The sequence below is a fragment of the Gossypium hirsutum genome, chromosome A10 (genome assembly GCF_007990345.1).
Source record: "Gossypium hirsutum isolate 1008001.06 chromosome A10, Gossypium_hirsutum_v2.1, whole genome shotgun sequence".
In the NCBI taxonomy this organism is placed as follows: Eukaryota; Viridiplantae; Streptophyta; class Magnoliopsida; order Malvales; family Malvaceae; genus Gossypium; species Gossypium hirsutum.
Window position 1 is genome coordinate 73223788 of NC_053433.1, and position 72089 is coordinate 73295876.

Sequence of the window (72089 nt, forward strand, 5' to 3'; positions counted from 1 at the left end):
ATGACAAAATATAGTAGTACATTTTTCAAGTTCATTACACAAAACATGTCAATCAAATCTAAATTTGAAGCTCAACCTATATCCTTAAGAAGGCTTGTACAAAAAGAAGCAAAAAGAGAACAAATTTCTAGTTTAATTCATAGCATTAGCATTTTCCATATCTTCTTCTTCATTGGCAAAAATTACCATCTTCATATCCTGTTCATCAAGAGATAAGCTAGCAACTCTAAGAATTTCAACTCCTTCAAATGAGTCAAATACATCACCTCCAATATCCCACATCTTGTTCTCTCATTCTTTATAATAAAGAGTTTTTCTTGAAAGTAATCGAAAATTAGTATGCACAAATACTAAATCTTCGGCACGTTGAGGATTAATCTTATTTCTCCTCATGGAATGGATAAATGAATATGTACTCCAATTCCTCTCACACAAGATGATGAAGAAGGTTGTTGTTAAGTATGACTCCTATTTTAGTCAAATTTGAGAAATAATCTTGTAGTTAAACTCTGTTTATTTATTTCAATCTAACTCTAATTAGTTGAGATTATTTTATTATTATTTGACCTATGAATTTATCCTATAAATAGGCTTTTTTACAACATTAGAAAACACAACTATTAGAGATTAGAACTCATAACACATTTAGAGAATTTTGTGTTTACGTTTTGAGGGTTTTTTGTTTTCGGGTTTTCAAGGTTTAGTTTTTTCTCCATCTTTTGTACTCTTCATTCTTTTTGCCATTATAGTAAAATTATCTTTGCTCGTGGTTTTTTATCCTCTTTGGAAGAGTTTTTTTGCGTTAAATTTGTGAGTTCAATTTCTCAATTTCTTTCGTTATTTTTACTTGTTCAGTGCTTAATTCGGTTAATACTCAACAAATAGTATCAAAGCTAGTTCAATTTTTGTAGATCAACCCATTCAGAGATGGCAACAACAAGGTTTGAAATTGAAAAGTTCTATGGTGAGACAAATTTCAATATGTGGCAAGTTCGGATGATGGCAATTCTAGATCAATCCTGCATGAAAAAGGTTGTTACCAGGAAAAAGCTTGAGAATCTAAATAAAACATAATAGGAAGAGCTTGATGAAAAGGATTTATCTACAATCCAGTTGTGCCTCGGAATACGGTATTGCAGAAGGTATTGATGGAGAAGACCTCATCCGCCTTGTGGAAAAGGTTAGAAACTCTTTATGTGACTAAGTCTCTGGTTAATCGATTAGTGTTGAAACAACGTCTATTTACATTTCGCATGAACGAAGGTGAGCTTCTTAGATATCACATCAGTCAATTCATTACTCTTTTAAATGATTTAAAGAACATTGAGGTTCAGATTGACAATAAAGATCAGACAATGCTATTATTGTACTCTTTATCCCCTTCATACAAATCTTTCAAGGAGACTTTGATTTATGGCAGAGACAAACTCTCGTTCGAAGATGTGAAGGGTCATTTTTTGAGTAGAGACAAACTCAACAATGAGTTTGGTTCGAATAACAAGACAGATAGGCAAGTTTCCATTTTGGTAGCATTAAAGAAATGAGACAAAATGTGTTACTATTGTAAAAAGTTATGTCACGTCAAAACAGATTGTTATAAACTGCAAAATAAAAGAGCTGCTAAGAATAATGAGGAAGATGTAGCTGGTGCTAATTTGGTCGATAAAAGCGGTGATGATTTCTTGTTAGCAACGAGCGATAACTTCAAGCTTACGTCCGAGTGGATCTTTGATTCAGGATGTTCTTTCCACATGTGTCCCAATAGAGAATGGTTCTCCACATACAGTTTGGTAGAATGTGGAGTTGTGCTCATGGGAAACGATTCATCCAGTAAGATAATTAGTATTGGTACTGTTAAAATTAGGATACACAATGGGACGATTAAGACACTCTCAGATGTCAGGTATGTACCTGATTTATGAAAGAATCTCATCTTCTTGAGTATTCTAGACTTGAAAGGATGCAGAATCAACATAGAGTCAAGCGACATTAAAGTATCTCGTGGAGCTCTCGTTTTGTTAAAAGGTAAAAGAACCGACAGTCTTTATATTCTAAAATGTTCTACAGTGACTAGTGAAATCAGACATTCCTCGTTCGTTACGGAGTTGAAGTCAACTCATTTGGAGCGGAGGAAACTTGGTCATAGGAGGGAAAAAGGTATGACTATTTCGTTGAGGAGAGATTCTCTTTTGGATGCAAGTTTTGAAAAGTTAGGCACTGTGTTCGTGAAAATCAAACCCAGGTTAGTTTTGATTTGGCAGTGTACAAGTTGAGGGCTTGAAGTCTTCCAGTTTCTAAGCATAAATTTGACTCAATTAATTCCTCGCATAGTTCAAAATAGGCCCGTGGAGGGCTTTGGCAAAGATGCATTGTGGAAATATAAGTCAAGGTGGAGATTTGTTAAGTATGATTTCTATTTCAGTCAAATTTGAGAAATAATCTTCTAGTTAAACTTTGTTTATTTGTTTCAATCAAACTCTAATTAGTTTAGATTATTTTATTATTATTTGACCTAAGAATTTAGCCTATAAATAGGCTCTTTTACAACCTCAGAAAACACACCCATTAGAGATTAGAACTCATAACAGATTTAGAAAATTTTGTGTTACATTTTGAGGGTTCTTTGTTCTCGAGTTTTCAGGGTTTAGTTTTATCTCCATCTTTTGTACTCTTCATTCTTTTTGCCATTATAGTAAAATTATATTTGCCCATGGTTTTTTATCATCTTTGGAGGAGTTTTTTCGAGTTAACTTTGTGAGTTCAATTTCTCAATTTCTTTCATTATTTTTACTTGTTCGTTACTTAATCAGGTCAATACTGTAACACCCCAAACCCGACCCAGACGTTATGGCCGAATCTGGCGGCGTTACATGAGAGTGCTTTTATAAAAGCTTAGAAATTCAGATTATTATTCGAAAATCGTTCTTTTACGCTGAAGCTAAAACATCAATAATTTGTAAATCAACAACTTAACAATTTAAAAACCCCAAAATAAACCCAAAACAAATAGCTCAAGTCCAAAAGTTAAATCCCAAAACAAATATAGAAAAAATAATTGAATAGATGAAATAAACGTTACTCAAAAATCCATGAGTCTAACAATGGTCACCATCGAGCCCTCCGCCACATCGATCTATCTATAGTTGAGGATTACCTGACATAAAATAAATAAAGGGGCGAGTTTTCACAAACTCAATGTGTACATCCCCACAAACAGCATGCATACAAACAAATAACAGAATACAAATATTTAGCCTTAGCCATACAGATATCGCATGCAGATCAAATCAGATATCAGAAAACAGAATTCATGCCCACCAACCCTGCACACCATCTCCGTCCAACCCAACACACCATGTGGGGATAAAATCGACCTACCCAACCCTACACACCAAGTATGAGGATAAAATCGACCCATCCAGCCTACAACCAAGTGGTACTGTAAAACAGTACATAACGACATATGTAGCGTAGCTACCCGATAATAGGCTGATCGCCTCCCAGACTTCCTTCTCTTCACATCAACCCAACCCAATGCAATGCATTATAAATATCGTGGCATGCTTATATGCAGAAATCAGATCATATCATAGCAGAACAGAAATATGAAATTAGGCAGATATACATGCTTATTGTAACATGCTTTACATACAACACAGTAATCATTTATAGTATGGGGTCTAAATAATGCTTACTGACCCTACAGGCAGGTCATAGTCGATTTAGGCGACCAGTGCAACCTTACAGAACATTTTAGGAAAATTGGGCTCACACGCCCGTGTGCCTTACCAATGTGGGCCCACATGCCTGTATGGCCCACACGGCCCAAATTAGCCTTGCCCATGTGGATTACACGGCCTGGTCTAAGACCCACTCACCCGTGTGGTTCACCCGTGTGACCCACACACCCGTGCGGCCTATACAACCCAAATGGTCGAGCCCATACCTCACACACGGCCTCTCCAACCTCACATGCCTGTGTCCGTCGCGCCCATGTGGCGCGCGCAAGGCCTGGTTCGTCTGTCACACGCCCGTGTCTCGCTACGCAAGCTACCACATGGGTAGACTACACGCCCTTGTGGCGTCGACAGACTGGTTTTTTAGCTTTCGCCGAAACTCGTTTTCTGTGCAATCGGAGTACACACCTATTCATTTTAGCTGCTAATCCAACAATAAACACTCCAAAGCCTTCAACGAAGAACGGTATTTCCTTGTTTGCTAAGAACTCAATTACTAATCTACCAAGCCTTGATTAATCCCGAATCGACAAAACCGCTTGAACACGCCTAAGCTTATCGAAAAAGAAAAGCAAAATAAAAGAGAAGGGAAAGGAATAAGAGAATTTTCGGTACAAGGGAAATTGAGAAAAAGAAAAAGGGCAAAGAAAGTAACTGTTGACAGAAAAGAAGAAAACCCTAAGTTTTCTCTTCAGCCCACAACTTAGAATTTACCAAAGCCCATCGCTTACTGGAACTTGCAGCAAAAGTAATCCCATCGCTACCACAGGGAATCGAACCCCTGACCCTAAGCATAATCCATTGCCACTTAACCACTAGACCAGTAAGCCCATTCTATTAAGTCTTTACCAACAATTCCTTAAAAGCCCATTGATCTCAAGGCAGGCTTTATTCCAATAAAACCCAAATTTAGCCCAAATTATAGCTTGAACTTAAGACCTCCCAGACATACCCCAGGGCTCAAAATTACTTAACCCAACACATACTTAAGCCAAAAATAACATTAACCACTAATTCAGACACTTCTCAAGCCCAAAAATCTCAACAAGTCGAAAATACAAAATTTGGGGCGTTACAAATACCCAACAGTTGTCCAAGAAGTTTCAAAGCTAAGTTTTGGAGTAAAGATATTGAAGCCTCATGAACTAACCACCAAGACTTGGGATCCAAAATCCATCTATCTTGTAGTGAATCAAATGAATAAAAAATATCTTGTACTCTTGAAAATCTCGCAAACTCTTGGAAAACCATCTTCCTTTCTTCAGTAGAAGGAAAATATATTCTTAAGCACTTATTCCTTTCCTTTGAGATTTCTACATCTTTCTGTGGAGGAAGGCGATTTGGAACCTCATTAAGAACCTCATTAAGCCAATCACTACAATAATACCTATGTAAACCAATAAATTTTAAATTTTTTAATTGATAATAAATAAAACAAGTATAAAAGAATAAAAACAAGCATAAATGGAATATATGTTATCTAAGTTTACTTTAGATTTAAAGAATCAGCCATACAATGAAGTGGTGTATTACTCTTAGTCCATCGATCAATAAGAATAAAATATTCAACTTCATAAAAGATTGATCTCTCATCTCCTTTCTTCCCTTCATGCCTATAAATGCTTGTCTTCACTTTTTGGATCATTTCATCTCACATCTCATAAACCAAGTGAAGAGTAGGTTTATCTGTATCCATAATTCGAAGCATATCACATATAGGTTTTCTAAAAGTAATGATATAATCAACCTTATCCCACCAAAGGTCATCCAAATTTTTTTCCTTCACCAAATAGTCTTTGAAAATGTCATCTTCTCTATAAGTAGACCATTCATCACTAATAACCATATGTTGGAGACCTAGTTTAATGAACTTGAATCTTTTTAACATTACAATCATAGAAGCAAATCGAGTATCCACAATAGTAAGTAATTTCAAAGGCACAAAAGAATTAAATATAGCTAACCTCATAGAGTGATTCATTATGAAGTTTCTTATAAAGATGACATCATCACCAACATTATTTATCCAACACAAAACATCTTATGTAACCTCATTCTTTTCGATGTTTTTTACAACACATATATTTTTAAGAGCAAGATTAAGAGTATGTACCACACAAGGTGTCCAAAAGATATGAGGATGTTATGTCTCTACTAATGATCCCGTGGCTTTACAAACTGGTGCATTGTCAGTTCTCACTTGAATAACATTTTGTGCCCCAACCTCACTTATGGCATCTTTAATTAAAGTTTCCAAGTAAAACTTATCCTTGTACTCCTTTTCACAATTGATGGGTTTTAAGAAAACAGTTCCACCTTAAAAAATGACCATAAAGTTAATCAATGGTTGCCTTTATGCATCTGTCCATCCATCACATATAAGACTAATACTTTTTCCCACCTTATTCCCTTTATAGGTTGTAACAATCTCTCTATGTTTGCTCGTTCTTTTTGCAACAATGTAGTCCTTAAAGTATTATACCCTGGAGGTATGTAACCCAAAATCAAATTCTTACTAGCTAAGGTGAATGCATTCATATAATGAGGGTTCCTAGCTAGATGAAAAAGCAATCCACCAGAATAAAACATTTGAGCAATTTCACTATCTAAATTCTCTCAAGTAGCTAGATTGAACGATTGTTCGAAAGGGCCTTTTCTTCTTTTAGATCCTAAACTATGCCCTTGAAGTGAGGTTGTGTTTAGCCTAAAGGAAGATGCTAGTGTTTGAGAACTAGATGGCAATAGGACTATTTTTTGTTGCAACTTAACTTTCGCATCTTCAACTATTTTTTGCATTTCAACAAGATGTTGTGGTGTTACTCTAGGACACACTCAAATTCCTTACCCACTTAGTTTCAATAAATGTGCTTTAACCCTAGAGTATGACCCCTTAAATGTAGCATTGCAAAAATTACACACAAAACTAACATTCCCACCTCATTCAACAGTTTTTGATAATTTAGTAACATATCTCCACTACCACTTTGAGATGCCATAAATTAATGTTGGTAATCGACCCGATTAAACAATGAATAAGTAAAAATAGCGGAAGAAATTGAGATAAAAAGTAAACTTCAAAACCCAAAAACAACTAACCCTAAAAATGTAAATAAAAAATTCTCCAAAAAGAGTTGAGTTCTAATCATTTAATGGATGTATTATACTAATAAATATTAAATCTTCTAGAAAGAAAATATATTTTTATTTAAATTGACTTGCAAAAAATGTCTTATTTTATTTAACAAGAATTTGGGTCACACATATTTATTAATTTATAGTTAAAATTAATTTGTTTTAAAATATTTTTAATGTAATAAATACATTAACTAGACAAATATTATATATATTCTTATTATAATGGGTTTAATATATTTATTGTAACATCCCGAAATAGGGCCTAAACGGAACAGTGGTTGCGAAACCACAAATTTGAGGTAGAAAAAATTATTTTATTATTATTTTGAGGTTCATGATATCATTTCATGATTGTGTGAAAATTTCGTGATGAAATTCTATGTATAAAGTGCTTAAGTTGAGATTAGGGACTAAATCGAATAATTTGCAAAACTTGCATTCTAGAAGTTTTTAGTACAAAATTGCTTTGGAATATTAATTAGGAGGGTTTAAATAACAATTTTACCAATTTCTAAGTTCATGAACAAAATAGGACATGGATGGAATTTTTGAAAGTTTAATAAGGAAGGGCATTTTGGTCATTTGGATATTAAATGAAATAAAAAGGGAAAAATAACACAAAATTCATCATCTTCTTCATTAGCACGAAATTTCAAGGGTTATCCATAGCTAGGGTTTGTTTCAAGCTTTCAAGCTCCATAGTAAGTGATTCCAAGCCCCATTTTTAATGTTCTTTACGTTTTTGGAGTCCCGGTAGCTCGATAAAGCTTATGCTAGCAATAATTTAAGTTAGGGTTCATATTTGGAAAAATACCCATAGGTGAAAAGTGTTTATTTTGATGTTTTATGATAGAATATGAGGTTTTAAATTATGTTAGACAACTTGTGCTACTCAGTTTTAAGTGAAAACGAGTAAAAGGGCTTAATCGGTAAAAATACCTAATAGTCATAAGTACATGTTAGAGTGTGAATTTGATGTTGTCATAGAAGGGAAAAATGATCAGCATGTCATAAAACATACGAAAATAGGATGAAGTTTAAATTACGAGCCTTGGGGCAAAAGTGCAAATATGTGAAAGTTTAGGGGCAAAAATATAATTTTGCCAAAGTTTGGGTCAAGGACTGTGTTGATAAATGTGAATATTAAATAAGTTAAATTTGCTATTATAGATCAAGAAGAGCGAAATTCGGGAGTAGATCGGGGAAAAGAAAAAGTAAAGGACTAAATTGTAAAGTTTAGTCACATTTTGTATCGAGGTAAGTTTACAGTAAATAAATGCAATATTCTTTTATTTTACATTATTATTGTCAATTTCCAGCATTTATATACTTATTTTTTTGAGAATATTTAAAGTCGAATTAAATGCGAAGTGATAGAGAAAAAGCATTAGGAAGCCCCGTTTGAACCTTAGGAATGTTAGGATATTGGGGTTGACAGGACAGGACAGGGCAGAAATGAGCCATGTAAGTCCATATCAGTTATATGGCTTTGGAAACAGGAATGAGCCATGTAAGCCCATATTATATATATATGGCATTGGAGACAGGAATAATTCATGTAAGTCCATGTCGAAGACATGGCATTGGCAAGATATTGATAGACAGGAACGACCCTAGTATCCTTAGTATTCCGAGTGGTTCAACGGGTCATTGTACACGTTAAATTACAGTGAATTATCAGCAAAAGGGAAGGTAGATTATATTTATGAATAGTGAAAGGTTAGGTAAGAAAGAAGGTAAGTGAGTAAAGAAGAAGGTAGAAAATGAGAAGTAAAGAAAGTTTATGAGGCTAGGTGACATTATGAATAATTATTCATTATGTTGAATGTTGTAATTTATTTGCTTGTAAGCTTACTAAGCCTAGTGCTTACTCTCTTTATTTTCTTTTTTTTATAGTTTTTATCAAGTCACTCAGGGATCGAAGGAAATGTCGGAGACCCGATCACACTATCGAAGAAATCACATTGGTATAGTTAGACGTTTCGTTTTGTGTATGGCATGTATAGGAACTTGGTTTCTTTTGATATGATATGATCAATGAATGATGTGTAAATACTTGCTAGTGATTAGCTAATAGAGTGGCTGATGATATACATGTTTAATAGTACGTATGATTAAGTAGTAACTATCACATGAAAACTAGGAAAAATGTGAAAGTAACTTAAAATCAGATTCAAGTATCAGAAATAACGAGATTTTGAAAAATCACAAGAAATTGTAGAGACATGGGTTGATGGTGAATAATATATGAAATTAAAGCTCGTTGTGTTTGTTTTCATATGGAATAAGCAAAACAAGTAAAGGTTTTGTATTTAATAGGGTATCTGAGTTTTGGTGAAATAGGGCCAGAGCAATTTCTGGATCCCTTGTTCCAACTTTATAAATTCACCATAAATTTTACAAAAATAATTAGGTGGTGTACTTTATATGGTTAGAATCCTTATTGAATCTAGTTTTAATAGAAACAAACAGTATAGTCATATGATTTTTTTACAGAGAGAAAAGTGGTTCGTAGTAAGTAGAGGCCAGTGTAGTCGAATTCTGAAACAGGGGTAACTTTAACTAATAAACTGTACTAATTGGCTATGTCAAAAATTCTAGAAAAAAAATTAGTAGATAGATATATGAGTCTAGTTTTAGGAAAAAATTACGGATCTTAATTTTGAGTTTTGAAACGCGAGAAATGAATTTTTAAGCAACCATGACGCAGAAAAACAGTTTATTCCGAAAATTAAAATAAGTGGTTTAGAGTTGTTTAAAAGGTAAGATAAGTTTAGTAACACCTCAAGTTTGACTCCGGTGACGGTTTCAGGCGTGGGGGTGTTACATTTATAAGTTAAATTCATAGGTTAAATAAATTATACTAATAAATGTTAAATATATTATAATAATAAATACTAAATCTTTTAGAAAGAAAAGATATTTGGTTTAACTTGACTTGCAAACAATGTCTTATTTTATTTAATAAGAATTTGGGTCACACATATATTTATTAATTTATAATTAAATTTATTATTTTTAAATATTTTAAATCTAATTTATATGGGTCTCACATATTTTTATTATACTTACTTTCACTATTTTTATACTACTATAATTTGTTTTTGACTTTCTTACCCCATTATAACTATATAATACATTAACTACTTTTTCTTTCTTTTTTATGGAGACACTCATATACCATTTATTTTCTTCCCCATTTACCCCTTTTTTCCCTCCTCATTTATTGCCTTTACCTTTGCCTTTGTATTTCTTCCCTCCAAAACATTCATCTACAAAATCTCTAGCATCAGCATCTTCATATAAGCAAATTAACTCCAAAGAAACATGTTAAAAATCCCATAAATTATCACGGTTAAATGTTAAAGTTCTTCTCTTTATCTATTTTCTAAAGTTATATTCTTGGATATGATTTTTTTTTTCGTTTTTGATTTAGGCCTAAAGAAAGTTCAACAGTGTCCCTTTTTTAACACGCATCGAGTTGTGTCCGGTACGTATCTGGTCGCGTCGAATCTCAAAATAGTTATTAAATAGAAATTTTGATGTGGCAATAGAAATAGACTTTTGTATAAAAAAATTATTGAACTCTATTTTACCATTGTATAAATTTTCTATTAATTCAAACATAATTTTAACCAAAATAGTTACACATGTCTCAATTTTAATTCTATCACATAAGGCTTAATTAACACTAGAATCTTTTAACATGTGTATGCATGTGTGGAAACCAGATATTTAAAACATAAATGTGTGTTTAAGAAATAACCTACAATAAATAATGAAATGTATGGTTTGAAAATTAAAATTAATTAATCATGATAACATATGAAATATGTATGATATTAAAATAATAAAAAATGTCAATATAAAATTTTGGTTGAATGGTAAATTTAAAATTTTGTTAACCCAATTAGCATGAATTCGAATCCAATCAAATTCATAATTTTTTTAAATAAAAAAACTAAAATACACTCAAATCATATAATTTATTTTAAATGCGAAGTAAGGTTTGTCTTTTATATGTATCTTTTTAAGATTAATTCATTATTTTAAATAAAATACAATGTAATTATATATATTAAAGTTTATTATATTTTTTGAAAAAAATTGTATTTTTATATATTTTTAAGATTTAGGATCAATTTGAGATAATTTGTAATGTTGGGAGTTAAAAAAATATGACTAAATTGACACAATACGTAAATGTTCAGGTTTAAATTTGTTGTTATACCATTTTTGGACTGCCACGGACCAAAAAGAACAAATCTGATTAGTTATGTGAGCATTTTGAATTTTAAAAGTTAGGTGACCAAAAAAAACATCTAAGCATTATTGGGTAATCTACAATGTAATTTACCCTATTTAATAAGTAATATTATTATCATTTTTTTATATTTTTAATAAAATCAACCTAGTTTAGTAAATTTATTTATTGGTTATGTGTATTAATTAAAATATATTTAATCCTTTTAAAAAATTAAATAAAAATTTTCAAATTTGCATTTAAATAAAGTACTAAATTTAATACAAATTTTAAATATTTTTTATATGTTTTAAATAATTTTTTATAAACATAAACTTATTTAAAAATTGAAAATAATGTATACCAATTATATGTTTTAAAAATTTTCTTTTATAATTTTTTGTAAAATTTTATTTTATGTTACCTCTTTCCAATATAATTCACTTCACTAATTTTTACATTCTTCATCTTCCGTTTTACAAATTACATTTCTTTACTAAATTTCCCTTCACATAGTCTTTTTTTATTTTTTTTCAATATTTCTATAATTTTCAAAAATTTGCCAAATAGATTAATGAGTAAACTACATTTATAATCAATCTAGTATAAAATTTGATTTATTTTAATCACTCTAATTCTTTTAATCTAATTAATCTAATTATGATAATTATTTAAATTAATTATTACCGTTAAAAGTTTTATTAATTTAATATTAAATTATTGAAGGAGTAATTGAGGCATAACATTCTTTTTAAATTTTGATTGAAACTAGACGCTCTCTATAATTAACTCAAAACACTTTATTTTCTTTTCTTCTCTTCTCTTGCTTTGTGTGTGTTTTTTTTTTTTTTTGTCTGAAGATTCATATACCGGACAAAACATCAAAGGCAATCCTATCTATGAAGTAAAAATTCCTATGAATGACAAAATATTACCTTTAAATAGAATAACTCCACATAGGTACATAATCATCGGCTTATTGTTCTACCCATTTACCGTGATGGCCGGAACGAGGTGACATCATCATACCGGCGGTGATATTTGCCCAAAATCTTTGTGTCCCAAACAACACTTCTTCATCCAAATAAAACCCTTTCTCCATCTCTATATTTTCACCTCTCTTTGTATCGTTTCTACAATTCCCATTCAACTGCTTAGCCGTTATGAAACTCTCCGCCACCTTCGCCGTCGTCTTTTGAATATCCTTTGGGTTGGAAAAAGCTGGTACCGGAAGATTCTAAGCTGAGTCCACGAAGTTTGAACAAGCTGACCTCCCTCTCAGTGCTATAGTTGCTACGTGGTGAGCAAGCACTACCATCTCCTCCGTCGGGAAAGTTCCAAGCCAAATCCTTGACTTATTATTAGGCTCCCTCACTTCAGAAACCCACTTCCGGGGATTCCTCCAGCAAACTCCACGGTATACCGGGTGTCTGGTCTCTTGGAATTTCTTTCTTCAGGCATCGACTTCAGAGCATGAACCATTGTTCTTGGTTGGCTCACAAGACTTCACCACCTAGCATCTGAAAACCCGATCCTGATTCCAGCCAACCTTGGCATGACGCACTAAGAGAAATTATATCTGCGGTGGCACATCAGAAGCAAATCAAACCCTTAATCATGACTTTTATCTATTAATTATTTTTATGAACCCCACCACCTCTGGTTACACAATTTCAACCCCCTAGATATGGAGTTAAACAGCACTAAGGGAAAATTTTATTGATTTTCATAAAAACAAAAAATGAGAGATGAGAAAGAAAAAAGAAAGTGTTTTGGGTGGGATCGGTTGAAACATCGAAACCAAGAGGAATGAATGAATCTAAACTAGCCAAATGTTTAATTACCGAGAAGCTGTCGTATGAATGGATGAACTTTTAAACCTATTTAACTCAACATTTCATTATCTATACTACATTGCATGACATGTAAGTTCATCCCAGAACGTTGACATAAACAATCTCATTACCAACTCATTTAGTTGCCTATTGAAAAACGAGCCAAAGATCTCATTACCGACAAGTTGTAATGAACATTAGATTTCTGTACTTCATGGTTTCATTAATATCGATATAAACATGGTTGCAAGCATAAAAATTATATAATAGCAAAGATTTCATTACTGACTCGTTTAATTGCCTATTGTTGTTGTTGGGAGGGGTCAGTTGAAAAATTGAAGCCAGGAGGTATGAAAACAGCATCAGGTCAATTCCACGTGGAACTGTCCTGCAAATTTTAATTGACAAACTTATACAGTTTAAAACAGCATATCTTTCATTTCCCTAAATCTCCTTATTCCACACTATGAGAAACTGTTAATACAAATTCTTAAAAGCAGCAACTTACTGGAAAGAAAATATATCTTCAAGTTATAAAGAATACATAACTATATAATTGTGATTTGTGAATGTGTCTGAATAAGATCAATTTTATCATGTCACTCGAAAAACTAAAGTCCAATGCATTATTTTCAAGAAAATTGCAACCTACCTGAATATTTAGGTCCAAAAGCAGGCTTCAAACGATTCTGCTGCGGAAAGATCTTGGAAATGGCTCTTTAAATCATCCTAAAAGAATTTTGAAACATAAGATCTGAAGTAACAAGATGAGGACTAATCATGAATATTGTATATGAAGGCTGACTATTTACCAACATTTTTGGAAAAAAACTGGTCAATAGTTTTTTTCATTTTTTATTTTTTGGCTCATAATACCACATGTAACATCCTCGGCAGACTTTGGCAGCAAATGAGATTAACCTGCATAAATGTAGTACCAAACAAGTTAATGGTACCTATTTTCACAAAACCTCACTAGACATTAGAAGTAAACCTTTCTTAAAATACTCCTAAACTAAACAACCAAAGCAGAAGCATTTTAAGAAAACAAAGAATCAAAGAGGCACCTCCTGGAGTTACCAATTGAGACCAGCCAACTACTCCAACTTTTGGAAGGTGAAGTGTTGAGCTTTTTTGGAACTTTTTCAGCAAAGTGTTGAAATGTTGAGGATTTGCCCACAATATTCTCATTGGTGCTGAATACAGGCTCCAAGTAGCAGGAAATAGCCATCCCAATGAAGAAAAGTGATGGTACAGATTACAGCAGCAGACAGAGTAGTTTCCACAACATTTCCCCCAATTTTTAGGTTTCCAAGGTTACCATGAGCAAGATTCTCATTTACTTGAGAGGTTTGAGAAGAAAATCTACTCAAAAAGATCACCGGTGAAAAGTGAAACATGGTTTATAACATTTATTTATTTCAGCCTTAATGTTTAAAGTACATCAACTAAACTGAAAATAGAACTTAACACTCATTGTAGTTTCCATAACTTTTTAACTTATCAATACAATTGGCTATGAACAAATTGATTCAGATTCCCAAGTGACGATCTTTACACTATCTAAGCGAACATTTCAGATCAAGATTGATTTATCAAATCGTAAGATCAGCTCTAAAAATAAAGCGGCGGTGCGTATATCTGCAGAAAAGCCCTTACGGACCATTTCCTTAAGAACTTGTGTTGCCTTTGAAGTATAGTTGTTTTGAAAAAACCCCTGGATCATTACATTATAACAGCAGCTATCAGGCAAACAATTATTATCTCCCATGCTCCTAAACAACTGGTATGCTTCATCCTGCAATCCCTCTTTACAAAATCCATTAATCATTATAGAATATGTGTAAACATCAGGCTTTAAACCATTGAGTGAGATTTTATGAAATAATTCCTTTCCAACTTCAATATGCCCAGCTTTGCACAAGCCATCAATTAGGATATTATAAGAGGCAATATCAAGTTCCAACTTGCTGTTCCGCATTGCTTGAAAAAGTTCCAAAGCCTCTTCGAGTTTATTACTTTTGCATAAACCATTCAACAAAATTAAACACGTCACTACATTTGGAACTTGTCCAAAAGCAATCATCTTCCTCAAAAGTTCACATGCAGATGAAATTCTCCCTAGTTGACACATACCTTGCATAAGAGTGTTGTATGTGACAGTATCCGCAGTTGGTCCTTTTTGGGATTTTTCGTGAAAGAGTTCCATTGCTTTGTCTATCCTTTTAGCTTTGCAATATCCATTGATCATGATGTTGTAACTAGATATATTAGGTGCACAACCCTTCTTAATCATCGACTGAAATACTTTTCTAGCTTTATCCATCCTGTTTTGCAAGCAATGACCGTTTATTAATGCACCATAGGTAACAACATTAGGCTCAATGCTATGCTTTATCATTGTGTCTACAATATCTTCAACTTTAGAAACCTTCCCTTTCTTGCAATGCACATCAACCAATATATTATATGTGACAACATTAGGCTCAATGTCTTGCTTTTTCATTGTGTCAACGATATCTAGTGCTTCAGAAATCTTTCCATCCTTGCAATGTGCATCAATCAATATATTATACGTGAAAATATTAAGGGAAATACTGTTATCCACCATTCCATTCAAAAGCCTTGTTGCCCCCTCCTGTTGGCCCAAGTTATACGTTGCATGAATTAAGCAACTGAAAGTAACGATATTTGGTCTAATGCCCTTAACCTTCACTTGGGAGAAAAGATGGAGAGCCTTATTTAGTGATCCCTTCTTACAAAGACAGTCAATGACAGTGTTATATGCTACGATATTGGGTGCAAAGCCTCTGTCTTCCATCATTCTTAGAAACCTAACAGCTCGATCGGTATTCCCAGTCTTAGACAAACCATTAAGTATTGTACTGTAAACAATTAAATTAGGTTGATACCCTTTGTCAACCATTTCATCAAACAAACTCGCAGCATGGGAAATCTTACCTTCCTTACAAAGTCCATTAATCAAAGTGGACAAGATTACAACATGAGGCTCAACACCTAACTTCAGCATTTTCCCCAAAACAGAAAACCCAAAATCAATATGGCCTAATTGACAATAGCAGTTAACCAAGATGTTAAAAGAATAAACATTATGGGGAACACCTAATAATTCAATCTGGTTATACATCGACACAACAATGGCATAATGTTTTGTTAGAATTAAGTGACCCAAATTCTTATTTAAATAAAATACGATGGAAAATAAAATAAAAGTAAAATCCATATAGAACTAGACTTCTTTTATTTTATTTTAGAATAAGGTTTTTTTAAACCTTATTAAACTCCATCTATTTTATATTGATTAGGATAAGGTGTTTCAATCCTACTAGAATATGGCTTTACAAGCGTATAAATAGACATAGTCTATTCCTCTTGTATTGATTTAAAATTTTCGACATAGTGAATTTTCTTCTCCTCTGCCCGTGGTTTTTTCCCGAAAGGGTTTCCACGTAAAATTTGTGTGTTCTTTATTTTATTATTTTATTTTATTTTATTTTTCACAAACTGGTATCCGAGCTTTCGGGTTATTCATCTCGATCACAGTAATAGCGTCTTTGAAGTATGAAATTCCGCTGTTGGATCGCAACACCAGATTTGCGTTGTGGCAAAGTAAGATGCAAGCAGTTCTTGCACAGATGGATCTAGAGGATGCCCTGCTAGGGATAGATAAGATGCCTTCGACATTAACAGATGAAGAGAAGAAGCGTAAGGATCGAAAGGCATTAACACAATTACATCTGCATTTGTCCAACGAAATTTTGCAGGATGTGATGAAAGAGAAAACTGTCGCTGCATTATGGAAGAGGCTAGAACAAATATGTATGTCGAAAACTCTAACAAGCAAGTTGCATATGAAGCAGCGTCTTTATGCTCATCGTTTGGAGGAAGGTGCGTCTGTACACGAACACTTAACAGTGTTTAAAGAAATTCTCTCAAACTTGGAGGCCATGGAGGTTCAGTATGATAAGGAAGATCTAGGGTTGATTCTACTTTGTTCGTTGCCCCCGTCTTATTCAACCTTTAGAGACACGATTTTATATAGCCGCGAGTCTCTCACAGTTGATGAGGTTTATGATTCTTTAACCTCGTATGATAAGATGAAGCATCTTGTGGTTAAACCCGACTCTCAGGGAGAGGGTCTCATTGTTCGTAGGAGACAAGATCGAAATGCTGATGATGATCGTAGTAGGACATAGGAACGGAATCCTCGTGGTAAATCTAAGGGTAGATCGAAGTCTTCAAACAGAGGTAAAACTTGCAACTTCTGCAAGAAGAAAGGGCACATTAAATCTGAGTGCTATAAGCTACAAAATAAAATTAAAAGGGAGGCTGCGAATCAAAAGGGAAAACAACCTAAAAATTCCGGTGAAGCTGATGTTGTAGAAGACTACAGCGATGGTGAACTTCTAGTCGCTTCTGTCAATGATTCTAAAGTAAGCGAGGAGTGGATACTTGATTCAGGCTGCACCTTCCACATGAGTCCCAATTGGGATTGGTTTACAACTTATGAAACAGTATTTGAAGGTGTTGTTTTGATGGGAAATAATGCTTCATGTAAAATCGCAGGTGTTGGAAAAATTAAAGTTAAGATGTTTGATGGAGTTGTCAGAACACTTAGTGACGTGCGGCATGTTCTAGAATTGAAAAGAAATTTAATTTCATTGAGTACTCTTGATTCAAAAGGGTACAGATACACAGCTGAAAGTGGGGTTTTAAAGATTTCCAAAGGGTCCCTTGTTGTGATGAAAGGGCAGAGAAAGATTGCCAAGTTGTATGTTTTACAGGGTTCTACTATTACTGGTGATGCAGCTGTCGCTTCCTCTTCCTTGTCAGATGATGATATTACTAAACTTTGGCATATGCGCCTAGGGCATATGAGTGAGAATGGCATGGCAGAATTAAGCAAAAGAGGACTTCTTAATGGGCAAGGAATTTGCAAACTGAATTTCTGTGAGCACTGTGTTTTTGGGAAGCAAAAGAGAGTTCGATTCACTAGAGGAATCCATAACACGGAGGAAACGTTTAAGTATATTCATTCTAATCTGTGGGGCCCATCTAGAGTGCCTTCGAGAGGTGGAGCTAATTATATGCTAACCTTTATTGATGATTTTTCCAGAAAAGTTTGGGCGTTCTTCCTGAAGCAGAAAAGCGATGTGTTTTCCGCATTTAAGTCTTGGAAAATTATGATTGAAAAACAGACGGGAAAACAGATAAAATACCTCCGTACAGACAATGGCTTAGAGTTCTGTTCTGATGAGTTTAATAGATTGTGCAAGTCAGAAGGGATCATGAGACACTTGACAGTTCGTCATACTCCACAGCAAAACGGCGTTGCAGAACGAATGAACAGAACGATCATGGAGAAGGTTCGATGTATGTTGTCAAATGCCAACTTACCGAAGTCATTTTGGGCAGAAGCAGCCTCTACTGCATGTTTTTTGATCAACCGATCTCCATCAGTTGCCATTGAGAAAAAAACTCCGCAAGAGGTATGGTCTGGTAATCCTGCTAATTATTCTGATTTAAAGATTTTTGAGTGTCCTGCGTATGCTCATGTTGATAATGGAAAATTGGAACCGAGATCCATTAAATGCGTTTTTCTTGGTTATAAAGCTGGTGTAAAAGGCTATAAGTTATGGTGTCTTGAAAATAGAAAAGTTGTGATTAGTAAAGATGTTGTTTTTGATGAAACTGCTATGCTACCTAACTTATCTCTTAAAGACTCTTCCAATAAAGAAAACCAAAAGCAGGTGGAGCATCAGATTAATACAGAATCAACTCCTCAAGCCAGTACAAAAATTGAGAATAGAGTTGCTTCTTCACCGCAATACTCTATCGCCAAAAACAGAACAAGAAGAGAAATTAAACCTCCAAAGAAGTATGCCGAGGCTGATCTAGTTGCTTATGCTTTAAATGTGGCTGAAGATATAGATGCGAATCAAGAGCCATTTAATTATTCTGAGGCGATTAGCTGTGAAGACTCAGAAAAGTGGATGTTTGCTATGCAAGAGGAGATGGAATCACTCCACAAAAACAGAACATGGGATCTTGTAAAACTTCCTAAAGGTAAAAAGGCTGTTCGTTGTAAATGGGTGTTTAAAAAGAAAGAAGGGACTCTAGAAGTTGAAGAACCCAGATATAAAGCATGGCTCGTTGCAAAGGGTTACAGTCAAATTCTAGGAGTGGACTTCACAGATGTGTTCTCCCCAGTTGTTAAGCATAGTTCGATTCGAGCTTTGCTTGGTATTGTGGCCATGCATGATTTGGAGCTTGAGCAGTTAGATGTAAAAACTGCATATTTGCATGGAGAACTTGAGGAGGATATTTACATGCAACAACCAGAGGGTTTTACAGTCTCGAAAAAAGAGGACTATGTTTGCTTACTGAAAAAGTCCCTTTACGGTTTGAAACAGTCACCAAGACAGTGGTACAAGAGGTTTGATTCCTTTATGACTTCTCATGATTTCAAAAGAAGTAGTTTTGACAGTTGTGCCTACTTTAAGAAAAACAGTGATGGTTCTTTTGTGTATCTACTTCTTTATGTTGATGACATGTTGATAGCAGCAAAAGATAAAGGAGAGATAAGAAAGGTCAAAACCCAACTAAGTAAAGAATTTGAAATAAAAGAGTTAGGACCAGCAAAGAAGATACTTGGAATGGAGATTCTCAGAGATAGAAAAACAAGTAAATTGTACCTAAGTCAGAAGGGGTACATTGAGAAAGTTCTTTGTAGGTTCAATATGCAGAGTGCTAAGCCTGTTAGTAGTCCTTTAGCAGCCCATTTCAGACTTTCATTAGTTTTATCTCCACAATCAGATAATGAGATTGAGTACATGTCACATGTTCCTACTCTAGTACAGTGGGATCTCTCATGTATGCTATGGTTGTTCACGTCTAGATTTATCATATGCAGTCAGTGCAGTTAGCAGATAATGGAGAATCCCGGTAAAGAACACTGGAAAGCAGTTCAGTGGATTCTAAGATACTTACAAGGTACTACTGATATTTGCTTACAGTTTGGAAAAACTAGAGATGAAGTCATTGGGTATGTTGATGCTGATTTTGCTGGAGACCTTAATAAAAGAAGATCTCTCACAGGTTATGTCTTTACAATCGGAGGTTGTGCAATTAGTTGGAAAGCCACTTTGCAAACTACAGTCGCTTTGTCTACCACTGAAGCTGAGTACATGGCGATTACTGAGGCTTGTAAAGAAGCTATTTGGTTGAAGAGACTCTTTAGTGAACTCAATGAAGACCTTCAAATCAGCACAATATTCTGTGACAATCAAAGTGACATCTTTCTTACAAAAGATCAAATGTTCCATGAGAGAATAAAATACATTGATGTTCGGTATCATTTTGTTCGTGATATTATTGCTCATGGTGATATTGTTGTGAGCAAAATTAGTACTCATGAAAATCCTGCAGATATGATGACTAAGTCACTTCCTATAACCAAGTTTGAGTATTGCTTAGACTTGGTTGGTGTTCATTGTTGAAGTTAAACCCTTAAGGGGTTTTGTGGAAGACGTGGAGAACTTGTTCGTTGAGAGTTTGCAATGAAGAACTTGTTCATTGAGAATTCGTGTCAAGGTGGAGATTGTTAGAATTAAGTGACTCGAATCCTTATTTAAGTAAAATACAGTGGTAAAATAAAAAAAAAGAATACATATAGAATTACACTTTTTTTATTTTATTTTAGAATAAGGTTTTTTTAAACCTTATGAAATTCTATTTATTTGATATTGATTAGAATAAGGTGTTTTAGTCTTACTAGAATATGGCTTTACAAGCCTATAAATAGACATAGTCTATTCCTCTTGTATTGATTTAAAATTTTTGACATAGTGAATTTTCTTCTCCTCTGCCCGTGGTTTTTTCCCGAAAGGGTTTTCACGTAAAATTTGTATGTTCTTTATTTTATTTATTTTATTTTATTTTATTTTTCACATGTTTCATTCTAACAATGGCTCCTAATAATTTGTTGAATTCCACAACTGAGGGTCTTGGGTACTTGTCAATAATCTTATTAAACAAAATCAAAGCATCATCAACATTATCGAAGTTTTTTGGGTTCCCCTTACCGACATGGAATTCTTAGTGAAATGTTGGATGTGGGTAGCAATGGTTTTAGAAGAAGAAGAAATAGAAGAGCGGAAAATAGAAAGATGTTTTCCAGAATTAACAATAGAAGGAAGAAGTAATGGAGGATTAAGCTTACCCATGTCTTGAAATTAAGCAAAATGGAAAAGAAAGAGAGCTGAGGTTGAAATGAAAGCACAAGCGGCGGCACTACCAGAAGAACATATTTGGTACTCAAATTTAGAACTCTGGGGCGGGAACGGGTCGGATAGAACTCGGTCTGAAGATGGTGAAATGAAAGAGTTTCAACTATGCAACATGTTGACTTTTTTTAAATGGTTGATTTGTAAATTTCACAACGGTCAAATTAAGCTAAAAATTTGTATAAAGATTTGTATAAAGATTAAATTGATAAAAATTATAAATACTAATGACTAAATTTAATATTATTTCTAAATAAATTATGAAACAATTATGAAAAGAACTTTCCTCTAATGGCTTCTAAATACAGATTTAATAAATTTGACTTATTAAAATGAAAATATCATTAAATAAATTTATTAATGGTGGGTTTGAATGGACGGTGAGATATAGTATGTTTAGTTGACTTTTTGTCTCATATTACAGTACCGTTAAAGTATTTTACACTAACCACCAAGTAAATGCACGCCCATCCAAACTCACCTTAAATTGTATATTTAATGAAAAGGTAACTTGGAAAACTTAATCTTAATTTTGGTCAAATTTTATTATTTGTCCATATATTGTATTAAAGTTATAGATTTTATCTTTGTATTTTAATTTGATCAATTTTGGTCCTACTCTTTTCGAATTCTAATATTTCATTACTTACCCAAACAGTAGTTGTTAAATTCATTAAGTTAAATAATGATATTTTTAAAATTTTATGTAACAAATATATTATTACATGTGTAATGCTATGTCATTGCTATTTTCATAAAAATACTTAAAAAAAACCATATAATTTTAATTAGTAAATTTAATAGCTACAGTTTGAGCCAAAATCAAAATTTTAAAATTTTAAAAATATAATAACTAAAATTGATCAAATCCGTTAGTTAAGAATAATATGGAATTAATGTTGAAATACTAGAAAAATCATATTTCTTATTCACCTAATGTACTGTACTTATACTTAATAATTAACTAACTTCCTAACAGCAAAAAACTAATTAGTTACATGCTAACTAACTAGCTAACTAATCCTTTTAACACTCCCCATCAAGTTGGAGAATGATATACATCTTTCATTCCCAACTTGCTGACAAGATGATCATGTTGAGCCAGATCTAAACCCTTGGTTAAAATGTCTGCTTGTTGATCTTTAGTTGAAACATGAAACGTCTACACAACACCTTTTTGTATCTTTTCACGCATAAAATGACAATCGATCTCGATGTGTTTCGTTCTTTCATGAAACACTAGGTTAGCAGCAATCTGCAACGCCGCCTGATTGCCACAAAACAACGCTGCAGGAATCTCGTGCTTGATTCCAAGCTCTTCAATCAACCCTTTAAGCCATACTAGCTCAGCAACAATGGAAGCCATGCACCTATACTTAGCTTCTACTGAAGAACGTGACACTATATTTTGCTTCTTCGACTTCGAGCAAATCAGAGAATCACCTAATTTGATGCAATATCCAGTAACCGACCTACGTGTCATGAGACAACTTGCCCAGTCTAAATCACAGTATGCATTCAACACTAGCTTTGAACTAGCTGACAAGAAAATTCCCTGTCCTGGATACTGTCGAACATACCTAACAATCCGTAAAACTGCCTCATAATGAACCTTTTTAGGAGCTTGCATGAATTGACTTAGATGTTGAACTGCAAAAGTAATGTCCAGACGTGTATGAGTCAAGTAAAGCAATCTGCCTATCAACCTCTGATAAACCGTAACATCTTCTAACATCCTGTCTATTGTATTCCCATGAACCTGTTTATCATAGTTTGCTGTAGTATACTTTGCATTCTGCTCAAGTGGTGTTGAAGCACAACGTGCTCCCCCTGGACCCAAATCAGCTATCAACTCGAGCGCATATTTCTTTTGATGTACCACAATGCCTTCCTTGGAATGAATCACTTCAATGCCAAGGAAATACTTAAGATGCCCAAGGTCATTCATCTTGAAGTTAAGGTGTAAAATGCCTTTGAGTTCTACCACCATTTCTCCATCATTCCCAGTAATTAGAAGATCATCAACATATATATGCAGCAATACTATTTTGTCACCCTTGACTTTGGTAAACAACGAATAATCATGTAGACTCTGAATATATCCATTATCAACCAAAGCTTCAGTCAGCTTTAAACTCCATTGCCGAGAAGCTTGCTTTAAATCATATAGTGATTTAAGCAGCCTACAAACCCGAGACTTAGACTCCCCCTTGCTACGAAAACCCTCAGGCATAGACATATACACCTCTTCATGCAAATCACCCTAAAGAAAAGCATTGAAGACGTCCATCTGAAACAATGGCCAGTTAAACATGGCTGCCAAAGAAATAACAGCATGCACAGTAACCTGCTTCGCCACAGGAGAAAAAGGGTCATGAAAATCAATCCCTTCACACTAATTATAACCCTTAGCAACCAAACGTGCCTTAAACCTTTCAACCAAGCCATCTGAATTATACTTCACCTTATACACCCATTTGCAGCCAATTGGTTTTTTTCCAAGGGGCAAATCAACCACCTCCCACATGTCGTTTGCCTCACGAGCTTGTATTTCCTGCTGCATAGTTCAATCCATCTCTTGTCACTAATTGCCATCTGAAAGGTTTGGGGTTCAACAATAGAGGACAAAGAAAGGGCAAACATACGAGAATGATAGGGTAAATGAGCATAAGAAATAGAGTTAGATATAGGATATGTACCTGTAAGCAAAGTAATAGATGAAGAAGGATTGGTGGAACAAACAAAGTCTGATAGCAAATAAGGAGGTTTAGAGACTCTTGAAAACCTACGCAAAGGTGGTGGACTAGAAGGAGCAGTGGGTGACGTAGGAGGAGCAGGCAACTGATCAGCAGAAAAATCAGAGGATGACTCAGCCAGTAACCCAGGTGATGTAACACTAGCATTAGAAAAAGGAACAGAAACACACTATGGTGTAAAAGGTTCCTGAAGTGCTTCATGCACATGAATGATAGGGATATGAAGAAAATCATAATTAAGCTCGAGTGAAGATGAAGAAACAGGAAATAAAGGAGAATTTTTAACAAGTGACTGAAAAGGAAATAAATTCTCATGAAATATAACATCACGACTAATAAAGAAAGTCTTGGAATGAATGTTAAACAGCAAATAACCCTTTTGGACAGTCAAATACCCCATGAAAACTGATGGAATAGCTTTAGATTTGAATTTATCATTATTATTAAGCATTGTTGCAAAGTAAAGACAGCCGAAAACACGGAGATGAGACAAATCGGGAAGCTTCTTATGAAGCATTTCAAAAGGAGACTTCTAATCTAAAACGGAGGTAGGCAATAAGTTAATCAAGTAGCATGCTATTAAGACACATTCACTCCAAAATTTAATAGGTACATAGGACTGAAATTTAAGTGCATGGGCAACATTGAGAAGATGTGTTTACATTCGGCTACCCCATTTTGTTGTGGGGTATGCACACATGAGCTTTGGTGGACAATTCCCTGTGAAGAAAAAAATTCTTTTCCTCCTGGATTAAAAAACTCGGAACCATTGTCGCTCTTAATGGTTTTAATGGAAGTAGAATAATGATTTTGAACATAGGCAACAAACTGTTGTAAAATAACTATGGAATCACTTTTAAGACGAAGAAGATATACCCATGTCATTCTAGTGAAGTCATCTACTAGTGTGAGAAAATATCGATGCCCACTATGTGTTGATACACGATATGCACCCCATAAGTCAACGTGTATAAGAGAAAAAGGTTGTTGTTCCCGTGTATGACTAATAGGAAAAGTTAACATGATTGCTTTGTAAGAGGACATACACCACAGTACTTAACATTATCACAATTAATGAAATTAGAATCAAACTGAGACATTTTATTCATAGTACTTAAGGAAGAATGGCCAAGTCAAGCATGCCATAAAACACCAGAATTGGATATATGTGGTAAAAAACTAGATGAAAAACATGAATTGAAATTAGAATTGACAAATGAGGATTTAATAGACTAGTTTTACGGTGATGATAAAGTTGGTGAATGAAATGTGTACAGACTTTCCTTTAACTCTACTAATCCCCATCATCTTTCCACTGCAAAAGTCCTGTATAAGACAAGAATGTGGATAAAAAAGAACACAACAGTTTAGTTCTTTGGTGAGTTGAGAAACAGACGAGATTAAAGTGAAAATCTGGTACATGTAAAACTTTGGACAGGGTAAGCAACAGAGTCAGTGAATAAGTTCCAACATGAGCAATTTTGGTTGTTTTACCATTTGGCAATTGAACAAAAGATGGAGAATCATATTCAGCAGGTGAATGCAAACACTCAAGATCAAATGTCATGTGATTGGTAGCTCCTGTGTCAAGAATCCAATCCTGTGATGAGGAACCAAAACTAGTACCTGTCATATGTGCTGATGCTTGCACCCTAGATCATTTTCCCAACAGCTCCAGAATCTATTGATACTGCTCAGGTGTAAACACAGGTACCTGAGATGAGCTCGAACTCACACTACCAGTAGAAACAGAAATTGAACCTGTATCTGTGATAACTGCACTATTGGCAAAAGTTCCCTTATTCTTTGTAAACTTAAAATCTGCAGGATAGCCAATCAACTTATAACATGTTTCTTTTTTATGACTCTTAATATGGCAGTAATCACAAGTCCCAGGAAACCATTTTTTAGACTGCACTGGTTGGTTAGATGCACTAGAATATAATGCAGTAGATTCAGAAATCAACGAGACTTTTTCAGCATTATGACGTTGCCCTTCCTCTTGAATAAGCAAGGAATATGCTTGGTTCACTGATGGCAGAGGTTTCAAAAGCAAAATCTGGCTACGAACTATTGAATAAGACTCATTTAATCCCATAAGAAACTGGAATAACCGCTGTTGCTTCAAATTTTCAACATTCATTTTCATAGATTCACATGTGCAAGAAGCAAGGGGAGCAATAGCATCATATTCGTCCCACAACAATCAAAGTCTTGTGTGATAAACCGAGATAGATGACGTACCTTGAACGTGTGTAACAATCTCTCGATGCAAGAAATAAATCCGAGATCCATCCACCTTATCAAATCGCTCCTTCAAATCAGACTACACAAGGGCCGCACTGGATGCAAAAACTATCCCAGCAGAAAGCTCTTGGCTGACAGAATTCAAGATCCAAGATAACACCAAAGCATTACAATGTTCCCATTGTGGTTGTAAAGCCACTATAGTATCTTCAAACAAACAAGAATCATCAATAAAACCAACTTTGTTCTTAGCAAGCAAAGCTATACGCATTGAACGACTCCATATATTATAATTTTCAACTCCAGTGAGTTGATGCGAAACCAATAAAGTCCCTGGAGCATCGGAGGGATGTAGATATAGGGGATGAGAAAGATCAATCTGCATTGTGCTTAGACTCACCATGTTGCACAAAAGAAAACAAAACCAAAAATGGAGAAGAAGAAAAAAAACTCACAGAACCAAAGGAAGTAGCCAGAAACGATGATCAGAGGCAAGAAAGAACGAAAGGAAGCAGTAAATCAGAGGAAATAACTGGCAATCTGATACCATGTTGAAATACTGGAAAAATCATATTTCTTATTCACCTAATGTACTGTACTTATACTTAATAATTAACTCACTTCCTAACAGTAAAAAACTAATTAGTTAAATGCTAACTAACTAGCTAACTAATCCTTTTAACAATTAATAGCAGAATTTGTCCGATTTAAGCCAACAATATAAGGACTAAAAAACTTGACCCTTAAAATCTTTTGCCAAACCATACATTCAAACAAAAAAAATCCCCCACAAGCACCCCTGTCTAAATTATCCAAAGTTTTTTCTGCTGTAAAAGACCCTTCTTCCCCAGAATATCAGTTGTTTCCCTGGTTCCACTTCCTATGCATTAGCATAGTAATTGTCCTGAACAAAGCAAACGAGCTCAGATTAGCCTCTTCACAGTTCAGCAGCACAAACCGATTTCATAATTTCATTATCTATAATACTTGACACCTAAGTTCATCTAATATAAACAAGGTCCCGAGTATATAAATCACATACAAGAAAACCAGGGAATGAAATTAACATCATCCCAATTCGACATACAATTCTACAGAAAATTTTAACTGTCAAACTTTACAGAACATATCACAAATAGGAATCCAGTTCACAGCTTTAAAGAAAGATTATTGTCCGCTATACTAGATGTGGTTGAGTGAGACTTTGGCATAACACCACAATTAACCTCCTCCACGGGCTTTGACAGAAAATGAGCTTAACCCAGAAAGTAAAATCTGCATAGGTGTAGCACCAAATATGTTAATGCTAACTATTTTCTCAAAAACACACTAGAAATTACAAGTAATGTTTTCTAATATATTCCTAAACCATGCAGCCAAATAATAAGCATTTTAAGGAATGAGAGAATCAAGCAGCCACCTACTGGGGTTGTCGGTCGAGACCTGCCAATGGCTTCAAATTTTGTGTTCAAGTGTTGAGGATTTTCCCACAATATTCTCATTGGTGCAGTGGGCTCCATTGGCAGGAAACAGCCATCCCAGTGAAGAAAGGTGGAGTTTCCGATTACAGCTACTGACAAGATAGAGTTTCCAATATTTTTCACTCAAAATTTAGCTTTTCAACATTACTGTCAGCAAAAGTCTCACTTACTTCAGAGGTCTGAGAAGAAAACATGTGGAAAAAGATCACTGGTGCAAAGTGAAACTTTACATATAACATTTATTTCTTTCATCATTAATGTTTAAAGTACATCTACGAAATTGAAAATAGACCTTAACAATCAATGTAGTTTCCAAAAAATTTTAACTCATCAAAGCAACACAACCGGCTACAAACAAAAAGATTCAGATTAGAAAGTGATGATAAAGCATTTCAAATCAAGATTGATTTATCGGATCGTAAGACCAAATCCAAAAATAAGGTGGCAGTGTATATATCTGCAGAAATGCCCTTAAAGACCATTTCCATAAGTTGCGTTGCCTTTGAGATATAGTTGTTTTGAAGAGACCCTTGGATCATGACATTATAACAACAACTATCAAGCAAACAATCATTATCTCCGATGCTCCTAAACAACTAGTATACTTCATCTGGCAATCCCTCTTTGCAAAATCCATTAATTATTATAGCATATGTGTAAACATCAGGCTTTAAACCATAGACAGATATTTTATGAAATAATTCCTTTCCAACTTCAATATGCCTAGATTTGCACAAGCCACCAATTAGGATATTATAACAGACAATATTGAGTTCCAACTTGCTGTTCCGCATTGCTCGAAAAGTTCCAAAGCCTCTTTGACTTTATCACTTTTGCATAAACCATTCAACAAATTTAAACAGGTCACTACATTTGGAACTTGTCCAAAAGCAAGCATCTTCCTCAAAAGTTCACGTGCGGATGAAACTCTCCCTATTTGACACATACCTTGCGTAAGAGTGTTGTATGTGAGAGTATCTGCAATTGGTCCTTTTTGGAATATTTCGTGAAAGAGTTCCATTGTTTCTTCTATCCTTCTAGCTTCGCGATCTCCATTGATCATGATGTTGTAACTAGATATATCAGGTGCACAACCCTTCTTGATCATCAAGTGAAATACTTTTCTAGCTTTATCCATCCTGTTTTGCAAGCAATGACCGTTAATTAATGCATTATACGTAACAACATCACGCTCAATGACTTGTTTTATCATTGTGTCAACGATATCTATGGCTATACATCGACAGAACAATGGCATGATGTTTCATTCTAAAAATGGCTCCTAATAATTAGTTGAATTCCACAACTTAGGGCCTTGGGTACTTGTTAATCATCTCATTTAACAAAGTAAAAGCATCATCAATATTATCAAAGCCATCATAGTTTTTTCAGTTTCCCTTACAGACATGGAATTGTTAGTGAAAGGTTGGATGTGGGTAGCAATGGTTTTAGAAGAAGAAGAAGAAATAGAAGAGCAGAAATTAGAAAGATGTTTTCCAGAATTAACAACAGAATGAAGAAGTAAGGGAGGATTAAGCTTACCCATATCTTGAAATTAAGCAAAATGGGAAAGCAAGAAAGTAGAAGTGGCGGCACAACCAGAACAAGGTAGGTTTGCTACTCAAATTTAGAACTCTAGGGTGGTTACGGTTCGGGTTGAACTCGGTCTGAAGATGGTTTGATTGAGAAGCATTGGTGAAATGAAAGGGCTTTTAACTATCCAATATTTGAAGGGATTTCATAATCTGGAGGTTTCCTAAATCCATGTGGCATTCTTTTGGGTGTGTGTTTTGACAAACTTACCCGTACAACCCAACCAAAAGGCTTAATTCAGGATTTTGCCCCAAATATATCCATTTTTTTCACTTTAGTACTTAAACTATTTTTTGTCCTAATTTAGTACTTAAAGTATCCAACGGGGAAGGAAGCTTAGTTTCTCATTTGTTCACTTGTGTCACGGGGCTAGATCTTTCATCTTGCGATCCGTTCGTTCCAAACTCACCTAAGTCTACATAACCACTGCACCAATTTGTATAGCAAAACCAATCATGCCAAAATAAGCCACAAAAGAACAACAGAAAGCCACAGAAAAGAATGCACAAAATGTGTTTGAGTCTCAATATTCTATTATTCACAAAGAATAAAGAAACTATAGATGAATGAAGTGATTTACAAGTGAGGAGAGGCTCTCTATTTATAGTTGAGTACCCTAAAATTGACAGTCTAGATCAAGTTACATCGACAGATGAGATTAGCGTATCCCTTAATTTTAGTAGCGATTTACAATATTACAAAATATCAAATCAAATCTAATCATATGATTCTTATCAATCTTCTAAGATTAGTCCCTATATTTACTAAAAATAGCCTATGTTGTCATATCTTCATTATTGGGCCACCCAGACTTCAATTTGACATGCTTCTCCAACATTTTTGAAATTGAGCTAGTTCTTGTGGGGTAAATAGTCTCCATCTAATTGATAGACCTCTATGAGATGCATCTTGTGCCATGGTCACGGGCTTTACACTTTGGCCTGTGTCACTTAGGCCAACAAAAACAAAGAACCCATGTTTGCTATTTTGTTAAAGATGACGTTATGTGGACTAAATCAAGTTTTATATCTCTCTCCGTTTCTTTTAATCTGATAAAGTGGTGATGAAATTTTAAGCCAATAATAATGAACTTGTAATGCAAGTGTTATGTTAGATAAAATTGGAAACATTTTTGTTGGATGAAAATGCTGCGACAATGCTTTTGCCACTTTTAGTAGGTGTATTTATCATATTGGAAGATAATGACTCAAAACTTATGCTACAGAGATTCTGAGTGGTGAAATAAGAAAGCAGCACCAAAAGCAAAATATATCTCTTAAGGAATAGTGGTGGGATAGTAGAGATAAGCAAGCAGGGCACTAAGTCTCTTATCTCTTAAGGAATAGTGGTGGGATAGTAGAGATAAGCAAGCAGGGCACTAAGTCTCTTTCCATTTGCATCTATGCACAAGGCTGATATAGCAGAGGAACATTGAGCCTTCTTATGCAAACAATCTGTTGCTTCTCATTGATACCTACTAAGAAAAGGAATGGTGGCATAAGGAATTATGTCTTAGGAGATCACATTTGGAGAGTTCAGGATTGCATTCTCCTTTCGGTGGAAAGAGAAAGTGGTTTTGATTACAACATCATACTGATGGCAGGGCAATTTGTTTTAACATTTATCAACTGGTTCATGCCCACGACCTTTTAAGTTTTCATTTCTTCCATTCTAACTTCATCATGCTATGATTACGATTGTGTTATAGGGAGCATATTTTTGAAGAAATAATAAGTATCTACAAAATGTAGCTTATCTGTGGAAATTTGGTGGTACCAAAATTATAGAATAAAGTTTTGAAGACTAAAATATACTCCCAAGTCCCTACACCTTTAGTACATTAGGAATTTAGTCTTTTTTTTATTCTCAATATTTTAGTTAAAAGCCCTGTTGCTATCACCATTTACTTCTATTAAATTTCCTGGCATTTATTTCTTCTAATAAAAGAATCATGATAATTCTGAAAATAATGATTACTTTAAACAAACTACACTTAGGAAACTTGGCGACATTGTATGCTACCCATGGTTTGCCTTCTTTTGTCAGTGCTTGATGCAGTAGGTTGCTTACCTTGGTGAATTAGCCAGCCATATAGAGCGATGTTCTCGCTCCCTTCATTTGCTTTACGGAAAAGACATCTTCTGGTGGATGCTTCTTCTGGTGCAATTCCAACCGTTTTTCATTTTCTTCGCAGTGGTAGGCATAATGATACCAATAGGAAATCTGGAGTTACAAAAGAGAGCAGCTGAAGCCAATATTATCCCGATGTTAGTTCAACTGCTGGATTCCAGAATAACCTTGACCAAAAACGATAAGGCCGCTTCTCTGTATTGTTTTTCACAGAGTTCACATCAGCTAAACCAGCAATCAGTACCAAAGCAGAAGGGGTTCTGGTTCTTGTCAGCTCCACCAGAGACCGGTTGCTAGGTTCATGTAGGAATCTGTTCTGTTGAATCATCGTTTTGCCTTGTTGAGACTGATGAGGAGAGATCAGTTGCAAGGGTTCTTGTTTGAAGCATCTTGAGCAAAAAGCTCTACATACTTTGGAAAGGAATTTCCAGATGCCTGAGATCAAGCAGAAGCGTGTTTCATCTGCTCAGACGACTCTAGTGGATTTAACTCAATGAGGCTATAGTAGTATGAAGTCTCCTTCAGCTAGAATACGTACTCACTTGAATGGGCTTTATGGCCAGTCTACTTATTTGTAGAGAATTCAATGGCTATAGTAGTACCAAATTTGTGCTTTTTCTATTTCGGAGAAGAGATTTTTCGAGTGGCAGATATTAAAAGCAGACCGTTGGTAATATAGCTTGGAATTGAATTGTTTCCTTATAACCTCTGTGGTTAGTTTTTCCTTTCCCATTGTCAAGTAAATACTTTACCTTTAGCTTCTGTGATTCTCCTCTATTGGATAAACAGTTGAGAAAATTCTAAACTGATGGTCTTGAATTCATCAGCTTAATAACCAAAGAGTGAATGTTTAGCACGCCTCTTTGTTCGTGACGGATGGAAATCTGAAAGATGAAACCAATGGCTTCCATTTCCTGCCATGCATTCAGCAAAAGTTGATTAGTAGTTTTAGCTTTGAACACAAAGTCTGAAGCATGAAACTATAACGACATCTCATCGGGAAGTGTGACAGGTATTGAGATCAAAACCACCAATAATGGAACACCACCAATGATCAAACATATTTGCCCAGAGTGGAACATAGGGTATAAGGCAATGGAGTCCAAATGAGACTGACATGGCAACGTTAGCAGGCTGCTGTTCATGGAATTGAACATTTCGACAGCTACTAATACCGATAGTGTTGCCTTCACTCCTAAAGATGTTTCTCTAGTAGGCCATACACTAAGAATTCAACTAATCTATCAAAACTAAAGCCAATTTATTATGAAGTTGATAGGCAAATGACAAAGAACGAAGAAAAAACTCAGTACAATGTTTTCATAACATACTTAATAAGAAAAACAATGACGGTGCTAGCACCAAGCTTGAGTTGGATGGCAATTCTCCCAAACAAACACTCTTTCATGGACTGAAAACCAGACCCTGAAACCCTGTCCAGTGACATAGAAAAGAGCTTCCCACAATTGAAAACATTACCCCTTTTGCCACCCCAGGTGAAGTCAAAATCCTTATCGCCTCTCATTGAGCAAATATCCAGTTCTCGTTTCTTATGACAAGTTGTTTGACTTGAAAATCGAATCATTATCTGTTCAAGAATAGTTGAAAGTCAGTCGTCCTTTGTAATGATGCTGAAATCATAGTCATCTTTCAACAACACTTTGTTAATACAATAAAATACAATCATCAATGTTATAATTTCAATCTGTCCGGTAATGAAGAAAAAAGTCTCATTATCAAATTTAAAGCAATTGCATGAAATGCGTATATCTTTTTCATAATCAAATTCCGGCAAGCAACTTGAATTATATATCCTCTATCCAGAAATTATTAGATTCTTACTTGCTGTGAAGTTATGAACTAGCCACATCACTTCTTTCTCTGTGCATGAGAGTGACCCACATTAGAGTTCACTGATGGTTAATAAACTAACTAAAATTACGACAAAGGCAAGCGCACCTATCGAATAATAAGATAGCTATAGTGAGTAGGGAATATCGTATCCACAAGGACTAAAAGTACTAGTAATGACTTTTTTCTATTATTTAGCTGACAAATTAATCGGATTGATTTTAATCTAAAAATAACTAACTAATTACTAAGAACGCAACGAGAATTAATTAGGAAAATATTTGAAGAAAACCAATAAGATAAACAATACCCAGGAAAGAATCCACCTAGACTTCACCTATTATTCTGAATCTGAATTAAACGATTTATTCATTTGTGTCTTGATTCGTGGAAATCCCTAAATTATGTTAATATCTCTTTCGGGAGTAAGAGCAATTGACTCTAAGTTGATTAATTGAAATTTCTTTCTAATTAAAACCCCTATTGTCGCATTAACTCGATCTATGGATTCTTCTACTAGATTTGACTCTAATCCTATAGATTTATGTTATCCTATTTTTAGGATTGCATGCAACTCCACTCAATTATGCTAGATCTACTCTTTAATAAAGATTTTTTCTCTACTAAAATAAGCACATGAAACATGAATTAATATCTTGAAAATATTAAAACACAAAATAAGCATACATAATTGAGAACAAGAATCAAATATTTATTATGTAATTCAAAAATCAAATAATAAGATTCATCATAGGTTTCATCTTCCCTAGGTATCTAGGGAATTTAGTTCATAATCTGGAATGAAAACATCTCAAAGTTAAGATAACAACAAGACATAAAGAAACCCAATAAAACTTCTAGAGAAATTAAATGGAGATATTCAATCTTGAAGGAGATTCGCGTTTGAGTTGCTTCCGATGGCGTTCTTCGAGTAATTTCTTCATTCTTCTCTGTGTACTCCCTTAGGTCTTCTTCTACTATGTATTTATAAACTTTAGAATGCTCAGAATATCTAAAAATTGGCTTCTTCCACGTAAAAGAGAAACAGGGTGCGAAATCTACATGGGCTGGCACATGGGCTTATGGCCAGCCCGTGTGGCTCACACGGGCGTGTGCTCAGCCTATGTAGAAATACCCAGGCTGTGTGGATCCTAAAACAACTTTTTTTGTCCAATTTTGGCCCGTTTTTCGCTCCTTTTGCTTCCTTATGCTCACCCAAGTATAGAAACATGAATTTAAAGGATTAGGAGCATCAAATTCACTAATTTACATAATAAATCATCCAAAAACACTTTAAGAATAGGATTAAAAACATGTTACTTTTATAGCTTATCAAATATCCCCACACTTAAGCGTTTGCTTGTCCTCAAGCAAAATCCCCAACTCACAATTAAAAATTAATCTTTCTCAACTTATAATTCTCATCAATAATGTTGTCATAATTAAAAAATAATCATACATTGATAATTCAACTAAAAGAGCACTAAAGATTCAAACAATCCAAGTCGAACATTTTTAAAGGATGAAAACATAGGTATTTCCCCTTATCTAAGTAATTACCTTTAATTCAAAATTGACAAGAATCGACATCCTCACAAAAAATTCACTTAAATCACTCAAAATGTTTAAGGTTCAAAAATAAGCACTCAATAGTCAAACACGAAAAGTCATTACCATAGGCTTGTATGAAAATTAAATCTCCACCACTATAATGAGATGATACACAAATAAAAATGTCTTTAAAAGGTTGTAATGGGGCTTAGGTTAAAGGCATGGAAAAGGGCTAAAAAAGATGGTTAAAATTGAGATCAAATTGATATATTACCAAACTATAAAATAAAACAAATGCTGAATTAAAACAATTACATCAATCGAAAACTATTCAAGAAAAACATGGGCTTCTTCTCAAAATATGAATTTAACTGTTCAAGCTCAATTAACATAAAACTAAATAATAATCAATATATATGTATTTTTTTTAGAAAAATAAGAAATAACTCAGCAAATGAAACAAAAGAGCATAGCTAAGCAACTAACCAAATCAAATCTCGAAAAAAAAGGAGTCAATAAAAAGGGAAAAATTCTCAACAAATCAAAAGAGTGAGTTATGGGTTAACATGAATGGGTAAATCAAGAAACGGTGTGTTAGGCTCAACGGGGTTTACTAAGGGTTAATTATGAAGGTAAACTTTTTATGGGATAAGTGGGTTAAAACATAAGTGCCTTTATCATCTCAGTATATCAAATCAAAGTTGTGGTCTCAACATGCATAATCGAATCAAGTTCTAGAATAACAAATCAATATTGACACACTCATAACCAATAATAAAATTGAGTAAGAAAAAATGTATGTTCTAAAGGCTCAAAATCTCACAAAAATTATGGTTTTTGACGTCAATCTTGCAAATCTCAAACTTCAAGGTAATACCTCAATTCAGGGAAACAACCTAAAAAATTTTAATTCTGAAAATAGACTTATCATGCTTGATTCTCTCATGTCTTAAAGTTTAAACAATCAATCCACAAATAAATATGAATTTAATCTAAAACAATCAACAAAAATCAAAAATCGATAAAAATTCATTCTAATAGTAGTATGAGAAAATTACTTAAACACAAGACATAATTCAAGAATTTTCTAATAATTCTATAAACAACCTCCCCACACTTAAGATATACATTGTCCTCAATGTACAAACAGAAATAATCATAATATAACCAGAATATTATAAGAGAGGGAGAAAACTGAAACTGCCCTGAATTTTGGATGAAATCCCCAAAATAGTGAAAAGCAAAATTATAGTGAAATCTAAATGTAGAACATGATTCCGAGCACACTAATAAGAAAATAAACACAAATAGTGAAGAAGATTAAGGGATTAAAACTCGATTAGAAGCAACCATAAAAATAAAAAATATATATAGTTCAAAAGAAAAAAAAATGAAATAAGTCTAAGAAAATAAAAAGACAAAAGAAAATAAAACAAATAGAATTAATGGTCCTCATCATCAGACGCATTGGTGTCGTGAGTCATTGGCACTGAGGAGGAGATATGGAGATGCTGACAGATCTGCTGCAATGTCGCATCAATACTATTGAACCTCTGAACGCAGTACTGTTCGAAACGAGTGAACCATTCAGGGAGGTCCACTAAAGTAGTAGCAAAAGAAACAGGGCAGTGACTCGAAGGTGTATGCTGAGGTGGGTCCTTGTGATGGAGAGGAACATCATCAGTGAAGTTCTTGAATTCATTCTGAGTGTCAAAATGAAATAATCGATACTGAGAAGGATCTACTCCACGACGCTGCTCGATCATTCTCATATGAATCATGCTCGAGATTCTCTATGGGGACATCTAACTGACGAGTGTAAGTGTAGAGGACTGTTCTGGTGTGTCAAGGAGACCGAAGTGTCAGGCAAGGCGAGTCACATAATGGCCTAAATAGATGAGATCCTTCCTGTATCAGTCATTCTGATGGTAGAAGGCTAAGGCAATGAAGTATGCCAAAATCAAATATATGCCCGGTGGCCATGCTCCATAGAAAATAAGCATCATGAGTACTAACTACTCTAGTGCTCTCTTTCCTACTGGTCAAAGTGTGAGTTAAAAGTGCATAAATATACCATAAAGTTGGATAGAGAAAATTCGCCTTCGAGTGACTCACATCATAAAGTGTTTGACTCGCTGTAAGATCTGTTCAACAACTAGCTGGCGAGTGGTGGATTTGCCGATGTAGACAGAGGAAGTTCTCGGTACTTAAAAACTCCTCAGTATATAGGCCAATAGCAGCGCTGAACTCGAGAGCACTCATATGGCGCACCAAGCCAATGAGTTAGAAAGTGATGGTGTTTGGCTCGTCATGAGTTGTTATCGTGTGCTGAAGAGTAAACATCAAGCAAAACTCCAACATTAGCTCTATGTATGTGGGCTCGATGATGGAGAAGAAACGATCTCCACGGTGCTGTAGCAATAAAGGCGCACACATGATCGGCTAGGTGGTCCTGCTCCAACGTGGCCCAATCAATACATAGGCCTGGGCCAAGTGGGCACTGTCGAAGTAACTGAAATGAATCCTCCTAAAGGCCAGTAGAAAATCAGAGATAAGGGTGGTGGGCCTCGGTGGAAGCGCTCAAAAAGAAGGTTACGCCAGATGTCTTCTGCTTTTTCAAAGTGAGGATGGCAACCTTGGACTTGCCACGAGTGTTTGTCATGATGAATCTGTAAGAAAATCAAACATACAAGTATTAAAACAAAATGAAGCAAACGGACGAACATAACATAATAGAAGCACGTCAATATCATATGCTATAATCAAAGGTAACATCAATAACTAAACAAATTATAGAAATCAATAGGGAACAGACTATAAACAAGACTTTAAATTTAAAATACCAAAAGACAAGACGTAGGTTTAATCAATCAAGAATAACGATACTAAAAATAATAGGAGGCCTGTAAAAATCAAACAAAACTAAAAATAACTATTGAATCACACTTTTCTAGATTAAAAAGATTATTTATAAACAGAACAAAACCAAATGGGATATGAATAGTATGAACACAATAAAATATAATGAAATAATAGATAAAACTTAAAACAAAAATAAAAATTAAAGCAGAATAAAAAACAAATAATAATAATAAAATAAATGAAATAAATAAAAATAAAAGAACAATAATTAATAATAATAAACAAAGAATGAAAATAAAATAAAATAAAATACACAAAAAGAGGAGCAAACATTTGTTGACCGCCGGTGGGAATGGGGTGACGGTCGGTGATTCGCACGGAGAAGGTGGAAGTCTGTGGTGTTGCGCATGGGTGTGATAAGGGAAAGCGCGAAGGTCGACATGCGAGAATGGGGGGTTTGACAGGGGAAGGGACGGAGGAGAGGGAAAGGAAAAAAAATTAAAGAGGGGAAGGGATGTGTTGTGGTCGGTGGTTTTGGGGAATGGAAAGAAGGGAAGAGGAGAGGAGAGGGGTGACTGGGTGAAGGCTTGTCGTGGGAAGGGTAGTTAGACGGTGGCGAAGCGGTTAAAAGAAGAAGGGAGGAACGGGCGGCGGAATAGTGAGCAGCAACTAAGGTAAAATGTTAAAAATTTAGAGAAGATGAAAGTGAAAAGGAATTAAGGTTGGGGGTTAAAAAGGGGGACACGGTTGTGTGAGGCCCGTGTTGGGCTACACGCCCATGTCACACACTCGTGTGAATCTTGTTCAGCTTATGTGCGATAAAAATTTTTAACCCAGTCTTCACACGGCCTCGGACACGTCTGTGTGTCCAGGCCGTGTGCAACCTCCTTCACTTTTCCCACGCTCGTGTGGCTCGACCGTGTCTTATACACGGTCGTGTTCCTTGCCCGTGTAACTCTCTAACTTGTTTTAAAATTGAAAAAAATTAGCTCCAGGTTTCACAAGGCCATGTCACACACTCGTGTGGACTATTTTAGGCCATGTTTCTGTCAATTTTTGGAAAAATTCAGTTTCAGGATCCACAAGGCCTAGGACACGCCTGTGTGGGTCACACGATTGTGTCGCTAGGCCATGTAACTCACTGTCAAATTCTTTAAATTTTTAAAACTAAGTCTTGGGATCCACATGGCCATGTCGCCTGGCTATGTAACTCACTGTTGAACCTCTTGTAGTGCACATGGCCTGGGACACACCCGTGTGTCCAGGCTGTATGGGTAAAAAAACCTATATTTTTATTTATTTAATTAATTTTTAAAAATACCATGGAATGAAAATAAGAAAATTAGTAGTGTTAACACTCGGGTTGCCTCCCAAGAAGCACTTATTTAAAGTCTAAGCTCGACTTACCTTGTACACACAATTACGAAGGTTCGCGAAGTCGAAGCTCCTCTCTATCATTTCTAAAATCATCACCATTATAAAGTTTGAGTCGATGATCGTTTACCTTGAATGTTCCATATGCTAGATGAGTTACCTTTATCGTACCGTATGGGAAAATGGTTTGTACTATGAATGGACCTGGCCATCTTGATTTCAGCTTTCCAGGAAATAACTTGAGCTTTGAATTGTATAAAAGGATAAGATCTCCAGCTACAAATTGTTTAGGCTGCTTCAGATGAGCATCATGGCTTCGCTTTGTCGCTTCTTTATATAGTCGTGAGTTTTCATAAGCATTCCCTCGCCATTTATCTAACTCGTTCAGTTGCATCAATCTTTTCTAACCTATAAGTTTGAGATCATAGTTTAGGAATTTTATTACCCAAAATGATTTATGCTCTAGTTCAAACAGTAAATGACAACTTTTTCCATAAAAAATTTGTAAGGAGATGTTCATATAGATGTTTTATAAGTAGTTCTATAAGCCCATAAAGCGTCATCTACTTTTATCGCTCAATCCTTCCTATTTGACTTTATAGTGTTTACTAGGATACGTTTGAGCTCTCGATTTGCAACTTTAACTTGTCCACTAGTTTGAGGATTATAAGGGGTAGTTGTCCGATGATGCACTCCATACTTCTTAAGAACTTTATCAAATTCAGCGTTACAAAAATGCGTACCCCTATCACTAATAATTGCTTTAGGTGTTCCAAATTGAGAAAAGAGCTTCTTAAGAAATCTAACTCCTACTCTAGCATCATTGGTAGGTAAAGCTTGAACTTCTACCCATTTTGACATATAATCGACTGCTACTAGGATGTATTTATTACCAAACAAGCTAAGAAATGGGCCCATAAAATCAATGCCCCAGACATCAAATATTTCACTTAAGAGCATATAAAGTTTGAGGTATTTCATCACGTTTAGAAATATTACCTATTCTCTAGCATCTATCACAAGAAGTAACATACCTGTTTGCGTCCTTAAATAGTTTGGGCCAATAAAAACCTGATTCAAGTGTTTTATGTGATGTCCTAGTCCCACTGTAATATCCTTCTGTTGATCATGTGTGCCAGTGTTCCAAGATTTTACTTGCTTCTAATTTCGTAACACATCTCCGAATTACTTGATCTGCACATACACGAAAAAGAAAAAGATCCTCCCAAAAATAATTTTTCACACTGACAAAGAATCACTTCTTTTGATGATGTGTCAACCCTTTTGGTAGGATGTTAGCGGCTAAGTAATTCGCAATATCCGTAAACCAAGAGGCTTCAGAGTCGGTTATAACTAAGAGTTTTTCCTCAGGAAACAAGTCATTTATCTTATTTTCATTGATCTCCTTGAGATGTGAATTCTCTAGCCTGGAAAGGTGATTTGCTGATTTCAGCCCTCTTCTTATCCTAGATTTCTAAATCGAACTCCTACAATAATAAAATTCATCTTATAAGTCTAGGTTTTGCATCTAATTTAGTTAGGAGATAACGAAGAGTTGAACGGTTAGTATAAATGAAAACTTTAGATAATATCAAATATGGTCTAAATTTATCGAATGCAAAAACCACAGCTAGCAATTCTTTTTCTGTAATAGTGTAATTTTCTTGTGCAGCTGTCAACATCTGGCTAGCATAATAAATTGGTTGAAAATGCTTGTCTCTTAGCTGTCCATGAACTGCACCTACTGCAAAATCACTCACATCAAACATTAATTTAAAGGGTAAATTCCAATTAGGTGCAACTACAATCAGAGTATTGATTAACTTTTCTTTAAGAGTATTAAATGCTTCCAAGCATTCCTGAGTAAAATCGAAAGACACATCTTTTTCTAGAAAATTTGTTAAAGGTTTAGCTATTTTAAAAAAATCTTTAATAAATCTTCTATGGAACCTAGCATGTCCTAAAAAGCTTCGAATAGCCTTAACTGAACTAGGGGGAGGTAATTTTTCAATGGTTTCAATTTTTGCTCTATCAACCTCAATCCCTTTACTAGAAATTTTATGGCCCAACACAATCCCTTCTTGAACTATAAAGTGACATTTTTCCCAATTAAGTACAATATTTGTTTTCTCACATCTCATTAGAACTCGTTTTAAGTTTTTAAGACAAATATAAAAAGAATTATCGAATACCGAGAAGTCGTCCATGAATACCTCCATAATGTCTTTTAAAAGTTCATCAAAAATGGCCAACATGCAACGTTGAAAAGTAGCAGGAGCGTTACATAATCCAAAAGGCATTCTTCGATAAGCAAACGTACTGTATGGACATGTAAATGTTGTTTTTTCTTAGTCCTCGGGAGCTATCGGGATTTGAAAGTAGCTAGAGAGTCCATATAGGAAACAATAATACATATGCTCAGATAATCTTTTCAAAATTTGATCAATGAATGGCAAAAGGAAGTGATCTTTTCTTGTTACATCGTTCAACTTCCTATAGTCAATCCAAACTCTCCATCCCATGATTGTTCTAGTTGGAATCAACTCATTCTTCTCATTGGCTACAATAGTCATGCCTCCCTTCTTAGGAACAACCTGCACAGGACTCATCCAAATATTGTCAGAAATAGGATAAATAACTCCAGCATCTAGAAGTTTAATTACCTTAGCCTTGACGATCTCCTTCATGTTAGAATTCAGTCGTTTTTGAGCTTGCACACATAGTTTGTATTCTGGAACGGTGGAAATGTGCAAACGTACACAATCGTAACTAGTAATAAAGTGACAAGTAAATGTCGAGTTATTGTACCCACAGGAACTATAAAAAGCAATATTTATGAAATTAATTAAAACACTTTGGTGAGGTAAAAATAATTTTGGTTTGAAAAGAGTGATTTATAAACTAAGATTTTAAAACTAAGCAAATAATTTAAATAAAATAAAAGAGTTCTAATGCACGATTTCAATTAAGATTTAATCAAGATGATATAATTGTGTTGGATTAATTATACCTTTTTAACTTAGAAATATTAAATTTGTGCTTATGCTGTTATGAATAAATTCACGGCAACCTAGTAATTTGCTAACTTATGAACATATTTACTAATTAAAAATTCCATTTATCTCTTGAACATATCCCTTTGCCAATTCAACCGACTAAACAGATTTAATAAAGTAAACATGCTATCGCACATACATACTTATTGAATTAAATTATCTCTCGCATATTCCTATGTCAATTCAACCGATTAATTCAACTTAATAAACATGTAAAAGATTATGTGAAGTAACAAAGTAGCCATACCTTGAAACAATTTAATCACAACAATCTTTCAAGTTATGCAAGGCATATGTATCGCCAAATACAATGCTAATTTAATTTTCAGTTACCTTAGAAGAATTAAACATGCACTGATTAAGTACTGAGTCCATTAATTGCAATTTCAATCTGTTTAAACAATTAATTCTTTAGTTATCTAAACAATTATAATGCCAGATAACCTAAGTATGATCTTAATCAAGCATTTCATTGAGGCCTATAACAACATAAACACTATTTTAATAATTCAAATAGGAAAAATATAATCAACCCAACACGAATTAAATTCAAGCTAAATTGATTAAAATAACCATTTCAACAACAATATTTTTCATAGATATGTTCATCATAAAAACAACAGAAATTAAAAAGAAAGGGAACAGAAAGCAAATCCAGTGTTTCTCTGCGGCTTGACTGTTGCTCTGTTCTTAGTCTCCGTTGTCTTCGTCGAGCAAGGCTTCTATGAATCCTTGATTGCTGCCCAAGATGGCTGAAGAACACCTCTTTCTCAAGAGAGGAAATTGGCACAATAGGAAGGGAAAATGGGATGGAGAAATGGAGAGGAAACTTTGAGAGAAGTGAAGAGAGGATGAGAGAATGTTGTGAAATGAGGGATGTTGAGGGATGCTTTGAAATGGGCAGCATAGGGTGGCTTTTATAGCTGAAGAGGGCTGCTAAAAATAGCAAATTCAGCAACCAATAGAGCCCTCCCATGGCCGGCCACACACATGGCAAGGTTGAAGTTTTCAACCTTGCTAAAAATAGGCTGGGGCAAATCTACAAAGCCTAAAATAATGGTGGGGTTTGAACGTAATTTGGAGGTTTTTCAAGGGCCTTTTTGCAATCATATTTTATAAGCTAATTTTCTGATTTGGGTCAGCCAATGGACGGTTCTGGTCAGCCCAATTAGTGGCTGGTCCGGCTCACTCCATTCGGTTCAACCAGTGCGGTTCACTAAGCCCTTTCTTCATAATTAATTAAAATCAATTCATTTAACCTAAATTAAATAGGAAATAAATTAAAATTAATTTAATTATGAATTAATACACATTTCTGGACCGTCTTGGGCAGGAAATTAATTGGCCTCGATACTTCAAATTACTCTCGGTTTTGTTCTTCTCGCAATGTTCACCGGGCCATTTTTCTCCAATTGTGTAATTCTGTCAAAAATAACCAAATTTAATCATAATTAACTATAAAATTAATTAAAATTCATACTATTCATATTTTTAACATAATTTAATTATTTTATAATATTTAATTATTTTTCGACAAGAATTTAACCAGAATAGCCTGGTTTTAAGTTAAAAAGGGTATGAAAAAGTATATAAATTTTTGTATTTCCACACCCCCAAACTTAATTCATTGCTCGTCCCGAGTAATGCACAAATTTTGAAAAGAATTTCTCGGAAACGCTTCGAAAACCTTCTTCAGAACAACAGTTTTCTCAAAATTATGAATTTGATATACTTATGCTCAAAAAATAAGAAATTTGATCATTCTGCTACTCAAGTGTTCATATTATTCAAATTAATCTCAACAATTATTACAATAGCAAAATTAGACTAAATGTTTCCTAATAAAGACATGCTGATTCCTACCAATTCAATTTTTTAATCCTTTTTTCAAGATCAAGTCGCAATTATTAAGCTTAACCTATGTCTTCATATGTTGAACAAAGCAATTTCTCTCCACTAATGTAGGTAACTTTGGAACTTCGAATCAATAGGTCTTTAACAAGGTTGTAACGTGGCTGGGCGTAGGGGTAGGTAAAAAGATAGATAAATTTTGGCTAAAAACCCTAAACTCAGTGTAAATCGAACCTTCAAAAAAAAATTTAACCTTCAATCACCAACTTTCACATGCTCTTTTTCAAATATATGTGCCTTTTTTTTGTTTTTTTAAGCATGTGATATTTCTTTTCAACTCCTCCAAACTTATTTTCAAACGATATTCTTGAATAGTACTGAGTCTAGTGTTTGGGGCAATTTAAAGATAATTAAGAGAAACGTGATGGGCTTAATTTGTATAGGTTCCAAAAATTGGGCCATATAGTCTCAAAGTTGGGTTTCAAAGGATAAAATTTTCCATGGTAGGCTTGAAAGGCTCAAACGGTCCAAACAATAGCTGCCTAAATTATTTCCAATGTTCCAAGCTTCCTAGGATTTCGCCTCAAGAAACTACTAAGTCAATTCTAAAGACTTAAACTTTCATGCATACCTAACTTTCCTAAAGAGATAAAAATTTTATGGTATGAAGTTGCATGCTTTATTAAAAATACATTCATGTCATCATTAAACTACATAATAATTTATTGAAAAAAAAATAGAACTTTATTCATACTCAAGTTTGGCATTCTTAACAAAATTCAAATTTATTGAACAAAAATATACCCTAATCATAATTAAAAGAAAATTTTCATTCTGGATGAAAATAATTTCAAATTTCGTTCCCCCCAACTTAAAATGAACAATGTCCTCATTGTTTAAAGTGAATAGATACTATACACCAGGTAGGAATTCAGAAAAGAGGAGGTGAGTCAATGTGACTGCTTAAGTACCAAGCCCTTTTGAAATCCAATCCTAGACATGTATATATCTATTGCCACACTTTATACTTTATGACTTGTCCATGTTTATTCAGGATTTCCTTCTCTTGTTTTATTATGCAGAAATAAAAGTTCCTAATTTAAACTTGATCTTAAAATAACCTAAAAAACATAAATAAAATAGAGTCAAGATCCCTCCCTTTTTATTTATTTGCAGATCCTTCCAACTTGGACTCATCTTTTGCTCCATCATTATTGCCTTTGCATGAATCACTTCGCTCCTTTTTCGAGAGTGGAATCGATGGCTCGAATATGAAATCTAGAAATTTAGGCACAAAAATAAATGGGTCATTGTATATTCTCTGGAAAGCACTTCAAATCGAGTCATCCCTTATTTTTTAGTATCTCCAGTATGCTTGTTGTTGCCATTGTATGTGTTGCATTAAGTCCATCAAATTTGACAACTCATCTCGAAAGTCTGGGCTAGGTGACTGAGCTCTAAACATTGGAGTTTCAGCATCCGATTCATCTTTTGGCTCTACTGGGTCCACCTTATCAAGGACTTCAAATGATTGCGTCGTGGGATCTTCTTCTTTATCAGGTTCCTCAGGCTCTTCACTTTCTTCAACTCGTTGTTGTAGAACTGAGTCTCCGGCTACTCGGTAGAGGTCCCAATCTGTAATTGTGCCTTGGGTGTACCCTGTCTTCTTGACATTAGCAAGAATTTCTACTTTCAAGCACAGAATAGTTATTGTAAAGGGGAAGTAAGCAGGGCCAGAACATCTAGCGGCACAGTTTCGAATTTCTTTCAGGATGATCTTTCCCACATCAATGGTCGTACACGTTAAAATCGAGTATAGTAAGACCATTCGCTCCAATGAAATTGTAGTCCCATGTGAGCTAGGCAGAAGGCTTAAACGGATTAAATAAAACCATACATTTGCAATAGGTGTTAAGTATTCTCTTCGACACGTGTGGGTTCCTTGTTTCGACACAGTCCAACTGGAACCTTCAACTGTAAGCTCCTCGAGAATTTCTTATAGAAGTTCCGGCTTGATATTGCTCATTAAAGACGAATACTCATCGTTCTCGAAATCAGGCAATTCAAAGAACTCATTAATAGCATTCGAATTTATAGGTACCTTGATTCCGCGAACAGGGACTTCTGTCATCTCGCTTGAAGTTAAATTCACGTAAAACTCACGAACTAGCTCCTCATCCACACTAGGTCTCTTTTTACAAAACAGTTCCCAATTGAGAGCTTCAGCAATTTGACGAATATGTGCCATGAAGTCTCTGTAGTTGCTCTCCTTCAGTGTGAAGCCTTTCTCAGGATGCATCTATTGATTTTTTTAGGTACTTTCGTATCTCACTTTAGCTTCAACACAATGGAACTTGCTTTGTGTTTCATCGATTTGAGCAGAGGAACGAGTTCTCTTGCGAGGCATAATTGACCTTTTTGCAAAAATATAAGAACTCAAAGAAAATTAAAGGCTAGAAAACAAGCAGCAGCACGCAAGGGTGTGAAGTAAGAAGCGTGCGACACTTCGTCGAGTAGGCCTGGAGCTTGTGCGGGAGCTGGGACGTAGCCTGGGCAGGGCGCGCAGGTGGGGCGCTAAAGCAGCAGAATGCAACCTAGGCAGCTGCTAGACTGAAGCAGCAGATGCACGAGTGGGAGCTGGGTGCTGATCGCGTCGCGCAGCGTGATGCTGCTGGGTGTTTGCCGACTAGGCTGCTAGAGTTAGGGGTGTTGTGGCACAAGGTGTTTTGGTTTTTGGTTGATGCATGGATGGGAGATATAAGGTGGTATTTATAGCATAAGTAATAGGACTTAAAATAGAACTCTTAGTCTAATTTAATAATTAAAGATAAGAGTTTAATTCTAATCCTACTCAAATTTAATAGCAATTAATAATTAAATATAAGCATATAGAATTATCAATTGATATTAATTATTAAGACAAACATGAAATAAAAATTGAAATTAAATTCATCCTAATTCTAATCTAAGTTGATAAAAATTAATATATAAATTATAATGAATATAATTATATATTAAAGTTTATCAAATTATTAATAATATTAAAAAAATTAAAAAAAAGATATTTCTTCTAGATGCCTTAAAAAAATATTTACAAAGAAAGGCACCTAATTTTCATTATTTACAAAAAGAGCAATCAAATTTTAAAAATAATTCAATTTAAGTCCCTAGACACAATGAAAATTAAAAATTGAGTTGCAAATTAAAAATTGGATCAAATTGACCCTTTTATTTGAAAAACAAAAATTTATTTTGTTGATTAGGGAAAATTTTCTTGGAAAATTATATTAAAATAAATTTCCAGGAAAGATTGGAGGGGTCACAAATGGTCTCGCTTAAGTTCCAACCTCCTAGACAGAATTTATTTAAACATACTAAACCCGAAAAATAGACCTTAAATTATTTATTAAACAAAACACAAAAAATATTAAATATCTGATAAAATGAACGAGACGTTATCCTATTCGATTTTATTCCCCCAATAGTGTTTCAAACGTTGAGCATTAACTTGAAAATTACCTCTCTTACCTTGGAGTTCAACAACTCTGTATGGATAGACTCTGTGAATTGTAAATGGACCGGACCAACGTGATCTTAGCTTACCTGGAAAGAACTTCAATCTCGAGTTGAACAACAATACTTGCTGACTTGCTTCAAATTCTCGAACCTGGATGTGTTTGTCATGCCATTTCTTGAGTCTCTCTTTGAGTAATTTGGCATTTTCATATGAGAACATTCGAAATTCTTCTAACTCGTTGAGTTGGAACATCCGTCTTTCTTTTGGGAGCTTAGGATCTAAGTTGAGTCGTCGAAGAGCCCAGTAAGCTTTGTGCTCTAACTCCAAAGGTAGATGACATGCTTTACCGAAAACCAGCCTATAGGGTGACATCCCTAAAGGTGTCTTGTACACTGTCCTGTAGGCCCATAAAGCGTCATCTAGTCTTTTAGACCAGTCTTGTCGGTTCGGGCAAACTACCTTCTCCAATATGCCCTTGATTTCTTTATTTTCCAGTTTAGCTTGTCCATTAATCATCGGATGGTAAGCCGTTGCAACCTTGTGTTTCACCCCATGCTTGTCTAGTAACCATTTTAACCACTTGTTCACAAAGTGGGACCCTTCATCACTAATGATGGCTCTCGGGGTTCCAAACCTCGTGAACACGTGTTTCTGCAAAAACTTCATCACAACCCTAGCATCGTTTGTCGGATATGCCTCTGCTTTGACCCACTTGGACACATAATCTACTGCTACCAGTATATACTTGTGATCAAAAGACAAAGGGAAGGGCCCAAGAAAATCAATACCCCAAACATCGAATAATTCAACCTCAATGATGTTTGTTCGAGGCATCTCATTTCTGTTGATGACATCTCCAACTCTTTGACATCGGTCACAACTCTTTACGTATGCAAATGCATCCTTGAATAGTGTTGGCCAAAAGAATCTGGCTTACAAAACTTTGGCTGTAGTACGAGTTCTTCCGAAATGACCCCCACTTGGGGCTGAATGACAGTGGTATAGAATCTTTGGTATTTCTTCTTCTGCCACGCATCTCCTAATCATCTGATCTGCATACTTTTTAAACAGATATGGTTCCTCCCAGAAATAGTACTTCACATCGTGAAGAAACTTTCTCCTTTGTTGATATGTCTTATCATACGGTATTAAACCACAAGCTAAAAAGTTAGCAATATCAGCAAACCAAGGGGTATTATGGACATGACTTACCTTTAGTAAATGTTTATCTGGAAATGTTTCTTAAATCCGTACAAGTGGAGAATTCCCTTCTTGCGGCTCCAATATGGACAAGTGATCTGCTACTTGGTTTTCTTCTCTCTTTTGATCTTGAATTTCCAAATCGAACTCTTGAAGTAGAAGTATCCATCGGATCAACCTCGGCTTAGCTTCTTTCTTGGTAAGTAAATATTTAATTGCCGAGTGGTCTGTATCGACAGTTACCTTGGTACCTACAAGATAAGATCGAAACTTGTCGAAAGCAAATACGATAGCAAGTAACTCTTTTTTTGTTACCGTATAATTTAACTGAGCTCCTGTTAGAGTTCGGCTTGTATAGTAGATGGGATGAGAAACTTTGTTCCTTCGCTGGCCCATGACAGCTCCTATTGTGAAGTCACTTGCGTCACACATCAATTCAAATGGCAAGTCCCAGTCTAGTGTGACAATTACGGGTGCCGTGAGTAATCGATTCTTAAAGTCATTGAAAGCTTTTAAGCATTCCTCATTAAATTTGAATATCATCTCCTTCTCCAATAATTTGGATAAAGGTTTAGCAACTTTGGAGAAGTCCTTGATAAATCTTCGATAGAACCCGGCGTGGCCCAGAAAGCTCCTAACACCCTTTACAAGTGTTGGAGGTGGGAGTTTCTCAATAACATCTACTTTTACTCTGTCTACCTCAATCCCATGTCTTGTTATCCGATGCCCCAGAACGATACCTTTTCGTACCATAAAATGGCACTTTCCCAATTAAGTACTAGGTTCATTTCTTCGCATCGATTAAGTACCTTATCCAGATTGGCTAAGCAATCATCGTACGTATCTCCAAACACTGAAAAGTCATCCATGAAAACTTCCAAAAATTTCTCAACCATGTTAGTGAAAATAGACATCATACATCTTTGAAATGTAGCAGGTGCATTAAACCAAATGGCATGCGTCTAAATGCAAATGTACCGTACGAGCAGGTGAATGTGGTCTTGTGTTGATCTTCCGGTGCTACCGTAATCTGGTTGTACCCCGAGTATCCATCGAGAAAATAGTAGTAATCTTGCCCTACGAGTCTATCCAGCATCTTGTCTAAGAACGGCAAAGGGAAGTGATCCTTCCTAGTTACCTTGTTCAGCTTTCGGTAATCGAAACAGATTCTCCATCCAGTGACTGTTCTAGTTGGTACCAACTCATTATTCTCGTTCTCTATGACCGTGATACCTCCTTTCTTTGGTTTGCACTGGACCGGACTTACCCATGAACTGTCTGAAATAGAGTAAATGATGCCTTCATCTAACCACTTGATAATCTCTTTTTTCACTACGTCCTTCATGATGGGGTTCAGCTTTCATTGTCCATTGATCATCCCTTTTTCACCATCTTTCAAAATGATCTTGTGCATGCATACAGATGGACTAATACAGCGAATATCGGTTATGGTCCATCTGATAGCCTTCCTAAATTGTTTCAGAACTAAGATAAGTTTCTCTTCTTGCTCAGTAGTTAACTCTGCTGAAACAATCACAGACAGAGTAGAAGCGTCACCTAAAAAAACATATTTTAAATGAGAAGGTAATACCTTGAGTTCTAGTTAGGTGGCTCCTCGATTGACGCTTTTGGCTGTATGTGATCTCTCTCCTCTAAATCCAAAGTTTCAAAACGAGATTGTGGATTAAATCCCTTTTGATTAGCTTCTAGCAAAGCTAAGTTTTCATCCTCCTTTTCATCACTTGGAGGGTCTGATGTCAAAATTCTTTCCAGAGGATCCTCAACAGAGTTGAGTTCCTTCTCCACTATTAAATCCTCTAAGTCAGATACTGCAGAACAATCATCTATTGCGTCAGGAAATCGCATTGACTTGAAAACGTTAAATGTTACCTGGTCGTCCTAAACGCGCATAGTAAGTTCGCCCTTCTGTACATCAATAAGTGTCCTTCCGGTTGCTAAGAGCAGTCTCCCCAGGATAATTGGTACATCTTTGTCTGCTTCGAAATCTAAAATTACAAAATCAGCAGGAAAGGTAAACTTATCTACACGTACCAATATGTCCTTGATTTTTCCTTCTAGATGTGTTAAAGATCGATCTGCTAGCTGAAGTGTAACCGTAGTAGGTCTAACTTCACCTATCCCTAACTTTTTAAATATTGATATAGGCATCAAGTTGATACTTGCACCCAAGTCACATAGTACCTTACCACAATAAGCTGCTCCAATGTTGCATGGTATGGTAAAACACCTAGTATCCTTCAGCTTAGGGGGTAATTTGTCTTAAAGATATGCACTGCATTCTTTCGTCAAAGCTACTATCTCAAATTCTCCAAGCCTTTGCTTTTTGGACAGGATATCTTTCATGAATTTTACATAATTTGGCATTTGTTCAAGTGCTTCAACCAACGGGATGTTGATATGAAGTTGCTTGAGTACGTCAAGGAACTTTTTGAATTGGACCTCTTGTTTTTGCTTCTAGAGTCTTTGAGGGTAAGGTGATACAGGTTTATATACTGAAGTTGGTAGTGGTTGATTTGTCTTTGGCGGCAATTCTACTGCTAACGGAGTGGTTGGCTGATCAGAATTGGCTGGTTCTGAGGTTACCTTTTCAGGACTTGAAAGCTCTGGTTCTAGTGGAACTGGAACTTCAACACTCGGTTGAACTTCTTCTGAATCTTGAGCTTCAGCATGCTCCTTTTCAGCTTCAATGATGTTGGGCTCTACTGTTTTTCCGCTCCTCAATGTTAGTGCTTTACATTGCTCCTTCCCTGGATTTCTCAGATTTTCCGTATCACTAGGTAGAGCACCTTGTGGACGGTTCCTAAGTTCAGTAGCAAGCTGGCCCACTTGATTCTCCAAATTCCTTAGAGTGGCATTATTCTTCGTCATGTATGCCTTAAATAAATTCTCTAAGCTATTGGACGATTCAGTCTGAACTGGTTTCTGAACTTGCTGTGAAAAACTAGACGGTTGGGTTGGTCTAGGTTGAGCATAGTTGTTACTGACTCCAGCCCCTTGGTTACTCCAGGAAAGATTGGGGTGATTTCGCCACGATGGGTTGTAAAAGTTGGATTGCAGCCCTTGCCTTCCTTGGTTCTGGTTTTGATTACCTATGTAGTACATGGATTCTAGGTTTGACGGACATTCTTCAAACACATGTCCTTCCCCACAATAGACACGGGCTATATTCTCATATTGGTTAGGTGGTTGAGCTGCAAACCTGTTAGACCCATTAGTGGTAAGATTCTTTAACATTGAAGATATCGAAGATACCTGGGATGCAAGTGAAGTGATGGCATCCACTTCATGGATTCCAGCAACTCGTCTTTCTGACGTTGCTCGATTGGTTGGCCACCGATAACTGTTACTGGTGATCCTCTCGATGATATCATAAGCCTCATTGTAAGACTTACATAAGATAGCACTGTTAGCAAAAGCATCTACTACCATCCTTATGTGAGCATTGAGACCATTGTAAAATGTCTCAAGTTGGATGCAATGCAGAATTCCGTGATGAGGGCACTTTTGTAATAACTCTTTGAATCTTTCCCATTCCTTATACAAGGACTCATCATCCATTTGTTGGAAAGTAGTAATCTCATTTTTTAGCTTAGCAATCTTGCTAGGCGAGAAATACTTCACAAGAAATCTCTCTGCTAACTCTTACCATGTAGAAATCGAGTTCGGTGGTAGTAAGTTTAACTAGGCTCGAGCTCTGTCCCTCAGCAAGTACCGGAACAATTTTAATTGTAATGCATCTTCGGGTACTCCAGCTAGCTTGAAAGAGTCGCTCACCTCCATAAACAGTCTTAAATGAATATGAGGATCTTCAGTAGGCATTCCACTGAACTGGCCCACTGTCTGAAGCATCTGGAACATGACTGGCTTCATTGTTGTGCCTCGATCTCGGGTCTTCTAATACCTGGATTAAGGTCATTAAAAACTGGCACGGCATATTGTTGTAAAGCTCTATCCCTATCATCAGCAATAAGGATAGGATTTTGAGCAAGGTTTGCTCCGTTTCCTTGATTGATATTCTCGAAATTCATCTCTTTGGTCCTTCTCTAGTTCGCTTATCTTCTTCGTTGGTGAAAGGTTCGTTCTATTTCAGGGTCCACTGGGAGTAAGTCGATAATTCGGTCAATACTTATAAACACCTGAAATAATCAGAGAAGAATTAATTAAGTAAGTAAAATTGAACAGGAAAATAAAAGAACCAAAAAGTAAAAATAAATTCACAAATAATGTTTTTTTTAGAAACAGTCCCCGGAAACGGCGCCAAAAACTTGGAACGGTGGAAATGTGCAAGTGTACACAATCGTAACAAGTAATAAAATGACAAGTAAATGTCGAGTTATCGTACCCACAGGGACTGTAAAAAGCAATATTTATGAAATTAATTAAAACACTTTGGTGAGGTAAAAATAATTTTGGTTTGAAAAGAGTGATTTATAAACTAAGATTTTAAAACTAAGTAAACAATTTAAATAAAATAAAAGAGTTCTAGTGCACGATTTCAATTAAGATTTAATCAAGATGATATAATTGTGTTGGATTAATTATACCTTTTTAACTTAGAAATATTAAATTCGTGCTTATGCTGTTATGAATAAATTCATGACAACCCAGTAATTTGCTACCTTATGAACATATTTACTAATTAAAAAATTTCATTTATCTCTTGAACATATCCCTATGCCAATTCAACCGACAAAACAGATTTAATAAAGTAAACATGCTATCGCACATACATACTTATTGAATTAAATTATCTCTCGCATATTCCTATGTCGATTCAACCGATTAATTCAACTTAATAAACATGTAAAAGATTATGTGAAGTAACAAAGTAGCCATACCTTGAAACAATTTAATCACAACAATCTTGCAAGTTATGCCAGGCATATGTATCGCCAAATACAATGCTAATTTAATTTTCAGTTACCTTAGAAGAATTAAACATGTACTGATTAAGTACCGAGTCCATTAATTGCAATTTCAATCCGTTGAAGCAATTAATTCTTTAATTATCTAAACAATTATAATGCTAGATAACCTAAGCATGTTTTTACTTAATCAAGCATTTCACTGAGGCCTATAACAGCATAAACACTATTTTAATAATTCAAGTAGGCAAAATATAATCAACCCAAAACGAATTAAATTCAAGCTAAATTGATTAAAATAACCATTTCAACAACAATATTTTTCATAGATATGTTCATCATAAAAACAATAGAAATTAAAAAAGAAAGGGAACAGAAAGCAAATCCAGTGTTTCTCTACGGCTTGACTGTTGCTCGTTCTTAGTCTCCGTTGTCTTCACCGAGCAAGGCTTATATAAATCCTTGATTGCTGCCAAAGATGGCTGAAGAACACCTCTTTCTCAAGAGAGGAAATAGGCACAATAAGAAGGGAAAATGGGATGGAGAAATGGAGAGGAAACTTTGAGAGAAGTGAAGAGAGGATGAGAGAATGTTGTGAAATGAGGGATGTTGAGGGACGCTTTAAAATGGGCTGCATAGGGTGGCTTTTATAGGGTGGCTTTTATAGCTGAAGAGGGCTTCTAAAAATAGCCAATTCAGCAACCAAGAGAGCCCTCCCATGGCCGGCCACACACATGGCAAGGTTGAAGTTTTCAACCTTGCTAAAAATAGGCTGGGGCAAATCTACGAAGCCTAAAATAAAGGTGGGGTTTGAACGTAATTTGGAGGTTTTTCAAGAGCATTTTTGCAAGAATATTTTATCAGCTAATTTTCTGATTTTGGTCAGCCAATGGACGGTTCTGGTCATCCCAATTAGTGGCTGGTTCGGCTCACTCCATTCGGTTCAACCAGTGCGGTTCACTAGGCCCTTTCTTCATAATTAATTAAAGTGAATTCATTTAACCTAAATTAAATAGGAAATAAATTAAAATTAATTTAATTATGAATTAATACACATTTCTGGACCATCTTGAGCTGGAAATTAATTGGCCTCGATACTTCAAATTACTCTCGGTTTTGTTCTTCTCGTAGTGTTCACCAGGCCCTTTTTCTCCAATTGAGTAATTTTGTAAAAAATAACTAAATTTAATCAAAATTAACTATAAAATTAATTAAAATTCATAATTTTCATATTTTTAACATAATTTAATTATTTTTCGACAAGAATTTAACCAGAATAGCATGGTTTTAAGTTAAAAATGGTACGAAAAACTATATAAATTTTTGTGTTTCCATATTCATCCTCCATTAAAATTTTATGGGTGCAGAAAGAAGGGCTGATCCCTCTAATGTTAGAAATCTTCCAAGCTAAAGCTCTTTTATGCTCCTTTAATACCTTCAATAACTCATCTTTCTCATTTGGTTGCAAACCTGATACAAAAATCACTAGTAATGTAGAATTATTTCCAAGAAATGCATACTCTAAGTGATTTGGTAATTGCTTCAATTCCAATTTGGGATGTTCTTCAATAGAGGGTTTTAATTTTAATTTATCGTTTACCGTAATACCCTCATAATTCTTCTGTCTCAGTGAAGACTCATTAAAGTCTAAATCAATTTTTGTCTCACTTACCACAACAATATCATCATCTACCTCCTCGCCTTGGACAAGACAATTCCAACATATCCTTATGAACAATTTCCTGCAAAGAATCTTAAATAACATGGTCAATAGAGTCAATAAAATAACATGAATCATCTTGTTCTCTAGAGAATCACATGGCATCAAAGATTTTAAAAATAATCTCTTCATCACCTACTCTAAGCACAAGTTTATCATCGCTCACATCAATGATGGCCCTAGCGGTAGCTAGAAAAGGGCAACCTAAAATTAAGGGCACCTCAACATCCTCATCCATGTCAAGCATAACAAAATCAACAGGGAATATGAATTTGTCTACTTTTACAAGGACATCTTCAATAATACCCCTAGGATATTTAACAGATCTGTCAGCTAATTGAATACTCATCCTAGTGGGTTTTGGTTCCCCAAGACCAAGCTGTTTGAACATTTTATAACGCATCAAATTAATGCTAGCACCCAAATCAGCTAATGCTTTCTCAATGTTTAAACTACCAATAAGACAAAGAATAGTAAAACTTCCTAGATCTTTCAGCTTAGTCGGTATTTTATTTTTGAGAATAGCTGAACATTCCTCGTTGAGCTCCACAGTGGATAACTCTTCAAACTTCCTTTTATTTGTTAATAGCTCCTTCAAAAATTTTGCATATGTAGGCATTTGCAAAATCGCTTCAAGAAAAGGTAAGTTAATATGCAATTGTTTGAAAAGTTCAAGAAATTTACCAAATTGTGCATCCATGTGGTCATTCTTCAACTTTGCCAGATATGGGATTGGTGGTTTATATTCTTTAAGTACCGGTGTTTCACTCACTTCGATTTTCCCCTCGTTATTTTCCTTATCAGATTCCTGTTGCAGCTTCTTTTCAGGTTTAGCCAACACTTTCTCATTCTTTAGTGTAACTGTTTTCATATGCTCTCTTGGGTTGGGTTTGGTGTTACTAAGTAAACTACCTTACTGCCTTTCTGAAACCAATTTAGCAAGCTATCCAATCTGATTTTCAAGCCCATAAATTTACGCTTGCTAATTTTTCAAAGCTATCTTGGTGTTTTGTAAACAAGTCTCTGACACCGAAATGAATTTTTCCAATATCTTTTCAAGGTTCGGTTTCTTCTCTTGCTGATAAGGTTGTTGTTGAAAGTCTAGAGAGGGTTGTGGTCTTTGGTTTCCTTGACCACTCCATGAGAAATTTGGGTGGTTCCTCTATCCTGCATTATAATTATTACTATAAGGATTATTTTGAGGTCTAGAATTATTACCCATATAATTTATTTGCTCATTCTCCATGCTAGGATCGAAGGGTAAATATTCTAAATTATTCATTCCACATCTATTTGCGTCGCATTGCATCACCGGATGTACTTGCATAGAAACACATAAACCATCAACTTTTTTATTCAAAAGTTCTACCTGATTCGATAACATGATGACCGCATCTAAGTTAAAAAAACATCAACTGCTTTTTTCGGCTTCGTCCTCATGACTTGCCACTAATAATTATTCAGTGACATTTCATCTATAAACTCATAAGCCTCTTCAGGTGTTTTATTGTTCAAAGTACCATCGGTTGTTTCGTCGATTAACTACCTAGTTAAGGGATTCAAACCGTTGTAAAAGGTTTGAACTTGTTGTTATAGAGGTAACCCATGGTGAGGGCACATTCCCAATAAATCCTTATTCCTCTCCTATGCATCATATAGGGTCTCTAAGTCCATCTGGACGAAGGAAGAGATATCATTCCTCAACTTAGCTGTCTTAGCCGGTGGAAAGTACTTTAGAAGAAATTTCTTGATCACTTGATCCCATGTAGTGATAGAACCTCTGGTAGGAAGTTCAACCACTGTTTAGCTTTATTCCTCAACGAGAAGGGAAACAACCATAGGTGAGTGGCATCGTTAAAAATGCCATTTATCTTGAAAGTATCACAAACCTCCAAAAAATTAGCCAAATTTTGGATTTTCATCTTGCAAACCATCGAACTGAACAAATTGTTGAATCATTTAAATAGTGTTCGGCTTCAGTTTGAAATATTCGCAATAATGGTGGGTCTCACAATACTCGATTCAACCACAGTTAAAGTGGGCTTGGCATAATCATACATAGTACAAGTAGGATTTGGATTTACAGGATTCGCAACAACCATAGGAAGTACCTGATTATTCTCATTTTCAGCCATCTCCTCAGTAATAATTATCACGTCCTCTTGCTCTTCCACTATATTCTGTAGACTCTGCCTTACTTTTTTACAGTTTCTGTGAGATGTACTTTCAATTTCCCTGTTAAATACTAATGGTCCTGACGGGTTTCTTCTAGTCATAAACTAAAGGAGCCTACCAGAAGCAAATAAAAGAAAAAAATAGAAAACAAAATTAAACTAAAAACAAAAATAAAATGCATTCAAAATAAAAAAAATGTCTAAATTAATAAAAATCGAGTATTCCTACTATTTTAGTCCCCATCAACGACGCCAAAAACTTGATGGTCATTAAACTAACTAAAATTACTACAAAAGCAAGCGCACCTATCTAATAATAGTATAGTTATGGTGAGTAGGAAATATCGTATCCATGAGGACTAAAAGTACTAGTAATGATTGTTTTTCTATTATTTAGCCAACAAATTAATGGATTGATTTTAATGAAAAATTAACTAACTAATTACTAAGAACGCAATAGAGAATGAATTAGGAAAATATTTGAAGAACACCAATGAGATAAACAATACCCAGGAAACAATTCATCTAGACTTCACCTACTATTCTGAATCTGAATTACAATTTATTCACTTGTGTTTTGATCCGTGGAAATCCCTAAATTATGTTAATATCTATTCGAGAGTAAGAATAACTGACTCTAGGTTGATTAATTGAAATCTCTTTCTAATTAAAACCCCTATTGTCGCATGAACTCGATCTATGGATTCCCCTACTAGATTTGACTCTAATCTTGTAGATTTATGTCGTCCTATTTCTAGGATTGCATGCAACTCCACTCAATTATGCTAGATCTAATCTTAAACAAGGACTTTTGCTCTACTGAAATAAGCACATTAAACATGAATTAATATCCTAAAAATATTAAAACATGAAATAAGCATACATAATTGAGAACAAGAATCAAGTATTTATCATGTAATTAAGAAACAAAATAATAAGATCCATCACAGGTTTCATCTTCCCTAGGTATCTAAGGAATTTAGTTCATAATCTGGAATGAAAACATCTCAAAGTTAAGATAACAACAAGAAATAAAGAAGCCCAATAAAACTTCTAGAGAAATTAAATGAAGATCTTCAATCTTGAAGGAGATCTGCTTCTGAGTTACTTCTGATAGTGTTCTTCGAGTAATTTCTTCGTTCTTCTCTACGTGCTCCTTTAGGTCCTCTTCTACTATGTATTTATAAACTTTAGAATGCTCAGAATCCCTAAAAATTGGTTTTTTTCGCGTAAAAGAGAAACAGGATGCGAAATTGACACAGGCTAGCACATAGGCGTGTGGCTAGCTCGTGTGTCTCACATGGGCGTGTGCCCAGCCCCTGTGGAAATGCCCAAGCTGTGTAGATCCTGAAAACAACTCTTTTTGTATGATTTGGCCCTTTTTCGCTCCTTTCGTTCCCCTATGCTCACCTAAGTATAAAAACATGAATTTAAAGGAATAGGAGCATCAAATTCACTAATTTACATAATAAATCATCCAAAAACGCATAAAAATGAGATTAAAAATATGTTACTTTTATAGCTTATCATTCACCCTGTAGAACAAACTAAACAGGAGGAGGCCCACAAAGATGGCACTGCTAGGGCATCGGAATCGACGTATGAGTCAAGCTACAATAGCATTGGGTTTATTTGAATCAAACCACTTGAAGCCATCAGTGCAACCAATTGTTGCACTAGTTGGATCTGAAGCTCTTATCCGTGATGCTTATATTGTAGGTACTTATCTCCATACGCCGCTATTTTAAGCTGGAATGACACTTGAAGACAGATATTTCTGATGTTTAGTTGCATCTCCTACGTAAAGGAGCATTAAATTTGGGGTTCAAAGTGAAATTTTATCATTACTAATTTGAAATTTCATAAATTATAAGAGTCTAATTGAAAAATATTCTATTTTAGGGGGATCAGACCCCTGCCAGCCTTGACTCAACCACTGAATAAAGAGCTTTTTTTCGAACTTTTTCAATGAAGTCATGAAGTATTGAGTATTTTCTCACAATATTTTTATACTTTAAATATTTTTGGTTTAAATTTTATATTAATTTCAAAGTTTATATTTTCAATTTTCACTTGTTACAATAATTGATTTACTTTTTCATAAAAAATATAAATAAAAGCTTCTAAATGAAGTAAAATTATAACATTTTCAATCATTATTATTATATCAAAATATAAATATAGTTTTATTTATTTGAAGTTATTTGTTTATAAGATGTTGAATTGTTTTTTCAACATGTTCCTAATTAAAATGTAATTGAATAATACGATGCACGAACAAATATATATATATAAAAGTACGAGTTTAAAATAAGTGTTTTTTTAACATTAAAAATAAGTGTTTTTTTTAATAATAAATTTTTAATTCAATTAAATTATATAGTAGAGTTAAATTGAATTCAACTTATTAAATTAAGTAATATTAATTAATTAGTAATGATAGATAAAATTATATAATAGAATTTTTTTGTGTGAGTTTATTTGTTTGAACTTAATAATGGAGTGGAGTATCTTAGTTATTAATAAAAAGATGTTATTTTAAACTAGAAATTTTATCACATGTGTATGTATGTAAAAACTAAATATTTAAAATATAGTTTTGTGCTTAAAAATAACATATAATAAATAATAAAATGTATGATTTTAAATTAGTTAGTAATAATAATAACACACGAAATAGTAAGTAAAATGAAATCTAAACACATGAATACACAAATTAAGATTACTAAATGAATACAATTATTTATCATAGTGTTGAGTTCATTTGTGGTGCCATCTCAGTCAATAATATTATGTAATTAAGTGTGCATAATAAAATTAAAATATATAAAAAATTAAGATTATAAAAAAATCAAAATAAAACTTTGGTTGAGTTGTAAATTTAATGTTTTGCTAACCCAATTTTATTGATTTTTTAAATAAAAATACTAAAGCACCCTCATATAATATACTTTATTTAAAATAAGAAAGGATATTAAAATATTTTTACTATCTAAGTTGAGACCCGATTGATGGGTGAGACCAACTCATAAAGAATTTTATAAATGATATAAATTAATTATTATTGAAATAGTGTTAAAATCATATACAAAATAAAATTAAGATTTATCATTATAAATATTAAATAATAGCATTTAAATATTATCAACTTTATTCATGCAATTCCATGAGTGTGAAACGAGGTTTAAAGGGTGGAACATTTTATTGGTGGGATGGAAATCGGTTTTAGGATGGATGGTAGATTTTGTTTTCTCTACTATGTTTTTATGTTCTATTGAAAATGATTTTCGCAAAATAATTTCTGGAAATTTACTTTTCTAGAAAAGTTAATATTTTCTGGTGTTTAGAAGAATCTGTGTAAAATATTTTCTGTTGTTTGGTAAATTTCTTAAAATTATTTCATAAAAATTGTTTTCAATTAAACAAACATACATTTGAGATTTTCTTATTTTTCATTATTCAATTAAATTTATTTTTATTTATAATTTTATATTTTATATTGTTTTTCCATATATAAAAATATTATATTAAATTCAGATTCATTACAACATCATTTTTTAATTACATGACTACTAAGTGAGTATTTTTTATTTAAAAATGTGACATCAACAAAATTGACAAAAAAATTTAACGTTGTTAACAATTGAACTTGATTTTCAAATTTGAAAAGTAAAGGGACTAAATTCTTGAAAATAAAAGTACAAAGACTAAATTACAAATTTGTGAAGTATACATAGACTTATGGCATATTTTAACCTTTATATTACAAAAAATTTATTATTAATATATTTATAATTGTAATAAATATTTATTATTAAAATATTAATATTGAATATTTTCAATAATATGTGAATAATATTATTTAAAATCATTATTTTTAAAATTTATTATTAAAATAAAACTAAAATATTAAATAATTTCTTAAAATAATAAACTATATTTATTATATTAATAATTTATTATATAACTAAATATAAATAATTAAATATGTATGTTTAATAATATTGAAAAATATAATATTTTAAATATTTTTAAAAATAAAAATAAAAATTATTATCAATATAATAATATTAATCTTGATTTAAGTTAATTTTTATGTAAAAATAAAATTATCTATAGATGAGCTCTTTTCCGGAGAATGTCTTACATTTTTCAAAAGAGCAAGTCATTTTACAAGAAAAATGGCTTATTTTACCTTAACCTGTAAGTCATTTTCCATTGACCAAACCATTTTCTGTGAAACAAACACAGGAAAATGTAAAAAATATTTTCTATAAAATATTTTACATGTAAACAAACGGGCTCATAATGTAAAATTATAATGATACTATTTGTTTATAGTTCAACATCTATAATTCACATCATTAATTTTACATGTGTTGTGATTTAGTTGAATTTAAGTATTATTATTATTATTATTATTATTATTATTATTATTATTATTATTATATCCCTTATAAAAAAAACCCTCGGTAAGTAAGATCCTTCTTAAAAAAGATTAAGATTGAAGATGATGAGAGTTGAGATAAATTGAAACAAAAGAATTTTATTGAAAATTAATCCTTCTTTAGTCTCTTTTAATTTTAAAATTAAACAAATTGGTCTCTTTCAAAAAGATTTTGAATACTTTAATCCCTATCAAATTTGAAAGCAAGCAACTAAGGACAATTAATCATAGAGTTAATGTCTTCCATTATTCAATTGCATATAATTTTGATTGGTATAATAACAAATCTAGCCTTCGATGTTTACATTTTTTGTCATTTTGGCTTTAATTCTACAAAGTTTAACTAATTCAGCCTCATCATTTACACAAATGTTACGAGATAATTTTTTTTAAATTAGGACCAAATTGACAAAATGTGTGAATTTTGAGAACTAAATTTATTATTATATCAATCAAAACCATGTACAATTGATGGAAAACATTAGCGTCATAATTAATTGTACTTAGTTGTTCACTTTTGAACTTGACGGAATTAAATTACTTTGATTTTTTTAGAGAGACTAATTTACTAAAATTTGAAATTGAGAGAGACTAGAAAAAAGTTTTAACCAATAGAGTCCATTCAATACAAAATGCGAATTTGAGTAGGAGATGATAAAATTTTGATCCATTGCAATTTTAAATATGTTTGAGCATGTTTTTGTTTCTATTATTTTTTAAATATTATATAATTATATTATTTATAATTTGAAAATATTTTATTCTTTTAGAATATTTTATAAGTTTACTTATCTTTTATAATAATTATTTATATTAATTACATAAAATAAAAAAATATTAAAAAATAAACATGTATATTCATATGCAACACGCATGTTAAAGAAAAAATTAGTAAAAGTTAAATAATATATATAAGCAACAATAATAATTATTGTTATAAAATAAAGAGAGATGGAGAAAATAAATAATAAAAAAAATATGAAAGTAATAGAGAATGTATTTTATTGATCAAAAGGGATGGTTACAATACTTCATTAGAATCTCTATTTATAGGCATAAGAAGTATAAAAGAAGTAGAGAATTTAAAGTATACCAAAACTTTATCTTAATCATGATGGACATCCACTTAATAAAATATTCATAACACTCCCCCTTGGATGTCCATTGATAGATAATGTGCCTCATTAAAACCTTATAAGGAAAAGCCCTGTGGGATAAAAACCTAATAAGGGAAAATGAGTACACAATCTATAATACGCATAATGTGTTGCCTCATTAAAAACCTTACCAGGAAACCCAATAGGACAAAACTTCAGTCAAGGGAAAAAGAGTATTATCATTAAAATGTGTATTTACTCCTCCTCATGAAAACATCATATCTTTTTTCATATTCTACGTATTCAATCTTGAATACTAGTTTTTCGAATGACTATTTGAATGTATTTGATAAGCATTTATATTGTAACATCTCGAAATAGGGTCTAAACGGAACAGTGGTTGTGAAACCATAAATCCGAGGTAGAAAAATTTATTTTATTATCATTTTAAGGTCTATTCATGATTTCATGATTGTGTGAAAATTTCGTTTAGAAATTTTATCGATAGAGAGTCCAAATTGATATTTAGGACTAAATTGCAAAAGTTGTAAAATGTGTGCTCTAGTTCACAAAGGTACTAAGCACTTGTGAGTAATGGGTTTTTAAAGTGAAGGTCGTTGGATAGTAATTAGACCATTATAATAGTTTGGACAAAAATACCTAAAGGAAGGTAAAACACCATAGTATTTAATTAAGGGCATTTTGGTCATTTAGTTATTAAAATGAATTAAAAAAAAATTAAAAGCCAATTTTTGTCCATCTTCAACCCCTTGGCCGAATTTCACATGAGGAAGACATAGATAGGGTTTTTCAAGCTTCCAAGCTCGATTGTAAGTCCATTTTAGCCCCATTTTTAATGTTCTTTACGTTTTTGAAGTCCCGGTAACTTGATTAAGCTTATTCTAGCAATAATTTAACCTAGGGTTTATATTTGGAAAAATACCCATAGGTGAAATGTGTTTATTTTTATGTTTTATGGTAAAATATGAAGCTTTAAATTGTGTTAAACAACTTTTGCTAAGCGATTTTACGTGAAAACGAGTAAAATGACATAATCGGTAAAAATACCTAATGTTTATAAGTACATGTTAGAGTGAGAATTTGATGTTTCCATAGAAGGAAAAAAATTATCAGAATGTCATAAAACATAATAAAATAGGATGAAGTTTAATTTCCGAGCCTTGGGGAAAAAGTGTAAATATGTAAAAGTTTAGGGGCAAAAATGTAATTTTGCAAAAGTTTGAGTTAAGGACTGTTTTAATAAATGTGTGTATTAAATAAGCTAAATTTGTTATTATAGATCAAGAAGAACAAAATCTGGAGTTAGACCTGGAAAGAAAAAGATAGTGGACTAAATCGATATAGTTGATCGTATTTTGTTTCAAGGTAAGTTTGTGGTAAATAAATGCAATATTCTATTATTTTATGTTAACGTTGTTAATTTCCAGCATGTGTAAATTTATTTTATGAAATTATTCAAAGAAGACTTGATAAACCGTAATTTATACATATTTTTATCCTATGCTTAGCACATTTATGGACGATTTCTCCTTAAAATTGGTGAATTTGATGCTCCTAATCCTTTAATTTCATGTTATATACTTAAGTCAGCATAGGAGAGTAAAAAGAGAGAGAAACGGGATGGAAATGGAGAAAATAGACCTACGTGGGAGATCAACACGGCCTGGACTTTCTCACACAGACATGTCACACGGCCGTGTCCCTTTGGTAGGATTAAAGCATGACATACACGGGTATACTACACGCCCGTGCCTATTCAACAGCCTTGGCACAGGCTGGAGTAATCGCACACGGGCGTGTCCCTGCCAAGCCCAAGTATAACCCTATTCGAAAAAGGCCAATTTTGGGGGCTCTTAGGCATTCTAAAGCCTATTTAAACACTTGAGGAGGCACTTAGAAGGGGGACGGAGAGAAGGAAGCAAGGAATTACTCAAGGAAAGCCGATTGATCCATCTCATAAGTTGGATTCGTCATCAAGACTAAAGATCTTCCTTCAAGTTCCTTCATGAGTTTTGGGTTTTCTTATATTTTGTTATCTTTATGCTTTTGAGATGTTTTCTTTCATAAGTATGAACTAAACCCCCTAAATACCTAAAGGGAATGAAACCTAAGACGGATCTTGTTATTATTATCTGAATTGTATGATAAATATTTGACCTGTTCTTAATTATGTGTTCTTAATTCTTGTTTTGATATTCCAGAATATTGATTCAAGTTAAGCTCTTATTCAGAGGAGGAATAGACCCTGTCTAAGAGTAAATTTGTCATAATTAAGCGGTATAGATTGCACGCCTAGAGATAGGGTGATAAGATTTTGCCAGATTAGGGTGAAACCTAATAAGGGAATCCATAGATCGAGTTAATGCAATTCTAGGGTGTTAATTAGAAAGAGATTTCAATTATTCAACCTAGGGTTAGATGTTATTAGTCTCGAGAGAGATAATAATATAACTTAGGGATTTCTACGGATCAAGTCAAATGAATAAATCGTCTGATTCAGAGTCAAATAATAAGTGAAGTCTAGGTGGATTTTTCCTTAGGTATTGTCTTAATCAATCGAATTTTCCCAAAAGTATTTTCCCAAATTTTCTTTCTGTGCATTCTTAATTAGTAATTAGTTTAGATAACCAAACCTCTTAATTTTTAGGCTAGATAATAAAAAGGATGTAAATACTAGTACTCGTAGTTCCTTTGGGTTCGACAATCCGGTCTTGTTGAACTATACTACTGTTCGATAGGTACACTTGCCTTAATCGTGATAATAAGTTAGTCTCAAGAATGATTATTTCATAAAGCTTTAAAACCTATCACGAATATCACGTATCAAGACTCAAGCATGAATTGACGGATAAGTAATTTCAGAAAGTCTCGGTTGAACCTTAGGATGTGTAGGATACAAATGTCATGACATTAGGGTTTAAGGATACCATGCAAGACCATGCCAAGGCATGGCAATTGGTAAGGTTTCTAAGGTAAGGATATCATGTAAGACCATTTCAAGACATGGCATTGATAAGTTACTATAAGGCAAAGGTCACATGTAAGATTGGTGAGTTCATAAGGCAGGGATACCATGTAAGACCATGTCGAGACATGGCAATGGTAAGCTTCAAAAGGATACCACGTAAGACCATGACAAGTCATGGCAATGGTAAGGTACCAATGTATCCTTAGTATTCCACGTGGTTCAACGGGAAAATTTAAAGAGAACATCAAGGTAAGGTAAGGTAAGACGAGTTATACTAAAAAGGTAAGACAAGTTCATGCTAGAAGAGCAAAGGTAAGTATATAATGTTCATGTATGCTTGATAAGGAAAAAGGTAAGTAAAATGTATTAATAAATTTGATTAAGTAAGTAAGTATTTAAGTAAGTGAGTAAGTGAAGAAGTTCAAAATATGTCTATGACAATTAATGAAGTTGCATTAAGTAGTATCATTCCAAGTAGTAAGATAATTCTTATGAATGTTGTTATTTATTTGCATGCAAACTTACTAAGCTTAATGCTTACCCCATTTATTTTCCTTCTTTTTTTTATAGTTTTTTCAAGCTAACTCGGGGATTGTAAAGTACGTCGGAGGTCCGAGCACACTATCATAAGGATTATTTTGGTATAGCTAGACGTTTCATTTTGAGAATGACATGTATAGCATTGTAGCCATTTTGTGTGTATGATCTTATGGCATGGCTAATGAATGGTATGTAAATGTTTGATAATGATTAGCTATTGGAATGGCTAATCAAGGACATGTTTGGTGTTATGTATGCCTAAATGCTAGTTATTCCATGAAAATCATGAAAAAGGTGAAATTAGCTTTAAAACAATATCAGACAGTAGTAATGACATGAATTTGAAAAATCATTAAAAATAGTAGAAATGGATTTAGATAGTGAATAAGATATAGAATTAAATCTTATTGATACTATTTCCATATGAAAGAAACAGAGTAAATAAAGGAGTTGTATTTTATGAGATGTTTAAATTTTGGTGAGACAGGGTCAGAGTAATTTCTGAATCCTCTGTTCTAACTTTAGAAATTCACTAAAAATTGTAAAAAAAAATAATTAGGAGTTATACTTTATATGTATAGATTTCTTATTGAGTCTACTTTTAAGAGAAATAAACGGCATGGTTATTTGAATTTTGTATAGGGAGAAGATTAATTCATACTGAATAGAGGTCAGAGCAGCCAAACACTGAAACAGGGGAAACTTTAACTAATAAACTGTACTAATTGACTAGACCAAAAATTATGAAACAAATTTAGTAAGAATATATACAAGTCTAGTCTCAGATAAAATTTACGGATTTGAATTTTGAGTTTCGTAACTCGAGTTATGATTTATTTAGTGACTATGATGCAGATGGACAGTTTATTTATGAAAGATGAAATAAATTGTTTTGATTTGTTTAAGTGATCAAAAAAATTTTATTGAGTCCGGTTTGTTCACGGACCGTTTCAATTTCATGTTTTAGGGTCTCGAGGACCCTTTTTAGGGACATATTGAATGAATAAAACTAAATTAATTTTAAAAGTAAATTTTTTATGCCCCGCATTAGTAAGCTAAGTCCGGTAACACCTCGTGCTCGACTCTAGCGACGGCCTCGGGTAAGGGGTGTTACATATATTACCATTCTTTTAAAAATCATGAGTGAGGGAAAATTTTGGGAAATACATTTTGATCTCTTCAGGAGATTCAACAATAATCATAACAAATTTTAATCATGATTCTTATATAAAAACACAAATAGGGATTTTGGATCATTTTATAATTCTTCTTCAACTACTTAAATTTACCACATATGTTCAAATTATTTCAATTCATATAAATGAATAATTTCCCGATAATTTCAATATGCTTCTAGCATTCTAAATCCTTCAAGGATTTTAATATAAACTTTACTATATAGTGATTTATAAAGTTTGTAACAACAACCATTAAACGCAAGTAAAATCTTTTATGAATTGTCAATTTGATAATATATCTAAAGGTTATTGCATCCACCACAAAAGAATATTATATCTTTTCATAATCAATACCAGTACTTAGCGAAAAACTTTATATTTTATTCCGCTTTAGCAAAACTACTTCATTTGCACCCTCATTGGCTTTATACCTTTAGATATTTGGACTACTGGTCCAAAAACTCCTCGAATTTAATTGTACTTAAGTTGCGTCTTTCTATTTTGATCAATTTATTCCATATCTATATTTCTTAATAGATTTATTCAAGATCCTCCTTTTATTTCATTATTTCAATAATAATATTGCATGCAAAATCATTGCCGACCACTTTTATTATTCGGTTCCACATTTTCTCTAATTGACACAACTTATCGAGATCTTTTATTTTCATTATTTTAAAATTTAGTTTCAGGTACTTGAATCTCTTCTGAAGTTTTACTTATTAGTTATGTCTTGGGTCTCTTATGAAACACCTGCCTCCACTATATGACCATCTAGAAGAATTTTTCATATTTGGAACCGATAAATCTATATAACACTTGGTTATTTTTATTAAGTTTTTAAATACATCTAATAATTAACTTGTAATGAGTTATCATTATTGAACTTCTGATTCAAATTACTCTCCCCCTAACTCATTATAAGTTATTATTTCTCTCCTCCTAATGTAAAAACTGACAACTCATGTCATATTTAAATCTCGAATTAATAGCTCAAAAATATTATAAGGAGACTCATATAAATATACATTCCCAATCTCTTATTATGAACCATCTTTGTGTGTTGTGGTGGAGTAGTTGGAACATATACAGTACATCCAAAAATTTTAAGATAGGAAATATTTGGCTCTTGAACAAAAATAAATTGTAATGAGGAGTATTTAATTTATTGGCTTGATGCCTACAACATGTAAATCAATACAATCTCATGTTGAAATAGAAAGTTTTGTTCTCATAAGTAATGATTTAGCTATTAGTTGAAGGCATTTGATAAACAATTCAGCTAAATCATTTTGTGTGTGAACATGAGCTACAGGATGTTCAACTTTTATCCCAATTGACATGCAATAATCATTAAAAACTTGGGATGTAAACTCACCAACATTAACAAGATGAATTGCTTTAATTGCATAATTTGAAATTAATCATTTAAACAAGCAATCTTGCAAACAGCAGGTTGCGAGTTGATAACGCATGTGATTATTTTGTAGATGCATCTACCAAAATCATATAATATCAAAACCATCCACATGGTGGATGAATGAGACCATATTCATTTCAAAAATGTAATACATTAAATCTCAACTTTATTGAGTGAGTTTCTAAGAACCAATTTTTATTGAGAACAAGTAACAAATGAGAATTCTTTAAATTAAAGAATCTTCTGGTTCTTTAATGGATGTCCATATAAATTCTCAATTAATTTTCGCGTCATATACGATCCAGGATAGTCTAACTGGTCATGGTAAGTAGTAAACGCATTTGTATTAGTAAACTTCTGGTTTGCTTTAACATGTGTTTCAATTGTACTAAATTGTAACAAATTGATAATTTTATTGTCATTCTTAATTTTTATTTTGTATCCACATTAAATACTATTGTGACATTTACTATTGGAAATGTCTAAATCACTCTAGATTCTATAATGCCACTAAGTCAATAAATATAATTTTCAAATAATTATATGCAGTATTCGCTTCAGGGAATATGCCAAAATCTTCAAATGCCCAAAAATCTATTAATAGCAAACTTTGAGAGTGGATCTTATTTTCCATGTGTATAACAGGTACATAACTAATGACTTTTCATACATAAGTTTTCTCTCCTACAAGTTCTCATTAGTAACATTTTACCACATAATTTTAATTGAGAACTTATTCTGAATACTGTAGAGTTATACTCACAGTTTTTAAAAAATACTTGCAACTTTAGATGCATCCAACCGTAATAAGTTTTAGATAGAATATTACTCATGTGTAGATCTTTCACAGTAAAATATTTTGCTTTCAACCCTTTAATAGGGATGATGACAAAAGAAGATCACAAAGATAATCACAATCAATTCAATTTAATAACAAGAGTAATCAATAACTCAATCCTCCCTTTTTCATCCTTTCAAAATTGATATTTTTAGCAATAGTGATTCATATGAAATATAATATTTTCCTAATTCAAAATCTCAATATAAGATCCATTATAAATATCTTTTAAAACCAATGGATTAACCATCACAAGATATTAATATATTAGCTCTTCTAGAGCTTTCGACTAATTTTGTACTATCAAATATTGAAATAATATTTATTTGTTTTAGTACCAAAAAAGATAAATACTTTCTATCTATAATGATAGAATTTATTACTAAATTCTCATATCCTTCCTCAAAGAATATTAACAAAAACAAAATATCATATGTGACCAATACTATTTCATATCACATTGATAACATAAGTTATCTTTACCCTTTGAAGAGTTATGTTGAGAACTCTTACTGTTCTCTTATTTATTACTACGTTCCGACTTTTAGTGGTCCGTTTTCTTTATGTTTACATTTACTTCGGGGAATGCAACAAATCTAGTAGAACAAACTTATAAACATCCCAATAGATTCTTTATTTCATAATTACCATCGCAAACATGCGTGAGATTTCAAATCAAAATCTATCTATGCATGTTGTCATGATTAGTCTCTAATTATAATAAACAATAAATAAAACATAGTAAAATATACTTGAAGATTTTTAACATCATCGTCATCACTAGAAGGTATGAAATAGTTCGAAAATATTTTTGATTTCATATGGATAACGATATCAAATCTTTCACCATCCTTAAGAATAAAAAGTAAAATAAGTTAATCAAAACAATGATAACATATAATGAAAGAAGAATGAAAAATAATAATCAGATATGAAACATTAAATAAAATAAACTTCCTATAAAAACTTTGCATCTTGCTGTCAAAGAAATTAAAAATCATGGAGGATAAATTTGATCGTCTATAAAAGGAACTATCACAATAGGGAAAATAAAGAACAAAGAAAATATGAAAGCAATAGAGAATGTACTTTATTAATTGAGGGGATGATTTACAATGCTTCATCAGAGTCTCTATTTATAGGCATAAGAAGTATAAAAGAAGTAGAGATCTAATTCTAATAACTATTAGAATTTAAAGTATATCAAAACTTTATCTTGATCATGATGGACATTCACTTAATAAAATATTCATAACAATTATAAGTTTTTTTCAAAAAAAATACATTTTTATATCTAATCTATCCTTACTTATAAGGTTAAAATACATACAATCTCCAAGTTGGCGATTTCATACAATTTAACTAGTACCTAAACATGTTAAACATGCAGATGTGGCACTAATGACCAATAGCGTGGTGACACATGATAATATCAGATTTTAACATGTGACAAAAAATAAAACGTGTTGTAACACTATTGATCGTGAATGTTATATCAACGTATTCCAACAATTACCTAAAAAAATATTAAACCAATTTTGAAGTTTGACAAATTTAATAAGAAGTATGTATAAACTCCTAACATCGGAATATATTAACCCTTGGAAGTATTAAACGGAAAAATAAGGATTGAAAGTCCCTATGATTCGGCTGCTTCAGAAGCGAAATGGTTTGCTGAACCAGTAAAATACAAGACTACAGCATCCTTGGGTTAAACTAATTATAATACAGACAAAAAGGTTTGACAAGCATTTGGGTTGGCGATGCAAACCGAGCATCTAACTCCCCATAATTTTTTATTTCTTACCCGCCACACAAACCACAACAAGGCCCTCCCCTCGGTTCTTACATTGGCTGCCTGCTAATTACGGCGCCTGTCCTAATTTTTCTCATAAACCACTCCCTTTCTTGTCCTTTAATATCCCTCTTCGTCCCTTTCTACTCTATATAATGCAGCTTCTCCTCTGCAACACATGCATCAAGTTTTTTCCACCTTGGTTGATTTGGTTTTTATAAAACATGGTTACCTCTAACCCTTTCCCTTCCGTTGAAAAATGTCCATCTGTAGGCCGAGA

The 72089-nt window shown here is 33.7% G+C and overlaps 3 protein-coding genes, 2 non-coding genes and 2 pseudogenes across 15 annotated transcripts in view; 3 read left to right on the top strand and 4 right to left on the bottom strand.

Annotated features, from left to right (window-relative positions):
- LOC107927543 (dehydration-responsive element-binding protein 1A-like) overlaps window positions 1-282 on the bottom strand; it is a 1132-nt pseudogene extending 850 nt beyond the window's left edge.
- An 11754-nt stretch (window positions 283-12036) lies between these two features.
- On the bottom strand, window positions 12037-14181 carry LOC107927546 (dehydration-responsive element-binding protein 1B-like; annotated as a pseudogene).
- A 345-nt stretch (window positions 14182-14526) lies between these two features.
- Window positions 14527-16098, bottom strand: LOC107927547 (pentatricopeptide repeat-containing protein At1g12300, mitochondrial). The gene has a single exon (XM_016858633.1). It carries the CDS (start codon window positions 16096-16098, stop codon window positions 14527-14529), a length of 1572 nt encoding a protein of 523 aa, XP_016714122.1.
- A 6063-nt stretch (window positions 16099-22161) lies between these two features.
- On the bottom strand, window positions 22162-29498 carry LOC107927585 (uncharacterized mitochondrial protein AtMg00810). 11 transcript variants are annotated; one of them, XM_041079321.1, is made up of 5 exons: window positions 29283-29495; window positions 27680-28879; window positions 26257-27534; window positions 25639-25788; window positions 22162-25338 (listed from the first exon to the last, which is right to left on the bottom strand). In XM_041079321.1, exon 5 carries the CDS (start codon window positions 23493-23495, stop codon window positions 22419-22421), a length of 1077 nt encoding a protein of 358 aa, XP_040935255.1. In that variant the 5' UTR covers window positions 23496-25338; window positions 25639-25788; window positions 26257-27534; window positions 27680-28879; window positions 29283-29495; the 3' UTR covers window positions 22162-22418. The 11 variants fall into 11 exon arrangements, with proteins under 11 accessions (XP_040935255.1, XP_016714168.1, XP_040935257.1 ...); XM_016858679.2 differs by having other exon boundaries at window positions 25639-27534; window positions 27684-27919; window positions 28689-28879; window positions 29283-29491; XM_041079323.1 differs by having other exon boundaries at window positions 22162-23603; window positions 23721-23813; window positions 23956-27534; window positions 27684-28879; window positions 29283-29489.
- A 22732-nt stretch (window positions 29499-52230) lies between these two features.
- LOC121209258 (small nucleolar RNA R71) lies at window positions 52231-52337 on the top strand. Its single transcript, XR_005904374.1, has one exon. It is a non-coding gene; the product is annotated as a small nucleolar RNA R71 (small nucleolar RNA).
- Window positions 52338-56931: 4594 nt separating this feature from the next.
- On the top strand, window positions 56932-57038 carry LOC121209115 (small nucleolar RNA R71). Its single transcript, XR_005904232.1, has one exon. It is a non-coding gene; the product is annotated as a small nucleolar RNA R71 (small nucleolar RNA).
- Window positions 57039-71848: 14810 nt separating this feature from the next.
- The window catches only part of LOC107927584 (glycerol-3-phosphate acyltransferase RAM2), a 2361-nt gene continuing 2120 nt past the window's right edge, over window positions 71849-72089 (top strand). The window contains exon 1 of the mRNA XM_016858677.2: window positions 71849-72089. This exon is cut by the window's right edge and continues 559 nt beyond it. Coding sequence (XP_016714166.1) covers window positions 72034-72089 — 56 coding nt within the window. The 5' untranslated portion in view covers window positions 71849-72033.

Bases quoted from the DNA above. Each gene is read 5' to 3' on its own strand.
- LOC107927547 (XM_016858633.1), bottom strand. From the start codon at position 16,098: ATGTATAACCAGATTGAATTATTAGGTGTTCCCCATAATGTTTATTCT.
- LOC107927585 (XM_016858684.2), bottom strand. From the start codon at position 23,495: ATGTCTATGCCTGAGGGTTTTCGTAGCAAGGGGGAGTCTAAGTCTCGG.